At 40.4% G+C, this 72,089-nt stretch overlaps 3 protein-coding genes across 3 annotated transcripts; 2 read left to right on the top strand and 1 right to left on the bottom strand.

The window, feature by feature from the left end:
• Positions 1–6,213: 6,213 nt before the first annotated feature.
• LOC129644743 (NADH dehydrogenase [ubiquinone] 1 beta subcomplex subunit 11, mitochondrial-like) lies at positions 6,214–7,609 on the top strand. Its single transcript, XM_055570231.1, has one exon. It carries the CDS (start codon positions 6,295–6,297, stop codon positions 6,913–6,915), a length of 621 nt encoding a protein of 206 aa, XP_055426206.1. The 5' UTR covers positions 6,214–6,294; the 3' UTR covers positions 6,916–7,609.
• Positions 7,610–55,759: 48,150 nt separating this feature from the next.
• Positions 55,760–70,335, top strand: N6AMT1 (N-6 adenine-specific DNA methyltransferase 1). Its single transcript, XM_055567747.1, has 6 exons — positions 55,760–55,940; positions 59,137–59,223; positions 59,945–60,035; positions 64,406–64,489; positions 68,174–68,315; positions 69,417–70,335. Exons 1-6 carry the CDS (start codon positions 55,807–55,809, stop codon positions 69,521–69,523), a joined length of 645 nt encoding a protein of 214 aa, XP_055423722.1. The 5' UTR covers positions 55,760–55,806; the 3' UTR covers positions 69,524–70,335.
• Positions 61,748–62,394, bottom strand: LOC129643355 (60S ribosomal protein L9-like). Its single transcript, XM_055567748.1, has one exon. It carries the CDS (start codon positions 62,360–62,362, stop codon positions 61,787–61,789), a length of 576 nt encoding a protein of 191 aa, XP_055423723.1. The 5' UTR covers positions 62,363–62,394; the 3' UTR covers positions 61,748–61,786.
• Positions 70,336–72,089: the final 1,754 nt, after the last annotated feature.

Raw genomic sequence — 72,089 nt, 5'->3', positions numbered from 1 at the left:
ATTACTTTAGGGCTTCCCAGGTGGTGCTAGTTGTAAAGAACCCACCTGCCAATGCAGGAGACCTAAGAGGCATGGGTTCGATCCCTGGGTTGGAAATATCCCCTGGAGGAGAGCATGGCACGCCACTCCAGTATTCTTGCCTACAGAATCCCATGGAGTGAGGAGCCTGGAGGGCTACAGTCCATAGGCTCACAAAGAGTCAGACAAGACTGAAGCAACTAACGTACACTGGAGATACTAGGTAGACTTCAAGTTGAGCATAGGTAACAGATGGTACAGCTGGTGTCTTAGCACCATGGAGCTAGAAGCAGACCATGTTAGGTAGAGATATATCCTAGGGATGAAGACTAACATGGCAGGACTCAGGCTATGAGGAACTAGAGTATTAGTCAGATAATCACAAGAGAATCTCAATCATAAAGAAGCATGACCAACACTTCCCTGGAAGTCCTGCCCTTCCAATGCAGGGGGCACAGGTTCGATCCCTGGTCAGGGAACAAAGATTCTACATGCCTTGAGATGTGGCCAAAAATTAATTAATAAAGAAAATGCAAATTAACAAAAAAGAAAAAATGAGAAAATTTTGAACGGAAAAATATTTTTTTAAAAAGAAATATGGCCAAGACCCTTCTACTAGATGTAGGTACAAGGTGGGTTCTCAACCTTAGATCAAGGCAAAATTCAGTTCTAGGGCAACAATGCAAGGATTAGTTGCTCAGTTGTGTCCAACTCTTTGTGACCCCATGAACTATAGCCTGACAGGCTCCTCTGTCCATGGAATTCTCCAGGAAGGAATACTGGAGTGGGTTGCCATGCCCTTCTCCAGGAGATCTTCCCAACCCAGGGATCGAATCCAGGTATCCCGCATTGCAGGTGGATTCTTCTCCATCTGAGCCACCTGGAAGCCCACAACAATGCAAGGTGCCAGACTTAATGTCCAGTCTCTGGAGTCACTGAATTAAGAATTCTTAAAGATCCCCTGAAAAGGATAAAAGTGTGAGGACCCACTATCCTTGTTTTCCCAGGACTTTCCTGATTTTAGCACTGAAATGCCAAGGCCTGAGTAATTTCTTGGTCCTAGGACAGTTGGTCACTCTAAAAGTGATCTTGGGAGACTGGAACCCAGATCCACCTGCATCTCCTGGTCAGGTGGCTGCAACCATAAGAGACAAGGGCAAAGATAAGTCAAAGATGGGCCAGTTGGAGATGTGGGCAGCGAATCAGGATGGTCATATCCGCCTATGGTCTTCAAGAGAGGGAAAAAGGGCAGTCAGAAAAGTAGTCTATAAATGTTGAAGTGCATTTGCTTTAAATGGTCAAAAAACGCTAAATGACTCCACGGGCCTGCAGTTTTTCTAAACTCATGAAAGTGGAAAAGTTCAGCACAAACAGAGTAATCCAGACACCCCGTAGATGGAAGTCATCCTCGCTGCCTTTTGACAATCATCACACACACTTAAGATCCCACTGTAAGTATAACCTTAAAGCGCCCTGATATGTACACACACATCCCAATAGGGAAAAAAAATTTGTAAACACTGGCAGAGTATGCTCTGTTATTTTGGATCTCCCCCCACCCCACAAAAAAAAAAAAAAAATCAGCCAAGTAGAGTAAACACAATTCAAGATGATTGAAACAGAAAGAATATTTAAATCTAGGAAAACATTCATCTGGTTGAAACATAATTTCACCTAAGATCCTTAGTGCCATTAGCTAGCATAGTTATCAACATTCCACTAGTAACTAACATTCCACCAGAATGGGAAGCATGAGGCCACTACGGACAAAAGCACATACTATGAGTAATAATAGATTTTTAAGTTGTTCTTCATGAAGGTCATTCACATACTGTATAAAAACAGACTGAAGGGCTTCTCTGTTGGTCCACTGGTTAAAACTTCACCTTCTATTGCAGAGGGTGCAGATTTGATCCATGGTCAGGGAGTTAAGATCCCACATGCCTCATGGCCAAAAAGCCAAAACATAAAACAGAAGCAATGTTGTAACAAAGACTTTAAAAATGGTCCACATCAAAAAATCTTTTTAAAAACTATATTTAAGAATTGAAAACAAAACATTTCCAACCATAACAAGGATCATCTTTCAGGAAAGATGACCTAAACCAGCATAAAGAATCCACCAGCTAATGATGAACTAACCCAAATCCCCAGGCACCAAGCATACCTTGCTAAATGCTGCTTACATGGAAATAATCTCCTGGGTCACACTTAAAATAGTCGCTATGGTGATGAACTTCAGTATAAATGGATGAGGAAAAAGAATGTCCCAGCATGCTGAGTCTTCATGGATTAAGAAGAAATAGATACAACCAGCGTCTTCAAAATGCAAGTATACGGACTTCCCTGGTCCAAAGGTTAAGAATCCACTTTGCAATGCAGGACATGCATTTGATTCCTGATTGGGGAACTGAGATCCCAAATGCTGGATCCCATCTGCATTCCACAACTACTGAGCCTTTGCAACACAGCTAAAGAGTCTGTGCACCTTAATGAAGATCTCAAGTGCCACAACTAAGACCCAACACAGCCAAAGAAAGAAGGAAAGAAAGAAAGATATATATTATATATCTGATGGCTCAGATTGTAAAGAATCTGCCTGCAATGCAGGAGACCCATCGCCTGGAGAATTCCATGGACAGAAGAGCATGGTGGGCTACAGTCCATGGGGTCACAAAAGAGTCGGACACGACTGAGCAACTAACAACACACACATACATATTTTAAATGCAAGTATGTTTCTCCTGAATGAGCCAATTGTCCAATAAAATGAAACAGAAGGACCCAAGGAGGACCCCCTCATAGAGCCTGAGTGAGAGTTCAGAGAAGGAAATGGCAACTGACTCCAGCATTCTTGCCTAGAGAATCTCAGGGACAGAGGAGCCTGGTGGGCTGCCATCTATGGGGTCGCATATGAGTCGGACATGACTGAAACGACTTAGCAGCAGCAGAGAGTTCAGAGCACACTGAAAAAGACTGAAAATCTTCTGGATAATCTTGGAGACAGTGCCAAAGAAACATGAGTTGACTCACTCATGCAATCACTCATTCAAACAAATAGTTTTTGAGTGACATCTGTATGACACCAGATCCAGGTGTTTGAGTATTCCCCAAATTCCTAAGTGGAAGCCTTAATACCGTAACATGATGGTATTGGGAGGTGAAGCCTTTAGGAGGTGGTTAGATCATGAAGGTGAAGCCCACATGATGGGTTGGTACCTTTATAAGAAGAAACACATGCAAACTTGCTCTACCTCTCTCTGCCATGTAAGAATACCATGAGAAGGTGGCCATCGATAAACCAGAAAGCGGGCCCTCACCAGACACTGAATCTGCTGCTTTCCCACTTAACATGTCACTGAGACATAGAGGGTATAAGTGGTTGTAATCTCTACTAGACTCTGGGACCTACTCAGCAAACACAGTAGCTACGCCAGTTCTAAACAATACATTTGGGGAAAAACATTGAAGTTTAAGGTTTTGTTTTGTTTTGTTTTCCAAACTGAGAAGCTACTGCACACTGTAATGAAATGTTCTGCTCATTCGGAATAAATCCCTAGAGAGGTGGCTGGAGGAGTTCCCACCTCCCAATATGGAAAAACCCAAGAGGCAGAAGACCTGCCTGCTCCAAGTCAGAGAATGTGTCTTTCCTCCGCCCAGGTCTAAGCCAGGCTTTGCCTCCCTGCATTCTCGCCAGAGCCTGGCCCTCCTTATATGTCTATTAATTAAAAAAAAAAAAAAAAAAAAACTAAGTTAGCCAGAGTCAAATTCTGTATTTGAAACCAAGAATCCTGGGCATGATACATCCACACAATTATAAGAGAAAATACCTTTGAAATATTTTTTTAGTGAGTGGGTAGAAGATAGAAAGGGGTGAGAGAAGAAGACAGAAAGCGAAGGGAAAATGAATGTTCCATCCATCAGAGGGAGAAAAGTTTTTTAAAATGTGTACTGTCTTTTGATTTCTTTTGGACTCAACTTATGGATCCATGAGCCAATGACCACTGGTAGTCAATATATTAGTAGAAATCAATTTGTAGGGACAGAAGGAATAAACATGATGTCGTGCCTATACAAACAGCAGCAGGTTGATAATCCAAAGCCACAAAAAAACAAAAAAGATCAGTACCGCTCCAAACAGTAATTGGTCCTGACATCTACAGGCCAAGTATTGTCAGACTCACGTCCATGGCTGTCAGTATTCACTGTCATTTTCACTATCTGTGCACAAGTTAGTGGAAAACAAACAACACTGTTCAGATTCTTTTTTTAATCTAATCTGCATTGTATAATTGTTTACTAATTTTTTTTTCTTTGCAGAGGGAACAGGTCTTAATTTATGAGCAAATTGCTACAGGGAATTTTTATTAACCACACAATTTCTTTTTAAGAGGGTTCATATGTTAGAAGAGAAGCCCTTCCCTCCTCCTCACCGCTTCTCCCTGGCATGATTGTCTAGAAGCCATTTCTGTCAGGGGGGAGGAAAGGTGTTCCCTTTGGGAACAGGAGCAACTCTAATTCCTAGGTAATAGAATCCTGACTCTGCTGTGGAAATGTGGAAGAGGTGCCATTAACCTCTCCCTGTTTTGGGATTATTCTTTTAGTCTGGTATTCTTTGAAAGTGAAAAGTGAAAGTTAGTCATATCCAACTCTTTGCGACCCCCATGGACTATAGCCCATCAGGCTCCTCTGTCCATGGGATTCTCCAGGCAAGAACACTGGAGCGGGTTGCCATTCCCTTCTCCAGGGGATCTTCCCAACCCAGGGATCAAACCCTGGTCTCTCACATTGCAGGTGGATTCTTTACCGTCTGAGCAGCCAGGAAAATGCCAGGTATTCTTTAGGGGCAACTAATTTACTGACTTTTTTAGTATGAAATCTATTTATTCAAAATAATCATTAATATTTTCTGTTTTCTGAAGTTCATTGCCAAGGGTCTTGAAAATGGACTTCCCTGGTGGCTCAGGGTTAAGAACCCACCTGTCTCTGCAGAAGACGTGTGTTCAATCCCTGGATCAGGAAGATCCCCTGAAGAAGCAAATGGCAACCCACTCCAGTATCCTTGCTTGGGAAATTCAATGGACGGAGGAGCCTGACGGGTTACAATCCATGGGGTCACAAAAGGGTCAGACGTGACTTAAAGACTAAGCAACAACAAATATATTACGTGGCACTTCCAGACCTTAAAAGCAAAAATGATGGTGCTTAAGGCTCCGATTTTCAGTTCCGCAGCATAAACCCAACATAGCAAGGCACAGACACTGGGCATTTCTCCCTGGAGTCACTCGGGCTTATTATCAGGCTGGACTTAAATATCCTTCCCTGGAAGGGGCACAAAACCTCGCATTGTAAGACAAACCCTCTGGAGTTAGTACAAAGAGGCGCAGTCATGTTTCAGGATGTGGTTTCAGTCAAAGGTGATAGGATCACAAGACTAGGTTAAGAGAGGAAGAGACAATCAGGAGTTCTCTTGAGTGTGTTCCCAATACCTGGAGTCTTCCTGTTCTTTTCCCTCTCTCACTCTTTAAGAGTCTCAGTTACCGCTGATGGGAGTAATTAGTCATAAGAGCCAGAAGCAAAAACTTTGGGACACTTGAGCTCTTTGGAACACCATGTGATAATAGTAGTGAACTCACAACTGAATCAGTGAATCAAGGGCGGATTCTATTACACCTGAGAACCTGTGCTATGATATTAATTGAAAAGATTGTTCTGAACTATATATGAGTTAAAACACTCTCAAAACATTCTGTTCCACCTAAGAACTATTAACTCTCCAGTAGTCACACCCAGGTGACAAATATTTACTCTCTGGATCTTTAGTCTATTTCACTTTTCCATCATTAGAAGATTCAACATAAAGGTGTCATATTACATACAGATACCTGTGTTAATGATAATCACTCATTCATTGATTCATACATTCAAGCATGGAAAAACATAAATATGCATGATACATATTCATTCACAAATATCACAAAACCTATATCTTCCAAAATGATTGATTCGACATGCTTCAATTTTCTAAGTTTCTCAGTGGGAATTTAATTCATGGTCAGTAACATGCAACTCAAAATAACCTCAACCGTGGCTGGTACTCATCCTTTGTAAACGGAAAAGAGTTTTCTTTAGCTACTTTCTCTTCACTTCTCACATTAACCTAACTTTCCATATAACCCCGGCCATGTAATTCTATATAGAAATGTACATATAAAATAGTCTGATTGAGAGGATTAGAAGGTGGTTGCTTCCCTGAGGTCATGACAGAGTGAGGAAATGAGAACCTCTCACCATTCGAAAGCAAAGTTCCGATTCAGGACCTATTTAGTGCGGCGGGGGCGGAGCGACAACTCTCGCGCCCTGGACAACTGCAGCTGCGCGGAGTCACACTTCCGTCCCCGACCCCGAGAGCTTGCAGAACGATCTGTTATGGCGGCTGGGATGTTAGGTTTGTGCGGCGGTCGCCGCCTTTTGGCAGTAGCGGCAACGCGAGGGCTCCCTGCTGCCCGTGTTCGCTGGGAATCCAGCTCCTCCAGGGCTGTGATCGCCCCGTCCACTCTGGCGGGAAAGCGGCCGTCAGAACCGACATTACGCTGGCAGGAGGACCCAGAACCCGAGGACGAAAACCTCTATGAGAAGAACCCAGACTCCCACGGTTATGACAAGGACCCTGCTGTGGACGTCTGGAACATGCGGGTTGTCGTCTTCTTCGGATTCTCCATCGCCTTGGTCCTTGGAAGCACCTTTGTGGCTTATCTGCCTGACTACAGGATGCAGGAGTGGGCCCGCCGGGAAGCTGAGAGGCTTGTGAAATACCGAGAGGCCCATGGCCTCCCCATCATGGAATCCAACTGCTTCGACCCCAGCAAGATCCAGCTGCCAGAGGATGAGGACTAACTGGTTGCCAAAAGGGGCATAAGAAGCACCACCTTCTCTCCCCTGCCTGCCATTCTGCCCTCTCCTCAGAGCCCCTAATTAAAGGGACTGAAAGTGGGGGTGGGGGGGGAAGAAATGTACATATAAATACATCTACATATATGAGTATTGTTGGTTATATCACAGAAGTAGATATGCTACAAATGAACTTATCTAGGAAACAGAATCAGAGACATAAAGAGTAGACTGGTGGTTGCCGAGGGGGAGTGTGGGGAGAAGATTGGACTGGTAGTTTGGGATTAATATAGCAAATTAGCATTTAAAGAATGAATAAACAGCAAGGTCCTACTGTATAGCACAGGGAACTACATTCAATATCCTGTGGTAAATCAGAATGAACAAGAATGTTTACATACATACGTATGCTGCTGCTTCTGCTAAGTCGCTTCAGTCGTGTCCGACTCTGTGCGACCCCATAGACGGGAGCCCACCAGGCTCCGCCATCCCTGGGATTCTCCAAGAACACTGGAGTGGGTTGCCATTTCCTTCTCCAATGCATGAAAGTGAAAAGTGAAAGGGAAGTCGCTCAGTCGTGTCCGACTCTTCGCGACCCCATGGACTGCAGCCCACCAGGCTCCTCCGTCCGTGGGATTTTCTAGGCAAGAGTACTGGAGTGGGGTGCCATTGCCTTCATGTCTATATAATTGAGTCATTTCACTGTACAACAGTAATTAACACCACTTTGTAATTCAATTATACTTCAATATAAAATCAATTTTAAAAAGGGAGGGAACCCTACAGTTTGTATATCTGGCTCTCATCACTCAAAAATACCTTGTGGAAGTCACTACCAGTCAAGAGATTAGCACTAACTCATTATTTCTAATAAGTTTTTTGCTTCTATAAACATAAAGCCTTATATATAGATGCCTTCTTTTCTATGGAACAGCGTCCATGAATTGGAATTGCTGAGCCAAAAAGTATACATACTTTTTAAATGTAATAGATGTTGGCAGATGGATTTCTCCAAACCTATAACACTTCATATTTCTACCAGCCATGAGAGGAATCCATTCCCTAAGTCACCACCAGTAATGGTACCATAGTTCTTTTCCAATTTTGTCAGTCTGGTGTAAAATGACATTTTATTTTTACTTTTATTTGAATTTTGCTTGCTAATAATGAATTTGAGAATCTTTCTATTAATTTATTGGCCAGTTTGGATTGCCCATTTTTCAGTCATTTCTCTTTTTTCTTAAATGTTTAGCTGTTTTGACAAATCAGTTATAAATATTTTATTCTAAATTGAATGCTTGTCTATTGTTTTGTCATATCAAGGTTCTTAGCTTCTATAAATTTAAACATGCTATCTTTTATAGCCTCTGGATTTCTATAGCTTCTGCAAAAAAAAGTGGTCCTCAGTGCATAGATTTTATATACTTAGTTTTTAGATCATATTATATGACTTCAGTGATTTTATTAATATTTTGACCATGTAAGCTTTTTAGCCATCTGGAATTTATATTTCAATGTAGAATAAGAAGTAGGGCCTCTTATTCTAGAAGACAGCTCAGGACTACAGTGAGTGAGCTCTGGCAATCGTTAAGTTGCTGGTTCAATTCCCACTGGAAGGACTTTGTGTGATCTTTAGGGGTTTCCCTGGTGGCTCAGTTGGTAAAGAATCTGCCTGCAATGCAGGGACACAGGTTCGATCCCGGGGTCAGGAAGATCCGCTGGAGAAGGGAATGGCAACCCACTCCAGTATTCTTGCCTGGGAAATCCCATGGATAGAGGAGCCTGGCGGGCTATCGTCCCTGGTGCCGCGAAGAGTCAGACATGACTTAGCGACTAAATGACCACCAAGCTTTTTAGCCATCTGGAATTTATATTTAAATGTAGAATAAGATAGCGACCCACTTTTCTTCCAAATAGGTAGACTATTTTCCAAAAACCATTTATTAAATGATTGATTTGATTTCTCCCTAAAATGATCTACCACTTTAGAAATATACATAACTATCATCCACATTGGACTCTGTTTCTTCACAGTTGATTCTATTCCTTTACCAATACAATATGACTAAGACGCGGTAGCTTAATTAAACGTTCAGGATCTCTCACTATTCTCCCTTTGCATATTTTCTTAGCTATTCTGGGGCATCTGTTCTTCAACATGGACTTTAACCTTCTCTGACCAATCATCTTCCCAGAAAGTACCAATTCTAATTTTAGTGCATTGCTGCTGCTGCTACTGCTGCTGCTAAGTCGCTTCAGTCGTGGTCAACTCTGTGCGACCCCATAGACGGCAGTCCACCAGGCTCCCCCGTCCCTGGGATTCTCCAGGCAAGAACACTGGAGTGGGTTGCCATTTCCTTCTCCAGTGCATGAAAGTGAAAAGTGAAAGTGAAGTTACTCAGTAGTGTCCCACATAATGCTTACACATTTATTGGGTGTATGTACTTAAGGTTTGTGTAATAAACTACTCTTGTCCAACAAGTGTGCTTTCCATTTGTTCAAGTCTTCCTTAATTTCTTTCAGCAAGATTTTATCATTTCCCTTATAGAGAAAATGTGTCTATCTTACCCAATTAATTCTTAAGCATTTTATATTTTTCAATGATTGTAAATAGGAAAATTTTCCCATTTCTCTAAGTATTTTGTTAAAATATATAAAAACTATTGCCTTTTAAAAAATTTATCTTGAAAAAAAAAAAATTTATCTTGTATCCATGCCCTCACCAAGCTGTCCTTTTCAAATCTAGTGATATTTAGTACAGCATCTTAAATTTCCTAGTTATACAAAATCATCATCAAAAAGAGATAATTTTATCAAATTTTTTCAAATATAAACATATTTTTCAAATATAAAATAAGTTTATATCCTTTTTTTTCCCCCAGTTGGCTGCACTGGGCAACTTGGAGGATCTCAGTTCCTGGGCTCCTGCAGTGAAAGCACCAGGTCCTCACCTCTGACGCACCAGGGAACTCACAATGTATCATTTGTTTTATTTTCTTACCTTCTGTATCCACCAGCACCTCCAAGATAATGTTAAGCATAATGGGGGCAGTGCTGTCCCTATCTAGCTAATTTAATTAAAACAGTTTTTGTGTTTTAAAATTTAAAACATTTGCTGAGTGGCTTTATATTTTCTTATTTCATAGTATATCTTTCTTGATAATTTTACGAGAAATAGCTAATGATTTCTATCAAATGCCTTTTAAGCATTTAGTGGTAAAATTACTTTTTTTCTTCGATGTTTTCATAGAATAGATTATGATGATAGATTTCCTGATACTCAAAAACTCATAAAATCTTGAATGGGGAAACTGCTCTGTAAAATGCATTGCAGATACAGTTTTGTAAAATTTATTAAGAATTACCCTCTACTGAGACTTCCCTGGTGGTCCAGTGGCTAAGGCTCCTTGCTTCCAGTACAGGGGGCCAGGTTCCATCCCTAGTCAGGAAATTAGATCCCACATGCTGCAAATAAGAGTTCACATGCCACAGCTAAGACTTCGTGAGGCCAAATAAATAAATACTTTAAAAAAAAAATTACCTTCTACATTCCTTAGCAATCTATGGTTTTATTTATTGGCCATCTTTAGCAGGTTCTTTTGAAAGTTATTTCGGCTTGATGGAATGGATTTGAAAGCTTTCCTTCAACAGTTCAAATAATACTGCAGTAATCTACTTTTTTGGAGAAGGCAATGGCACCCTACTCCAGTACTCTTGCCTGGAAAATCCCATGGATGGAGGAGCCTGGAAGGCTACAGTCCGTGGGTCGCGAAGAGTCGGACAGGACTGAGCAATTTCCCTTTCACTTTTCACTTTCATGCATTGGAGAAGGAAATGGCAACCCACTCCAGTGTTCTTGCCTGGAGAATCCCAGGGACGGGGGAGCCTGGTGGGCTGCCGTCCATGGGGTCGCACAGAGTCGGACACAACTGAAGTGACTTAGCAGCAGCAATCTACTTTTTAAAGATTTAATAACTCTCGGGCTCAAGATGTAAAGAACCTTGATGGCTCAAGTAGTAAAAAAAATCCACCTTCAATGCAGGAGACGTTAGAGTTGCAGGTTCTGTCCCTGGGTCAGGAAAATCCCCTGGAGGAAGAAATAGCAACCCACTCTAGTATGCTAGCATGGAAAATGCAATAGACAGAGGAACCTGGGGGGCTGCGGTCCAAGGGGTCGCAGAGTGAGACACTACAGGGCACACAAGCGTGAGCATGATGAATCTGAAACCATCCGATCATGGTGTCTTTCTTCTTATCTCTAAAATTTAATCTAATCTTAAGTCAGCTTTGTTCACTTTTATTTTGTTAGGAAATCCTCTATTTTTTTCCAGGTATTTCCAATTTATTATTCTACTAGTGTTACTTACATTTTTATATCATAGTTATTGTATTTTACTTTCTATCTGTATTTATTATTATTTTTTTTTGTCCTTAATATTTACTCCTTTTCTAACCCTTAGAGCAGGGTTACAAGGGGCTCATCTATTTTATGGGTATTTTAAAGTTTTTTTCTTTTGGATTTGTTTATTCTTTTTTCTAATTTTTATTTGTTGTTCATTAATTTCAGATTTCATTTCTTATAACACATCTCTTGCTTTATTTTGGTTTTCTCTTTCTAATTACTTAAATGGTTTATTATTTCATCTATTTGGGTTTCTCCTTTAATAACGATGGCATTAAAAGCTAAAAATCTTCCCGAGTACAGATTCTGATAGCTTCCAAAGGTTTAGATATGAAATGGTCTCCTTAACACTTTTTCAACATAGTTTGTAATTTCATTTTTAATATTTTACTTGAGCCAAAGATTATCTAGTATGAGTTTCAATTTCCAAAGAAGACATTTTAGGCCAATTTTTTCTTGTTTCTCAATTTTGTTGAATTTGATCAGGAATTTTGAACTACCAAATGTCTACTTTAAAATTATTGAAGTTTAAGGACTTTCCTGGTGGTCCAGTGGCTAAGACTCTGTGCTGCCACTGCAGGGGGTGCTGGTTCAATCCCTGTTCGGGGAACTAAGATCCCAAAAGTTTCGAGGTTTAGCCAAAAAATAAATAAATAAAACTGTTGAAGTTTAAAAATTCTGACCACTCCCCACAGCAGATCCTACTGAAATAACAAAAGAAGTCACCCTGAGACCACTTAATGGGACACAGCAACATCTCCATGACCCCAACTAGGTAGGGTCTATAAGCTCTATGACAGCCTGAAACAGCTACAAAAAACAGACCTTCACCCTTCATCTTCCCAATGAAGATTTCTTGGGGTCTCCATCTCTCAAGGGGGATTTGAGGCAGGAGATGGATGGACCCCAGGCTGAGCAGCTGGAGCCTGTCCCCTGTGGACAGATACTCTGAGACAAAGACAATAGCAGGAGGGAGAAGACACTGAGCCCTGCCCAGATTAGAGATAAAAAGACCCCATAGTCCTCTTTCTTGAGGTCAAAGAGACCATCCAGACTGCACATGCACAGAAAGGCTCCTCGGAGGTCAGAAGGGAGGGAGCACCACCCCACAGTAAGTGACGTCAACCTACCCATAATCCTCTTCGCTGGAATCCGTCTCGACTAGGAGATGCACACGTGTGAGAGACCCTTGTGTGCCAGCTGCTCAGTCGTGTCCAACTCTAGGCAACCCTGAGATAAACCAAAGATAGACTCAGAACCAGGTAAAGCAAGGTGATTGGTCAGAGGAAACCTGGAAGAAATGCCCCACGAGTGCTCGACTCTCTCTGGGTGTGTGACTCCGAGTTCACCAGCATGTGCTTATTCACATGTACTCTTTTTTCTCCTAATAAACACTTGCTTCACAACCAAAAAAAAAATATTTTTTAATTAAAAGACTTTGAGTTAAAAAATAATAATAGTAATAAAATGATTGAAGTTTTCTGAAACCAAGTCCAGTATAGGAATAAGATCTATTTTGTAAATGTTCTATAAACATGTGAAAAATATTTATTCTCCCTTAGAAGGATGTATGGTTTAATACACATCTATTAAATAAAGTTTACTGATTGCACCATTCTTTTTTGTATGTCCTTCTTTTGTTTTTAGCTAGAATTGTCCAATCGTGGATGGGAAATATTTTGTCTCCCACAAAAACGCTATTTTTACAAATTTTTCCTTTATTCGTAAAATATTTTGTTTTGTATAGTTAGCTGTTTATTTGGTGCAAACAGATTTATAAATGTAATATACTCTTCATAGACTGTCCTTTTATTATTACATAATGTACTTCTTCAGTGCATTTAACTTTAAACTTGACCTTATCTGTCATTAATATCGCCATTTGTTGCATAAAATAAATTGCACTTGTGTCAGAAAAATAGATGTTCTGGGTCTTGTAAAGAATCACCAAAGAATGTACTCCTTTTGTCAAAAGGATTCTATGAGCCACCAACCATGTAAGTCTTTGTACTCTTTAACTAGCCAGCATTCATATCAAAAAGGGCTTCCCTGATAGTTCAGTTGGTAAAGAATCCGCCTGCAATGTAGGAGATCTTGGTTCAATCCCTGGTTTGGGAAGATCCCCTGGAGAAGAGAAAGGCTACCCACTCCAGTATTCTGGCCTGGAAAATTCCATGGACTGTATAGTCCATGGGGTCACACAGAGTCAGACACACCTGAGTGATTTTTCACTTTCATTCATGTAACAAAGCTATAAAATTTCTAGAATAGTGGTCTTGAGTGGTCAGATGCTCATTAAAAAGTGTCCAGATTGCGTCAGGTATTATAGTTTGTTTTCACTTTTAGATGGTAATAGATTCTTGTTTTATGGGTCACCCTACCCAACTCAGCCTGTAATCACACTATTAAGAAGACCTTCTATCCTTGCTCTTATCTTTCTGTGACTAGACCACAAAACAGCTGCAAAGTTCCACCAGACACTCCTTTTTATTTGAATTTGTCTCGTATCTCTCTGTTCAGTCTTTAATTTCAGCCATTAACACTGCCTATTTTCTTGTAAATAGCTTGTAGCTACGTGTTGCTTTGATCTAAGTCTACACTCCCTGTCAACTATGTTCCTTACTATTCTTTTCTTCCACCAAGATATTCTATCTTGTCTCTACTTCTTTCTCAACGTGGATAAGATGAAAGATGAGGCCCCTAGAATATCTTCATCACCGTCACTCCTCGCCTTCTCACCCTCTGCCTCCAATGAGAACCTTGAGTGCTTCTACTTCCCACTACTCTCCGCAATCACCAATTCTTAGGTCTTTCTGAGTTAGTGTAGTACATGGTAGAAATGTCAAATGAAAAACCTTCTACACAGTAAAGGAAATAATCCGCAAAGTGAAAAAACAGTCTATGCTAAGTTGCTTCAGTCATGTCCGACTCTTTGCCACCCCATGGACTGTAGCCTGTCAGGCTCCTCTGTCCATGGGCTTCTCCAGGCAAGAATACTGGAGTGGGTTGCCATGCCCTCCTCCAGGGAATCTTCCCAAACCATGGACTGAACTCACCTCTCTTCCATCTTCTGCACTGGCAGACAATTTCTTCACCACTAGCGCCACCTGGGAAACCCTTAGGAAATAATCCACAAAGTGAAAAGGCAATCTATAAATAGAAGGAAATATTTGTAAACCATATAGATAAAGGTTAATATCCAAAATGTATAACATAAAGACCTCAAAGCACAAAATAGCAAAAAACAAAACCTTCAAAACATCCAATTTAAATATAAGCTAAGGACCTGAATAGACATGTCCCCAAAGAAGATATACTAATGATCACTGGGTACATGAAAATGTTCTCAACATCACTGATCATCAAAAAAATAAAAATCAAGCCACTATGAGATACCACCTCATACCCATTGCTGCTGCTGCTGCTAAGTCGCTTCAGTCGTGTCCGACTCTGTGCGACCCCATAGACGGCAGGCCATCAGGCTCCCCCATCCCTGGGATTCTTCAGGCAAGAACACTGGAGTGGGTTGCCATTTCCTTCTCCAATGCATGAAAATGAAAAGTGAAAGTGAAGTCACTCAGTCGTCTCCAACTCTTAGCGACCCCATGGACTGCAGCCTACCAGGCTTCTCCGTCCATGGGACTTTCCAGGCAAGAGTACTGGAGTGGGGTGCCATCGCCTTCTCTGTCACACCCATTAGAATGGCTATTATAAATAAAGCAAATGATAACAATTATTGGTGAAGATATGGAGAAAGGGAAAATTTTATTATGCTGTTGGTGGAAATTTAAATCAATGTAGCCACTGTGGGAAAATATTATGGCAGTTCCTTGAAAAGTTAAAAATAGCACAGATTTACTCCAGCCATTGCATGTCTGGGCGTATATCCAAAGGAACTGAAAGCAGGTATATCTGTAGTTCCATGTTCGCTGCAGCATTATGCACAAATGCCAAGACATGGAAACAACTTGCATGTCCATCAACGGAGGAATAGATAAAGAAATGCATATACATCCACTGGAATGTTTTTTCACCTAGAAAAGGAAGGAAATCCTATTATATGCAACACTGTGATGAACCTGGAGGATGTTATGCGAGGTGAAATAAGCCAGACAGGGAAGAACAAATACCACATGATCCCACTAATATGCGGAATTTCAAACAGTCTAACTCACAGGAGCTCAGTGCAGAGGGTAGTTACTGGGTGCTCAGTGAGAGGGCAGGGGAACAAAAGGTATTGGTTAAAGAATACAAAGTTATGCAAGATGAATAAATCCTAAAAATTTGTACACCATTGCGTCCATAGTTAACAATACTAAATTCTCTACTTGAAACTTTACTCAGACACTAACTGTCCTTTTCACAAAAAGGACTGAACTTTATATATAACTTCAGTTCAGAGCCACTGAACTGAACTTTAGGGGAAACAAGAAGGAAGAAAGGGAGGGAAGGAGAGAGAAAGACATTTATTTCTGCTCACCACTACTACCTTATTTTCTCCATCTTAAGATTTCTGTTGTGGTTCATTTGTTGTTCAGTTAGAGTATTTTCACAAGTACTGATGGTGAAGGACAGGGAAGCCTGGCGTGCTGCAGTCCACGACTGAGCAACTGAACAACAGCAACTTTTGATAAAGAGGTACATGGTTGATAAGCTCATGCTCACACGTCTTTCACGCTGACAGGCCCTTGATCGAGAATACTTTGGGTTGCAGCTCTTTGATCGTTGCTACTCCACTATCAGTTTTCAGTGAATTACTTTGAAGAATAAATACATGTCATTGTCCAAAGTTTCCTGGATATTTGCTTTGGTTGTCTGCCTCCTGCCTAGAGCTTTATAACATTCTCTTCGTTATTAAAGTTTGAGGACTTGATGTGTCTCTCTATCTGTATTTGGGCCTTTTCTTATCAGTAAAGCCTATAATTTGGGCAGCCCTTAAAACCTACAGTCTTAGGACTTTATTTACTTCAGATAAATGTTTTACTAGTATTTGTTAAATTATGCTTCCCTTCTGGTTTTTTCTCTCCTTTAGAAATGCTGATTGTTTTCACAATCAGTTCAGTTCAGTTCAGTTCACTCATTCAGTCGTGTCTGACTCTTTGCGACCCCATGAATCACAGCACGCCAGGCCTCCCTGTCCATCACCAACTCCCGGGGTCTACCCAAACTCATATCCATCGAGTCGGTGATGCCATCCAGCCATCTCATCCTCTGTTGTCCCCTTCTCCTCCTGCCCCCAATCCCTCCCAGCATCAGGGTCTTTTCCAATGAGTCAGCTCTTCTCATGAGGTGGTCAAAGTATTGGAGTTTCAGCTTCAGCATCAGTCCTTCCAATGAACACCCAGGATCAATCTCCTTTAGGATGGACTGGTTGGATCTCCTCGCAGTCCAAGGGACTCTCAAGAGTCTTCACCAACACCACAGTTCAAAAGCATCAATTCTTCTACGCTCAGCTTTCTTCACAGTCCAACTCTCAGATCCTACATGACCGCTGGAAAAACCGTAGCCTTGACTAGACGGACCTTTGTTGGCAAAGTAATGTCTCTGCTTTTGAATATGCTATCTAGGTTGGTCATAACTTTCCTTCCAAGGAGTTTCCACGATAGTGGTCTTCAAATTATATATTCAAACTGCCTACATTTTCAATTAGGGTTTCCATTTGTGTTTTGAAATAGTCCTTTCAGCTGATCATCAGCTGACCAATTCAAACATCCACAACAACCATCCTTACCTTCAATTCATCTACTGAGCTGTTTATTTCAGAAATCATATTGTCAAAGAAGCGTTTTATCTGCTGCTCTTAAGCACAGTTCTTTTCTTTTCTTTTCTTTTTAGCTCAGTCATTCTTCTGCTCTTCTAACAATTCTTTACCACTGAATTAGTACTGTAGGTTTTCTGCCTGATGTTTTTTTTTCCCCTCTCACTCTTGAGGCCCTTATATTTGTTGTTCTTTATCTTTAGCAGCTCACTGGAACTCCAGTCAGCATGTGGAGAATTCTGAACGGTTGGACTCTCATTAGTATTGGAATAGGAAGCATCCTCAGGTCCCCTAGACCTGAGTGTAGAAACCTAGGCTCTCATCCTCCATAGGGTCTTCCTGTAGAAAGAAAAGGAACTAGATTCATATCACCATGTCCCCCAAAGCCCTATTGCTATCTATCCTTTTGTTCAATGTTTGTTTTTAATGTATTAATAAATGAACTGTTTGAGCTTTATCTTTTGAAACAAGGCTTACTGACATTCCACTTTATTCTGTTGTGTTACCAGGTTCTAGGGAAATAATTGGTTCTTAACTTCTGGAGAATAACAGATACTGGTGAGAAACTGAACAAAGCTAGACACTCTTTCTATAGAAGAAAATGCCTCTGGCACATTCAGATGGCTACTGTATCTCAAGAAATCCATGAACTTCAGGTTAAATGATCTTTCATAAGGGACCTCATCTCCTCGTGAGGACTCCACCTTCATGAGTTAATTACCTTCCAAAGGCCCCACCTCCTGATACTTTCACCTTGTGAGTCTGAATTTCAATATATGAATCAAAACTTCAGTTCTTATTCATAAGTCAATCAGTTATTAATTGAACTTGTAATGCAGTTCGTGTGGTCAACTGACACCACAGCATTCAGTACGAAGGGAGAAAATAAAAAATGCAAAATGGGTGAACCCGTCATGTCGCTTACAATTACAAGGAGCCAAATCATTTTAAGGTCTCACTACATTACTCTTTTAAACATGAAGACTAGGTAGGTGATCTCTAAGATGTCTTTCAGTTATAGAACTTGCTGTATTTGATTCGAGCTCTAAAGTTCTGTTATTTCTGTATCAAATATTGCTTTCAAATCAAATTGTGACATCTTTGGAAACAGTTCAGTTCAGTTCAGTTGCTCAGTCGTGTCTGACTCTTTGTCACCCCATGGAATGCAGCCTACCAGGCTTCCCTGTCCATCACCAACTGCTGGAGCTTGCTCAAACTCATGTCCATCAAGTTGGTGCTGCCATCCAACCATCTCATCCTCTGTCCTCCCCTTCTCTTCCTGCCTTCAATCTTTCCCAGCATCAGGGTCTTTTCCAATAAATCAGCTCTTCACAACAGGTGGCCAAACTATTGGAACTTCAGCTTCAGCATCAGTCCTTCCAGTGAATATTCAAGACTAATTTCCTTTAGGATGGACCAGTTGGATCTCTTTGCAGTCCAAGGGACTCTCAAGAATCTTCTCCAACACCACAGTTCAAAAGCATCAATTCTTCAGTGCTCAGCTTTCTTTATAGTCCAACTCTCACATCCAGACATAACTACTGGAAAAACCATAGCTTTGGCCAGATGTACCCTTGTTGGCAAAGTAATGTCTTTGCTTTTTAATATGCTGTCTACGTTGGTCACAGCTTTTCTTCCAAGGAGCAAGAGTCTTTTAATTTCATGGCTGCAATCACCATCTGCAGTGATTTTGGAGCCCAAAAAAATAAAGTCTCCTACTGTTTCCATTGTTTCCCCAACTATTTGCCAAGAAGTGATGGGACTGGATGTTTTGATTTTAGTTTTTTGAAAGTTGAGTTTTAAGCCAGCTTTTTCACTCTCCTCTTTTACTTTCATCAAGAGGCTCTTTAGTTCCTCTTCACTTTCTTCCATAAGGGTGGTGTCATCTGCATATCTGAGGTTATTGATATTTCTCCTGGTAATCTTGATTCCAGCTCGTGCTTCATCTAGTCTGGCACTTCGCATGATATACTCTTCATATAAGTTAAATAAGCAAGGTGACAATACACAGCCTTGACGTACTCCTTTCCAATTTGGAAATAGTAGCTTTGTCTTACACTTGTTTTTATCTGCCACAGAATCTATGAAAATGTCCTATAAAGAATAGACATTAAGACACTTATTGGTGATTCAATATTTTAATCTCTAGATTTTTCCATATTCCCTTAATTATTTTAATAATTGGCATTATCCTAAAACACCAAAGTGATTGTTTCCAGCAGATGAAAGTGTGAGTATACTATTTGTTATTCATTTATTCTTTTATGTATAAACCGTTCATTTATCCAGTTTATCTGTTGAACACTGGCAGCTCCATCTATTTCATATGACTTATTGGGGTTATAGCTATTCATGGGCTTCCCAGGTAGAGACAGTGGTAAAGAAGCTGCCTGCTAATGCAGGAGTCATAAGAGACACAGGATCCCCTGAAGAAGGGTGTGGCAACCACTCCAGTGTTCTTGCCTTGAGGATCCCATGGACAGAGGAGCCTGGAGGGCTACAGTCCGTAGGGTTGCACAGAGTTGGACACAACTGAAGTGACTTAGCACTGCACACACACATACCTATTCACAACTATTACTTTTTATTAAAGAATTATTTTGGCTAAGAATTGGCCTAGGGAAATCCTTGGGGAAGAATAGTTCAACTTCAAGGAACTGGTGACTTAAAATGAGTTGGTCTTTCACTCTGTTGGAATGTCAAAGCCTGTACCTGAAAATAGTGGGCAGCATAAGCAAATAGGCAACTTTTAACAGGTAGTACACTTTTATGGCCGTTCACGTAGAGACTTTAACAAACTTTCACGATCCAGCCAAAATAGCTTATTAGCATTCCATCCAATAGGGCAAAATAATTTTTCATAGTTTCTAAGCAGCTCTCATATCCACAGACCATTTAAAAAGTTTATATTTAACTTAGGACTTACTAGTCTTTTTCATGTCATGTATTTCAATTGGTATAGTAATGGTATAGAATGGAAAGAGAGTTTGTAATAGATGATTCAGACCGTGCTCTTGGTCAAACTAGAGAGTAGCTATTGACCTTCAGGAAGCTACTTGTACTCTGGTAACCCCTTGTCCTCTTTGGCAAAATAGGAATAACAACTTCCCATTCCAGAATAATAGTATAAACTCTGATGACATGAAGAATTTTTACAGATTTTCCTTCCTTAGAAAACATCTCCTAAAGACATAATGTTATTTCTAGAAAGCTGTGTTTCTAGTGACAGACAACATCTTGCATGTACTTTGTCAATTAAGTCTGTTAGAATAATTAAGTTTATCACAAATATGCCTGTAGAGACAAAGGTCACTGATATCCTAGTGAAGTCACAGATTCAAGTGAAAAATGGATAGTAAGCTTAGGATTGGAGAAGGAAACAGCAACCCAGTCCAGTATTCTTGCCTGGAGAATCCCATGGACAGAGGAGCCTGGCAGGCTACAGTCCATAGGGTTGCAAGAGTTGAACACAACTTAGCAACTAAACCACCACCACCACCCATGCTAAAGGTTATCATGCTGGCATGTACATTACAAGCTTTGGTGTTAATGTAATCCCTATAACAAACATATTCTAATGAATAAGATTTACTTTAACAAAACATATAATAAACCAATACAATTTCACATAAAAAACTATGATGATAAGTTACATTTTACAGCCATATTTAAAGTCAGAAGTTCTCAAAGTTAGAAATCATTGGTCCTTAACTCAGTTAAAGGAAACGTCTTTCTATTACATTTTCCCTAAACTTAGCAAACAGACTTGAAAAAGAAAATTCAATTTTATTATAAAAAGAACTAGATACAGATAGATATAACTTAAATTTTACACAACTAGTTCCTCATTAAACTAATTGACACAAAGCTGCTAGTTTGAGTTATAATTTCTATTTAGGACTAAATAAAAAGTATGAGGCTTAGAATTTTCTATTACCAACCTAAAAGATGCCAATAGTAATCTTTATAATGATAATAATAATACTGAAAGTAGGTAACACTTACTGGGTACTTAAGACTTTCCAGAATTTTAGTATGAATGTTTTATTAATCCCCAGAACCACCGTATTAGGTGGCTACTATTTGGGCTTCCCAGGTGGCGCTAGAGGTAAAGAATCCACCTGCCAATGCAGGAGATGTGGGTTCTATCCCTGGGTTGGGAAGATCCCCTGGAGGAGGGCATGGCAATCCACTACAGTGTTCTGTCTGGAGAATCCCATGAACAGAGGAGCCCACTGGGCTACAGTCCACAGGGTCACAAAGAGTTGGACACGACTGAAGTGACTTCATACATGCACTATTATGACACTCATTTCACAGATGAGGAAATGACAAAGAAGTATGAAATAAAATTCCTATCTATGGCAAGACAAGAAAAATTTAAATATAAAAATTCTCCTCTGCCCCTTGGCCTCCCCTCTGCCCCTCCACTGTGCCTTGTGTGTTTGCATTATCCATGGATCAAACCTTCCTCATCAGCAGGAATGGCTGCTCAACCATAAATAGCAACATTCTCCTAGCATCAACAAATGCATGCACGCATGCTAAGTCACTTCAGTCTTGTCCAACTCTTTGCAACTCTATAGACCATAGCCCACTAGGCTCCTCTGTCCATGGAATTCTCAAGGCAAGAATACTGGAGTGGGTTCCAGTGGGTTCCAGATGCCCTCCTCTGGGGCATCTTCCTGAACCAGGGAATGAACCTGTGTCTCTTACATCTCCCACATTGGCAGGCAGGTTCTTTACCAGTAGCACCAACTAGGAAGCCAAGCACCAACAAGACAATTTCTTAAATGCTAACATTTCTCTTGATCTTGTAAAGGGTCAGAAGACCCACCACAATGGCACTTAAATCTGGATTATGTAAACTGTGAATAATAGGTCACTTAATGTACAGATCTCTATATTATTTGGCAAAACTAATACAATATTGTAAAGTTTAAAAATAAAATAAAATTTAAAAAAAAACAACCTATTAAACTGTGTCTTGACTTCTAACAGGTAGAAGAGTTCTCAGAGCATTCTGAGATGATCTTCCATGTTATAATCTTCAAACTTAGTTCAAATAAAATATTCTTTTTAGATTGACTAATTTTTCATTGACAGAAGTTAAGGTCACAGAACTAGGAACAGATGAATTCTCATCCAACCTACGCCCTTAAGAATTAAAACCATTTGTGCCTCTCATAATTCAACAGCCTGGAATGCCCTTTTTTTTTTTTTCCATAAAAGACCTTAATATGACAACGCTATTTTTAATGAAGTACTCTGCATCCTTGATATAGGTCTTCACATGCTACTTTCTGGACTTCCCTGGTGGCCCAGAGGAAGGAAATTGCCTGCAAGGCAGGTGACCTGGGTTTGATCCCTGGGTCAGGAAGATCCCCTGGAGGAGAGCAAGGCAACCCACTCTAGTACTCTTGTGTAGAGAATCCCATGGAGAGAGGAGCCTGGCAGGCTGCAGTCCATAGGGTCACACGGATATGACTAAGCAGCAGCTTGCAGATGCTACTTTCCACAAAATACTTTTCAATCTCTTTCACCTCACCATACTGCCTTCCTTTATTTCTCTTTCTTTTATCTCTTTTATTGATTATTCCTTCCTTTTCGGTTCAGTTCAGTTGCTCAGTCGTGTCCGACTCTTTGCGACCCCATGGACTGCAGCACACCAGGCTTCCCTGTCCATCACCATCTCCCAGAGCTTGCTCAAACCCATGTCCATTGAGTCGATGATGCCATCCAACCATCTCATTCTCTGTCGTCCCCTTCTCCTTCTGCCTTCAATCTTCCCCAGCATTAGGGTCTTTTCAAGTGAGTCAGTTCTTCACATCAGGCAGCCAAAGTATTGGAGTTTCAGCTTCAGCATCGGTCCTTCCAATAAATATTCAGGACTGATTTCCTTCAGGATTGACTGGTTGGATCTCCTTGCAGTCCAAGGGACTCTAAAGAGTCTTCTCCAACACCACAGTTCAAAGCATCAATTCTTCGGCACTCAGCTTTCTTTATAGTCCAATTCTCACACCCATACATGACTACTGGAAAAAACATAGCTTTGACTAGATGGACCTTTGTTGGAAAAGTAATGTCTCTGCTTTTTAATATGCTGTCTTGGTTGGTTATAGCTTTTCTTCCAAGGAGCAAGAGTCTTTTAATTTCATGGCTGTAGTCACCATCTGCAGTGATTTTGGAGCCCAAGAAAATAAAATGTGTCACTGTTTCCATTGTTTCCCCATCTATTTGCCATGAAGCTATGGGACCAGATGTTATGATTTTTGTTTTCTGAATGTTGAGTTTTAAGCCAACTTTTTCACTCTCCTCTTTCACTTTCATCAAGAGGCTCTTTAGCTCTTCTTCACTTTCTGCCATAAGGGTGGTGTCATCTGCATATCTGAGGTTACTGATATTTCTCCCGGCAATCTTGATTCCAGCTTGTGCTTCATCCAGTCAAGAATTTCTCATGATGTACTCTGCATGTAAGTTAAGTAAGCAGGGTGACAATATACAGCCTTGACATACTCCTTTCCCTATTTGGAACCAGTATGTTGTTCCATGTCCAGTTCTAACTGTTGCTTCTTGACCTGCCTACAGATTTCTCAGGAGGCAGGTCAGGTGGTCTGGTATTCCCATCTCTTTCAGAATTTTCCACAGTTTGTTGTGATCCACACAGTCAAAGGCTTTGGCATAGTCAATAAAGCAGAAGTAGACGTTTTTCTGGAACTCTTTCACTTTTTCAGTGATCCAGTGGAAAGTGGCAATTTGATCTCTGGTTCTCTGCCTTTTCTAAATCCACCTTGAACATCTGGAAGTTCGCAGTTCACATACTGTTGAAGCTTGGCTTGGAGAATTTTGAGCATTACTTTGATAGTGCATGAGATGAGTACAGTTGTGCAATTGTTTGAACACTCTTTGGCATTGCCTTTCTTTGGGATTGGAATGAAAACTGACCTTTTCCAGTCCTGTGGCCACTGCTGTGTTTTCCAAGTTTGCTGGCATATTGAGTGCAGCACTTTCACAGCATCATCTTTCAGGATTTGAAATAGCTCAACTGGAATTCCATCACCTCCACTAGCTTTGTTCGCAGTGATGCTTCCTAAGGCCCACTTGACTTCACATCAAAAAGTCTAGGACCTGTGGAGGATTCATGTTGATATATGGCAAAACCAATACAATATTGTAAAGTTAAAAAATAAAATAAAATTTAAAAAAAGAAAAAAAAGTCTAGGACCAGAAATTCCCTGGTGGTCCAGTGGTTAGGACTCTTCACTTCCAGGGCCCAGGTTTGATCCCTGCTCAAGGAACTAAATGGGGCTTCACTGATGGATCAGCAATAAAGAATCTGCCTGCAATGCAGGAGACATAGGAGACGCGGGTTCAATCTATGTGTCAGGAAGATCCCCTGGAGGAGAGCATATGACGACCCACTCTTTATTTCTTGTTAGGAAAATCTCATGGACAGAGGAGCCTGGCACGCTATGGTCCATGGGGTCACAAAGAGTCAGACATGACTTAAGTGACAGACTGTGCATGCATGCAGTGAACTACATCACACGAGTGGTGCAGCATAGTCAAAAAAAAAAAAAAAAGGCTAGGATTAAAGCAAAGAAGAAGATAATATATGCCCTTAGTAACCCAGAGTTATTCTAGAAAATACCAGCATAAGATTTGGGTAGTGATGGGGGAAAGAGAGCAAATTGACCTGAGGGCATTACATGTCTGATTCAGGGGAAATATGGACATTGAAAAGTTTTAGGAGTCAATAGAAAAATAAATAAATATGACAGGGAGTTCCCTGGTGGCCCAGTAGTTAGGATTCCAGACTTTAACTGCCATGGCCTGGGTTCAACCCCTGGTGAGGAATATCCTGCGAGTCACGTGGTGTGTTCATAAAAGTAAAAATAAATAGATATAACAATAAGATTAAGCAAGGACCAACCACTGTAAGAATGAAAAGAGAATGTATAGTTTTAAGCACAGAGAAGAAAACTCAATCTATTCAATGGAAAGTGGGAAATTGAAATTATAGTCACAAATTTCCCCTCTTATAAACACACCCAGATGGTGAGTTCTAATACAATTTAAATAAAAATGCATTTCCCAGTATAAAGATATAGATAGTCTGGATTTTGTGATATTTGTGGCAATTTGATTTTTTTAATTTTATTTTTTATTTTATTCACATATAGTTGATGCACAATGTTATATGTTACAGGTGTAGTAGAAGGAAATGGCAAGCCACTCCAGTATTCTTGCCTGGAGAATCCCATGGACAGAGGAGCCTGGCGGGCCACGGTCCATGGGGTTGCAGAGAGTCGGGCACAACTGAAGTGACTAAGCACTCATGCCCAATATAGTGATTCATAGTTTTAAAGGTTATAATACATTTATAGTCTTAAAATACTGGCTATATTCACTGTGTTGTACAATATATCCTTGTAGTTTATGTTATACCAAATATTTTGTACTTCTTAACCCCCTACACTGCCTCTCCCCAGCCTCTTCCCATGGGTTAACACTAGTATGTTCTTGGTATCTTTGCGTTAGCTTCTTTTGCATCATAGTCACTAGTTTGCTGTATTTTTAGATTCCACGTGTAAGTGATATCATACAGTTAAAAAAAAAAACAAACACCATATTTTCCATCTCCACTGGGACTCTGTGAGCTTTGGGGGAGGTTATATTGTCTCTCCAAGTTTTAATTTCTTCTTCTGTAAAAGGAGGTTATTTATTATTGTACATAAAGAACTTAGCACAATGTCAAAGTAAAAGGCACTCAGTAAACACTAACCAAGGCTGTTACCATTCTTACTAATGTTTATTGCTATTTTTACTCCTGTTTCTGCTCCCATTGCTCACGTCTCTTTATAGTCTCCTGAAAGTGTTAGTCTTTCAGTTTTGTCTGACTCTTTGTGACCCCATGGACTGTAGCCCACCAGGCTCCTCTGTGGAATTCTCCAGGCAAGGATACTGGAGTGGGTAGCAATTTCCTTCTCCAGGGGATCTTCCTGATCCAGGGATTGAACCTGGGTCTCCTGCCTTTCAGACAGATCCTTTAACCAGCTGAGCCACCAGGAAAGCCATAGTTTCCTGAACCCCTGACAGAACGAACAAACTCATGATAAACCTATCAATAATTTTTTTGTTTGACTTCAGTTCAGTTCAGTCGCTCAGTCGTGTCCGACTCTTTGCTACCCCATGAATCGCGGCACGCCAGACCTCCCTGTCCATCACCAACTCCCGGAGTTCACTCAGACTCACATCCATCGAGTCAGTGATGCCATCCAACCATCTCATCCTCTGTCGTCCCCTTCTCCTCTTGCCCCCAATCCCTCCCAGCATCAGAGTCTTTTCCAATGAGTCAACTCTTCGCATGAGGTGGCCAAAGTACTGGAGTTTCAGCTTCAGCATCATTCCTTCCAAAGAAATCCCAGGGCTGATCTCCTTCAGAATGGACTGGCTGGATCTCGTTGCAGTCCAAGGGGCTCTCAAGCGTCTTCTCCAACACCACAGTTCAAAAGCATCAATTCTTCGGTGCCCAGCCTTCTTCATACAATTAGCTCTTGCAGACATGAGGAGTATTTCTTTGTAAGATGAGATCCAGACAAAGAAAAGTTTGTGTGAACTCTGAAGTAAGCCAGAAGTAATATTATAGGGTGGCACCACTATGAAGTAGGGTGCACCAGGAAGTGTGAGTTAGAAAGACTGACTGATTTGGGTGTGGAAGTCAAATTCTTGCCCAGTTGGAGTAAGTTAGAAAAATAAGCTGAGAAGAGCTCATCCTTGCTTGAGACTTGCTGGCAGGGAGTCAGGAAGCACAGCATTACGTAGGTCTGTACATCAAACCCCTGCATCCTCACCTCTGTTTAATCAATGTGTTGTTGTTGCTGTTTTAGTTGCTAGGTCACGTCTGACTCTTTTGACTCCATGGACTGTCGCCCTTCCAAGCTCCTTGTCCATGGGCTTTCCCAGGCAATAATACTGGATTGGGTTGCCATTTCCTCCTTCAGGGGATCTTCCCCAACCAGGGATCGAACCCGAGTCTCCTGCATTGACAGGCAGATTCTTTACCACCGAGCCACCAGGGAAGCCCTGTTTAATGAATAGCAAATCTCAATTTGAAGTTGGATTTGCAGATAGTCAGTGCTTAAGAAATGTTTATCAATTTATCAACTTTGGTCATTTTGTCAGGTTAGCAATTTCAATCATTTTATCAGCCCGTCAACTAGATCATACACAGTTTGCCACTCTTTAGATTCCAAGCTGACTTGCTTATCAACATCAGATCTTCAGACTAAGGAGACCCTGTTTACTGGAGTAAAATTCAAACCAAGAGTTTATTTTACTCATTAAGAATGAACAAAAGAAAATTTGCTTTTATTATCAACCTCTACATAGCTATGGTAACCTGTTCTACCTCTCAGGAAATATGACTTGAAATTTTAGTAGAATACTTATTGGGGACAAGAAAAATGAACACCTGAAGAGGCTGGAAAATATATTGAGGATAAATGCCTAAGCTCATAGCACAATGTTTGGCAAGAAAAAGAATGCCAATGTCAGTGTGAAATACACAGTGGATTCAGTAATTATTTTTCCCATCAAAATTTCACTTCAAAAAACAGGCAGTGCAGAGTAGGCTGTGTTTCATAATGGAAAAAAAAAAAAAAGCATACCTTAGGAACTAGTTCAGGGAGATATTTTAGTCGCCTTGCTTTGTTTTCCAGTTAATCATTTGACTATTTTGTGCACTTCCCAAAGCATTTCCTTGGGGAGATATTCTGAATCTGATCTGATTATTTTCTTAAACCTATTTCGTGTGTGCAAAATACTTTTGGTATTTGCAAATTTATAAAATGTTCTTAACCTCAAGAGAAAATAAATAAGTTAGAGAAAATTAAAACAAGTTCCGATTATTAAGCACATTTTTCGAAATCCCTCAAGTGTAGGAAGAATGTAGGTAGAAGAGAACAACAGTCAGGCTTGGTCCAGAACCTAGAGAAATCTCTGAAGACGTCAAAAATGATTTCATATGAATATGGTGTTTGGTCTTTTTTTTCCTGAAGATTCTTTAAAAAAAAAAAAGAAGAGTTGGATAAAAGCACGAAGGAGGTAAGTTTATCAGAAATCAGATTTGGCAAGGCTATTTTAGTGTGGTCAGACTTTCCCAGTCCACCAAACTTACCATCTAGTGATAATTCAGTTCCCTTCAAATCAGTGGAAAGGGACCCATCCGAGCACTAAGGATGTATAGGAAGATGGACAAGACTGGATTCTCACCCATGCAAAGTAGTTAAGATGATGAAATTGGTTAAAATTTTTAAATAATATTATAATATTTTATAAGACTATGACATAATCATATTACAATGAGAATTTTCAAGGTCATCTCCCACAAATCAAAAGAGATGAACTCTACTTCTGGTCTGTTTAATCCTTCTTAACCCTTAAGCTTTGGTCCCACATCTGTTTCATATTCTACAAAACTTTTCAACTTGCTTGTTGCTAATACCGCATACAGGATTCCATCATAAATACACTTTGTTTTTTCTAATTTTATTGGAGTATAGTTGATTTGCAATGTTGTGTTAATTTCTGATGTACAGCAAAGTGATTCAGTTATACATATATATTCATTCTTTTTCAGATTCTTTTCTCATATAGGTTATCACAGAATACTGAGTAGAGTTCCCTGTGCCATACAGTAGATCCTTGTTGGTTATCTATCTTATATATTGCAGTGTGTGTATGCTAATCCCTAGTCCTGATTTATCCCTCTCCCCTCCTCAAAATCAACACTCCTTGATTTTGGTTCTAAAAAATCACAGAAGGAGAGTCTTTAGCCCCAAGGAAGCATAACATGCAGGGGCAACAGAGCATGGTGGCTAAGAACACAGACTTTGGAGGTGGATGATTTTGGTATAAATCTCAGGGTCACTAGTGGGCAACTTTGGTACAGTTAGTTAATCTCTCCAAGACTCAGTTTCCCCATCTTAAAAATGGGTATATTGGACTTCCTTCGTGGCTTAGTGGTTGAGAATCCACCTGCCAATGGAGGGTTCATGGGTTTGATCCTTGGTCCAGGAAGATTCCACATGCCGAGAGACAACTAAACCCATGCATCACGAATACTGCGCCCGCGCTGCCTAGAGCCCATGCTCCACAACAAGAGAAGTCACCAGGAGGGGAAGCCCTCGCATCGGCTCCAGAGAGTAGCCCCCACTCGCCGCAACTAGAGAAAGCCTTCGTGTAGCAACAAACACACAGCGCAGCCAAAAAAAATGATAAAACAAAATGAGTATATTAATAGTTCCTATCTCAAAGAGTTGTGAAAATCATATGATGCAGCAATTGTAAGAAATACTTAGAAAGCTAGTGGAAGTAAATGTTAGCTACGTAAGTGTTTGCTCTGATTAACTTTTGATATAGGTATATTCATTCATGCATTCCACAAACATTTCTGAATTGTCTATTCTGCACCAGATGCTGATCTAGGCACTGAACCTCGACAGCAAATAAGACAGACAAGGTCCCATAGGGTTTCTACTCTCACCTCAACAGAGTAATGGGCTCCTTTAGGAAAGAGAGTATCTAACACAATTTTGTATCTCCCATGGTGCTTTGCACAAGACAGACGATAGGTGTTTGGAAGGAAATTATAAGTGGAAGAAAAACAGACATAATTCAAAAATCTTGCACTCTTTGGCAAAGAAAATACCAATTATGTAGACACATCAATTCTATTCTTCTAAGAAAATCTGGAATCTAGTCACTTTACATTTCTTAAAAGGACTTCTTGGTAATTGAAAATGTAAAGGATTATATGAAGTTTCCACTGCAGCATGCCATGTTTTGCTCATGATACAGAGGGAAGCATGGCATGGAGCACACTTCAGCCAGGTGAGCCCAGATCACCTTGGGTTTTGTGGTTGTTCACTCTGGAGCACCTTCAATTAGCAGGCTTGGCTCAGCTCTCAGCCTTAGAGCCACAGGAGAAAATCACATGGCCAAAGTGACTGCAGAGGCCAGTGAGCCCCAGGAATGCTTAGCCAAGGAGTTTTGCTTCTCTAAGGCTGGAGTTACTAATAGAACACATGCCCATCCAAGACAGTAATTTATTTAATTTTGATTCACTCAACGTAAGTTCAGCTCAGTTGAGTCGCTCAGTTGTGTCCAACTCTTTGCAACCCCATGGACGGCAGTGCCCCCATGGACTGCAGGACACCAGGCCTCCCTGTCCATCACCAACTCCTGGAGTTTACTCAAACTCATGTCCATTGAGTTGGTGATGCCATCCAATCATCTCATCCTCTGTCATCCCCTTCTCCTCCCACCTTCAATCTTTCCCAGCATCAGGGTCTTTTCTAATGAGTATTCATATCAGGTGACCAAACTATTGGAGCTTCAGCTTCAGCATCAGTCCTTCCAGTGAATATTCAGGACTGATTTCCTTTAAGATGGACTGGTTGGATCTCCTTGCAGTCTAAGGGACTCTCAAGAGTCTTCTCCAACACCACAGTTCAAAAGCATCAATTCTCCTGAGCTCAACTCTCTTTATGGTCCAACTCTCACATCCATACATGACTACTGGAAAAATCATATCTTTGACTAGACGGACCTTTGTCGGCAAAGTAATGTCTCTATTTTTTAATATGCTGTCTAGGTTTGTCATAGTTTTTCTTCCAAGGGCAAGCATCTTTTAATTTCATGGCTGCAGTCACCATCTGCAGTGATTTTGGAGCCCAAGAAAATAAAGTGTGTCACTGTTTCCATCGTTTCCCCATCTATTAGCTATGAAGTGATGGGATTGGATGCCATGATCTTAGTTTTTTGAATGTTGAGTTTTAAGCCAGCTTTTTCACTCTCCTCTTTCACTTTCAAGAGGCTCTTGAGCTCCTCCTCCCTTTCTGCCAAAAGGGTGGTGTCATCTGCATATCTGAGGTTATTAATATTTCTCCTGGCAATCATGATTCCATCACTCTACATACTAAATAAGAATCAGATATTTTCTTTTCTTTAAAAAAAAGAACTTTAGGGGTTTTTACTCTAATTATAAAAATATGCTTTGTTCAATGAAAGAAATTGAAAACTACAATGTTGCACACCTACACAGAGTTTCTAAAGAGCAAGTTTGGGGACTTCCCTGCTGCTGCTGCTGCTGCTGCTAAGTCGCTTCAGTCGTGTCCGACTCTGTGCGACCCCATAGACGGCAGCCCAACAGGCTCCGCCGTCCCTGGGATTCTCCAGGCAAGAACACTGGAGTGGGTTGCCATTTCCTTCTCCAATGCATGAAAGTGAAAGGTGAAAGTGAAGTCGCTCAGTCGTGTCCAACTCTTAGCGACCCCATGGACTGCAGCCCACCAGGCTCCTCCATCCATGGGATTTTCCAGGCGAGAGTACTGGAGCGGGGTGCCATTGCCTTCTCCAATGCATGCATGCATGCTAAGCCACTTCAGTAGTGTCAGACTCTGTGCGACCCCATGGACAGCAGCCCACCAGGCTCCTCTATCCACAGGATTCTCTAGGCAAGAATACTGGAGTGGGTTGCCATTTCCTTCTCCCTGGTGGGTCAATGGTTAAGGATCCACACTTCCAATGCAGGGGTGTGGGTTCAATCCCTGGTTGGGGAACTAAGATCCCACATGCCAGATGGCACAGCAGGAAAAAAAAAAGAAAGAAACCCAATGGTAAAGAGCAAGTTTTGAGAATTTTGGAGAAACTTAGATGGCCTGGGAAATCGAGTGCCCTGGGTTCTAATTTTGATTGCACATTAAGTATCTGGTTAAACTTAAGCATGGAAAACTGGGCCACAGTTCCTACATCTATAAAATAAGAGCTCTTAGGTGCCCCTTCTACCTCTGATTTTTTAATTACTTATTAAATAATCATCTACCATGTACCTATTCTTTCACACAGTAGTAAAAACAACCTTGTATGATAGTTGCACTTTATGATGAGAAGGCTTAGAGAAGCTTGTTTATTTACCCAAGGCAAAGGATTCAGGTCAAAGATGTGATTTACGGGTATCTTCTAAGTCACACCGTTTTCTTACCAAACTACGGCTGCCTTTAATTTACTAGCGTGTAAAATGGCTCTGGGTTAGAGAAGAAAAAATGGGCCTGGAAATTCCCTGGCAGTCCAGTGGTTAGGACTCTGCACTTTCCCTGCCAAAAGAGAGAGAGACAGAGAGAGAGAGATGGACAGAGGGAGAAAGGGAGGGGAGGGAGGAAGAAAGGCCCTGATAACAAAACCTCTTGCCTACTTGACCCTTTTGCCCAATATTAGTTCTGCTCTGTCACTTCCCGGTAGGAAATACTCTAGGTTTTACATTTGTGAAGTGAATAGGTTAAAAAGTTGAGTCTGACCTAGAAACAATCTCTGAGTTTCATTAACTGGACATTCAGAAGGTGTGCTCTGAAATAGTCTTTCCCTTCTTTCTTCTTGTGCCCAAGTGATGGTAGAGACATGTAATCAGGAAACAAGAGAACATGCAGATCAAATCCAACCACAACAATCTCCCGGGAACCATTAGACATATCAGTCATTGCCAGTTATACCTACAGCCCCAGCAAAAGCAAGATATCCATCCATTTGACCTGTGAAAGGAAGAGTCCCTTAATTACCACTAAAGTTTGGTTTTAAGGGCGAAGATCTGTCTTATGGCCCGTCCTTGTCATTGGACTACCATATGGCATGGCCATAATAAATGTTTACCCAAACAGACCAGAATGACAGTTCTAGGAATCTGAATAATGAAATACAGAAAAATCAGGTCATTTGGTAGCCAGAGAAGATACTGGATGTATACAATATCTTCATATGGACTTCATATGGTGTCTTCATATAAAAGAAGCTTCCCAGGTGACTCAGTGGTAAAGAATTCACCTTTCAATGCAGGAGACATGCAGGAGGCACCAGTTGGATCCCTGGGATGGGAAGGTCCCCTGGAGGTGAAAATGGCAACCTACTCCAGTCTTCTTGCTTGGAGAATCCCATAGACAGAGGAGACTGGCCGGCTACAGTCCATGGGTTGCAAAGAGTCGGACCCGACTGAGTGACTGAGCAACTGAGCATGTGTGCACGCACGTGCACACACACACACACACACATACACACACTTCATATTAAAGTTGGGCACCCAAAGCAAAATTAACAGATCCCTGTTTTGAGGATCCCAGACTTGTGCTAGACTCCAAGTCATTTCCCAGTTCCTGTTCCATTTCCTAAAGCACTTCTACTATGACCCCGGTACTTGAGTTTCTGAGACACTGTTTTTCCAAACAATATACGTATTGTTTGAAACTTTACATTAAAACTTTTAAAATTATTGGAAGAAATGATGCTCTAGTCTTTACAACCAAAAGAGCTGAATAAAACTACACAATTATTTTATTATATTCAGTTCAGTTCAGTCTCTCAGTCGTGTCCAACTCTTTGCGACCCCATGAATCACAGCACGCCAGGCCTCCCTGTCCATCACCATCTCCAGGAGTTCACTCAAACTCACGTCCATCGAGTCGGTGATGCCATCCAGCCATCTCATCCTCTGTCGTCCCCTTTTCCTCCTGCCCCCAATCCCTCCCAGCATCAGAGTCTTTTCCAATGAGTTAACTCTTCGCATGAGGTGGCCAAAGTACTGGAGTTTCAGCTTTAGCATCATTCCTTCCAAAGAAATCCCAGGGCTGATCTCCTTCAGAAAGGACTGGTTGGATCTCCTTGCAGTCCAAGGGACTCGCAAGAGTCTTCTCTAACACCACAGTTCGAAAGCATACTACTAAATTCTATTTAGTACAATAAATAAAGTCTATTGGGTAGATGATCAAGCTATTTCGTTATACTATATGCTACTAAATTCTGTTATGTCAAATAAGACTGAAATTAATACGAATTTGGCACCTGGCCTGCTGCTCTCAAGGCCTAATTTATAATTGCTGTATTATACTGCCTGTCATTCTTTTGGCTAGTCAGACTGGCTCAATGATAATCATTGAGAATCTTAAAAATTCAGTAGGACATACCAGGAAGAAACATCTAGTACCATGTTTTATCTATCAGCCTAAAGATCACTTTTTTCTAAAGCCAATTCCATATTCTCTGGGAGCAAATTTTGGGCATTTGGTTTCAATCTGTCTATACCTTCTATACTAATAAGAACCTGGATTTTTTTCAATTGCAGTGAAACTATATATAAAAATATGTCTACTGACTATTTATGAAAGTAACAAATATTCTCACAGTAGGTCAAGCAATCTTCTCTTTAGAGAAATTTTTTGGCCAATAAAGTTGAGTCTAAGGGTTTCCAACCTCTGCAAGGCATTCAGCCCTGTAAATTTCATTTCCATCAACAACAATGAGTTCTGCATACCTTAGGAAAGAACAAAACACTTGGTTCCTTCCTTGTATTCTGACTCTGCATGCCCCTACTGCATCTAGCTTTTCTGACGCTCATCGGAACCTTCCTCACACGTTTTAATTTAATGTTACCATGTCGCTCATTGGCTCCTTAACTGCCAACCCCCAGTGCAGGTTAAACCCCGTAAGAGGTCTCCAGTTGCTTTACAAGGATGATGAGCAATTCTCACCCTGCACTACAGCCAACAAAAATGTTGGGCCTTTTTACAAGCAGCAGAAGTCCCAGAACGCCCCACGGTTCCATGGCATAATATATGCAGAAAGGTAATAAAAAGTTTTACGACTCTGCGTAAGCCAGCCGATCTCAGTAACGCCCCCAGGCAGGTAAACCTGGTGTGTCCTCACTCAGCCTCATGGCTTGCCAATGTTAACCGATGGCACTTAGACTCAAGCGCTATTTCAGATAACCGCTTGCGCCAGGCCCTACATGAGTGCATTTATATCTAATTGTTATCTTATCTAAGAAAGCAGGAGAATTCTGTATTTGAAACATGAAAGCTAAGCTATTTTAATGAATGGGATGTTTTTAATACCCTTGGCAAACCCAGAAATATACATGCCACCTCTCACTGGGAAAGAAACAGGACTTTTTGCTTATAGATGTTCAACTGGATATTAGCTTCTGGTAGCTGTCTTCCATCCAATCTAAGTGTTCCTTAAGAAACTTTCCCTACGGGCTTCTCCGGTGGCTCAGAGTGGTAAAGAATCTGCCTGCCAATGCAGAAGACATGGGTTTGGTCCCTGGGCCAGGAAGATCCCACATGTCACAGAGCAAGTAAGCCCATGGCCACAACTACTGAGCCTGTGCTCTACAGCTGCAAGTACAGAGCCCATGTGCCGCGATTACTAAAGCCCTTGCACCCTAGAGAGCATGCTCTGCAAGAAGAGAAGCCACTGCAATGAGAAGCCCTCACACCCAAAGAGCAGCCCCCACTCACAACTAGAGAAAAGCCGCACAGCAACAAAGACCCAGAACAGCCAGATATAAAAATTAATTTAAAAACTTTCCCTACTCCCTGAACATGTGATCAGTATACACAGGACTATTATCAGAAAGTGGGGAAATCTTTTCAAAGGTTACCATTTCATTATATACCCCTTTAGATGGTCAATACTTACACCCAGCAGGAGATGCTGGCTGTGGTAACTCCTCCAAAATAAAGTGGAGAACTGGAGGTGGGGAAACATGATCCAAATAATAGAAGGAGAAATTCACCCACTAAGGATAATTTATAACAGTCACTCACTTTTACTGAAATTTTAATGCTTGTATAAATTTCCTTAATAGGCAGATTTGCTCAGGTTGAGGGTCAAACCATGAACATCCTGTCCTAGACGTTCATCCCTGAAATGTCATGAAATGTCCAGAAGGGAAAGTCTTTGTCTTTTATCAAACATTCATCATTTTGCTTTTGCATTTGTATAACTCTATATGCATGTAAAAGGAATATATTTGTGTGTGTATATATAATGTATATATATACACATAGTATATGTGTATATTACAAATATATTTTTTATGTTTTATACGTATGATATATACATAATATATGAATATATGACATTTGTTATATATGCATAATTATGTACACATACACGTAATATTTATTACTGATATACTATATATACGTATGTATTTTTTCCTAATACAGTTTTTTCTTCACTGAACTCTAAGGTAATCACCATCCAAAATATAATTGCTCACAGATTCTGTTTAGTTTCCTAAGATTTCTTGATCCTACAAACATGAATCTGATCCAGGAAATTGTACTGCTTAGATGCCTTCATGAAACATTGACGGAATTTCAAAAGAAATTCTGTTTCTTCAGAAAAAGAAGGATGTGATGTCCATGAGGTCTTTGTGAGAAGGTAAAAAGATCCAAGTGATTCACAACTATCCTTAACTGCCTGCAGGTAAAATGGCATATCTCTCCAAAATATTGAAGCTGTCATTTCCATGTTCCTAAACCACATAGAAATTCACCGAGGTCTAGGGAGCTCAGTCATTCATCTGATTACATGTTCTGTTGTCATCCAGATACATTTGTGTTAGTGAATCCATAAGTTTTAGATTTTTTCTAATGGCTTCGATTGAATGATTTCATCCAGGCATGCTGCCTCTTCTTTTTAATTCTAAGGCTTTACTGTGAGTATTCTGATAGCAGGGTAAAAAACATGTTTTTTTAATCTTACCCTAAAAATTACTTAAAGTTAAGATTTTCATAGTAACAGTGTCTTAGTAGTTATAGACCACCTTTCCTTTCTTGGAAATAAAGCAACAAAACACATGTAAAGAGCATGTTCACCCACTGCAGAAAGCACCACCTTTCTCCCTGCAAAAATGCCACCGTTAAGCTGCCAACAGTATTCCCCACAATCCCTTTGGCTTTTCCTCCAGATCTTCTTTCAAACTCTTACCACAGTTGAACTTGACATTATGGAGATCAGGCTCTAGGAGGATGTAACTATAAAAAAATGGAGATATTAATTTTAAAAAGCATTAAATGTATATAGATAAAACTGTTAACTTTTCTTGACTGCATTTGCATATTCATTATTCACTAGTATATTAACTGGCATGTAAATAATCTATATTTCGTTAACTGCATCATTAATAGCATTATCTATTTAGAGCAGCGCTATCCAATACAAACATAATGTGACCCACTGATATCTGTAAGTTAAATGTTTTCATTTCACATTCAAAAAGTGAAAATAAATAGAAATTTAATACTATTTTGTTTTACCCAGGATGTCCAAAACAGTAACACTTCAACATGTGATCAATATTTTAAAATTATTAATGAGATATTTTATGGTCTTCTTTACAATTCACAGTATATTTTACACTTGCAGCATATCTCATTTCATAGGCACTGAATTTTCAGGCCTCAGGAGCCCCAGGTGGGTGGATGGTGCAGGTCTAAAGGATGCTGGATTTTAAAAGAGCTGCACAAGCCCTGTATGCCCACTACCAGCTCCCTCAGCTTTCCACTGGGGGCCAGTACAAGTTAGCACTTCAAATTAGCCCACCTTTTACATCCGCCATGCTGTGCCTTTAGAGATTTGAAACTAGCACCCAAAGTTTAAATCGCTTTTCATTGGTATTAGTTGTACCATATTAAGAAAATAAACTCAGTGATGATTAATGTATTATTCCCCTATTGCTACTTTAACAAATTACCACAAATTTAGTGGCTTAAAACAACATAAATCTACTCTTTTACAATTCAGGAGATCAGAAACCTAAAATGGGTTGGCAGGGCTGCATTTCTTCTGGAGTCTCCAGGGGAGAATCCATTTCCATTTCCAGCTTCTAGGGCTCACCTGTGTTCCTTGACTTGTTGACATCCTCCATTTAAATTTTTTTTTTTTTTTTTGCCCCACTGCTGGGCATGTAGAATCTTAGTTCCCCAACCAAGGATTGAACCTGCCCCTCCTGCACTGGAAGCATGGAGTCTTAACTACTGGGCTACCAGGGAAGTCCCTGTCCTCCATTTTCAAAACCAGCATCTTCAAATCTTTCTCTCAATCTGCTGCATCCATCACGACATTTCCTTTGCCTACTCTGACTCTGACCCCTCCCTCTTATAAAGAACTTTTTGACTATTTTGAATGCACTTGGATAATGTAAGATAATCTCCTAGTAGGAAGAACACTAATTTAATCACCTATGTAAAGAATTGATATTTTTGAACTGTTGTGTCGAAGAAGATTCCTGAGAGTCCCTTGGAATGCAAGGAGATCCAACCAGTCCATCCTAAAGGAAATCAGTCCTAAATATTCATTGGAAGGACTGATGCTGAAGCTGAATCTCCAATACTTTGGCCACCTGATGCAAAGAACTGACTCATTGGAAAAGACCCTGATGCTGGGAAAGATTGAAGGCAGGAAGAGAAGGGGACAACAGAGGATGAGATGGTTGGATGGCATCACAGACACAATGGACATGAGTTTGAGTAGGCTCCGGAAGTTGGTGAGGGACCGGGAAGCCTGGCATTTTGCAGTCCATGGGGTCGCAAAGAGTCAGACATGACTGAACTGAACTGAAAGTCCCCTTTTGCCAGGTAAGTCCCCTTTTTCACAGATTCTGGGAAGTATAATGTGAACGGGCTTCCCTTGTAGCTCAGTTGGTAAAGAATCTGCCTGCAATGCAGGAATCTGCCTTCAGTGCACGAGACCCGGGTTTGATTTGTGGGTTGGGAGGATCCCCTGGAGCAGGAAATGGCAACCCACTCCAGTATTCTTGCCTGGAAAATCCATGGACAGAGGAGCCTGGTGGGCTACAGTCCAAGAGGTTGTAAGAGTCAGACACGACTTAGAGACTAAATCACCAACCATAGAATGTGGACATCTTTGGGGAACCGTTATCCTGTCCATGGGGTTGCTAAGAGTCGGACACAACTGAGCATCCCTTTCACTTTTCACTTTCATGCATTGGAGAAGGAAATGGCAACCCACTCCAGTGTTCTTGCCTAGAGAATCCCAGGGATGGGGGAGCCTGGTGGGCTGCCGTCTATGGGGTCGCGCAGTCAGACACGACTGAAGTGACTTAGCAGTAGCAGTATCCTGTCCACCATGATTAAATATGTGCAACTTAGGTCTACAGGTAAAATTCTGTCACAACACATTTAGTTATGACATCCATCTACACGGGCTTCCCGGGTGGCTCAGCAGCAAAGAATCTTCATGGAATGCAAGAGATACAGGAGACAAGGGTTCAGTCCCTGGGTCAGGAAGATCCCCTGGAGGAGGAAATAGCAACCCACTCCAGTATTCTTGCCTGGAGAATCCCATGGACTAAGGAGCCTTGCAGTGGGCTATAGTCCGCAGAGTCTCAAAGAGTTGGGCATGACAGAAGCGACTCATAGATCTATATGTGACAAGAACTAGCTAGGTCCTAGATGAATCCTTACTGTTTCAAGCAATATTTCAAAAGCATAAATACATAGTACAATAAATGTTAAACATGTGCTCAGCATTTGTTTTTAATAAGGATTTGGCAGTCTAGAAGTAATTTAAGCTGGAAGCTTGTACTTTTTGATCACCTTCACCCAATTTAAAGGGTACAAAAGGTCAAAAGGTGCAAACTTCCACTTTAAATTACCTCTAAAACCTGCCAAATCCTACTTATTAAAAACATTACACAGAGTGAGGTAAGTTAGAAAGAGAAAGATACATATCGTATATGAACACATATACATAGAATCTAGAAAGATGGTACCAATGCGTTTATTTGCAGGGCAGCAGTGGAGAAACAGACATAGAGAACAGACATGGACATGGGGGAGAGGGAAGGAGAGGGTGAGATATATGCAGAGAGTAAATGGAAACTTACATTACCATATGTAAAATAGATAGCCAGGGTAATTTGCTGTGTGATTCAAGGAATAGGGGCTCTGTTACAACCTAGAGGAATTGGGTGGGGAGGGAGATGGGAGGGAGGTTCAAAAGGGAGGGGATATCTGTATACTTATGGCTGACTCATGTTGAGGTTTGACAGAAAACAACAAAATTCTGTAAAGCAATTATCCTTCAATTAAAAAATAAATTAATAGCAACCCACTCCAGTATTCTTGTCTAAGCAATCCCATGGACAGAGGAGCCTGCTGGGCTACAGTCTATGGGATTGCAAAGAGTCTGACACGACTAAGCAACTAACACTTTGACTTTTGAATGATTTTCACAAAACAGTGGGGTCCCAGATCCTTCTAGTGGCAACAAGGTAGTCACGTCCAGAAAACATTTTCTCTCTTTCTTTTTTCTTTTTTTTTTTTTTTTTTTTGCTGCACCATGCAGCTTTTGGAGTCTTAGTTTCCTGACCAGGTACTGAAACCAGACCCTAGGCAATGAAAGCACAGAATCCCAACCACTGGACCGCCACAGAATTCCTCCAGTGAACATTTTCATGGTGCAGATTCAACTATATGCACACTCAGCAAAAAAAAGAACGTTAACAATTTTAATAGTGCATACCATTTTGCTTTCTGTTTTTCAGTTGTTTAGACGTACGTTCTGTGTGTATTAGGTAAGTGGTACAGGAAAGTTTGTGTTTCTGCATCCTCGTTTCAGTTCCCGTGTGCCCATCATGGTGTGCGCATCTCATCTTCTTGCGTGTGATTCTAGTGTCTGAAGATAAGTGTTATTCATACAAGTGGCCCTTTCAAAGCCAGTCACAGAATTCATCTGGTGTTTAACTGGAAAAAAAACAAACCAACCCTCAGTCTCTTCTACTGCTTCTGGAAAAACTGCCTCTGTTAGACTTACTGACAGATGATGTCTGGGTCTCGGTCACAACCCATGGCTGATGGAATCTGAAGGTAATTTTAACATTGGGCTAGTCCATCAATTGGGAAAGCAAACCACTCTAGATATTTCAGAGGATTTAAAATGGGGATTTAGGTTATGAAATTGTTCATAGGATGAAGGGGCAAATGGGAGAGGCTGAACTGCCCAGTGATGGGGAACTGAGGGGAAGCAGTTACAGCCGCCCGGAGCAGCTCAGATGCACACGCCCTGATGCTGACTTGGCAGACTCTGGGCTGTCTGCTCCTGCAGGAGCCTGTGCACGTGTGTCTGCTTAGAACACAACGGCTTCCACCTCGCTCCTACTGCCTTGCCTCCCACAAGTGCCTCCCATGGACGGCCCCTTAGCAGAACCCTGCTGGCAAGGGAAATCAAGTCCCCAGGCTTCTAGCCTCTTCTGTACAGGGGGGAGCATAGAAAAGGAGGTGTGGGTGAACAACATCCCATGCCATGATGTCCCCCTCTGGGCCAAGATACAACACCCCCTCTCCTGAGTATTCTCTGATGTTGTTCATGTACCACCATGATGTGCGATGTTGGTTAATTCATCCACAAAGCTAGACATTCTCCCAAACTTGCCATCATGGGAGAAGGAAGAATACAGAGAACGAGTTTTAGGAGTCCTTGGTCACCTGGACCAAGTATATCCCCAGACCTATCACGGTGTTGTGCACATAATAGACACTCAATAAATATTCAGGAGACAAATGAGTATTTTCTTTTCAACAAGTGTTTTGCCCTAGTCACCTCCTTCTGTCTATCAGACATACCAATCTTCATACTGATGGGAATATGAATTACATGTTCCTTCTGGGAGACAAGGGCTTCTCTTGTGGCTCATCTGGTAAAGAATCCACCTGCCATGTGGGAAACCTGGGTTCAATCCCTGGGTTGGGAAGATCCCCTGGAGAAGGGAAAGGCTACCCACTCCAGTATTCTGGGCTAGAGAATTCCGTGGACTGTATGGTGCATAGGGTTGCAAAGAGTCGGACACACTGAGCGACTTTCACTTCTGGAGGACAACCTGATAGAATACATCAGAGCCTTCAGAATGTATATATTCTGAGTGTCTAAATAGGTCCTCTGGGGGCAGGATGCCTTCAAGGAGACCAAGAAAAGCCAGGTGGGATGTCCACTGTGCAGCAGACAAAGAATGTGAACTAATTGGAGGGCCAAGGCCAGTTCTGCTGTGTCCTCCAGAAACTGCAACACCAGGCAGTGCCACCCAAGACCATGTTTGCCCCCCAGGTCGTGGTGGGGCTGGAACCTTATAGACCAAAGAGGGACAAGGAGGCACCTCTCTGACTCCTCCCTGGTGCGGGCGTCTGAAGCGACCCAGGAAGTCATGGAGGCTCAGAGGAAGAGAAAGGATGAAGGAAGCAGAGTCAGAGTGGAGCAACACCAGAAGGTCAGGGGCTGCGGTTGTCTTTGAAGATGAAGAGGCCACCAGCCAAGAAATACAGGAGGCCTCTAGGAACCAGGAAAGGTGAGGAAGTGAATTCTTCCCCAGAATGCCAAGGAGGAACACAGCCTTGATGACACCTTGATTTTAGAGACCCATGTCAGACTGCCGACCTGCAGAACTGTAGCATAATAATTTGTGCCTTTTAAAGCCACTATGCTCACAGCAATCTGTGATGGCATCAACAGGAAACTCCTGCCCTGCCAGCTCTCTCCCCTGTCCCGGAAACCCCAGCGGACTCAGAGGCACAGGCTCTCCATGCCAGGCTTCAAGACCACCAGTGCTCCCTGTGCTGACCCTGCCCCTCTGTGGGTAATCGGGAAGAGGTTCCAGTCAGCCTATGGGGAGTTCAGAGTTCTACCCCGGGCCCCAGCAGGGAACAGGTCTGCCAGCTGCTGCGTGTGGAAAAGAGCACTTGTGCTTTGAAGTCTGAAGGGCCTGAATCCAAATCCTGAATTTTCCCTTTACTAAGTGCGTGACTGTGGACAAGACACATAACCTCTTGGTGCCTCAGTTTCCTTCTGTGTAAACTGGGGAGAGTGGTACACGCCTTAGAAGACTGTTCAATTAAACAAGTTCACACAGGTAAAGTGCTTAGAACAGTGCCTGGCAAAATATGCCAAAAAATGTGAAAAAATAAAATAATTAAAAATAAAGAGATAAAAATAAATGCCAGGCATTTAAGTTCTGGATGTAATGTACAACACGATGACTATAGACAATCACACCATAGTGAATATTTGAAAGTCACTAAGAGAGTAGATCTTAAAAGTTCTCAATACAAGAAAAAAAGTGTGTGACTGTGAAGTGATCAACGTTAACTAGACTGATGGTGGTGATCATTTCCCAATACACACATATCTCAAATCATTAAGTCATTCATCTTAAACTTATACAATGTTATATGGCAATTATGTCTCAACAAAACTGGGAAAAAAGAAATAACTTATATTTATGCTCTGGCAACACAAGGAGAAGGCGATGGCACCCCACTCCAGTACTCTTGCCTGGAAAATCCCATGGACGGAGGGGCCTGGTGGGCTGCAGTCCATGGGGTCGCTAAAAGTCGGACATGACTGAGTGGCTTCACTTTCACTTTTCACTTTCATGCATTGAAGAAAATGGCAACTCACTCCAGTGTTCTTGCCTGGAGAATCCCAGGGATGGGGGAGCCTGGTGGGCTGCCGTCTATGGGGTTGCACAGAGTCGGACATGACTGAAGCGACGCAGCAGCAGCAGCAGCAGCAGCAGCAGCAGCAACACAAGGAAAGTCAAGATAATAGGTATCTGAATCAAGGCTAGAGAGAAAAATCCTGCACATCTGTATTACCTATTTTTAAGCTGCTTTTCCAAATTTGCCAGGGCATATCTTCACTCACACTCTCAATTAATTAGTGCCACTTCTAGCATAAGTGAGCCATAAAAGTATATTTTCCCACAAGAATGTAATAAAGTTTCTGATTGGCATCCTGTTCTTTGATAAATTTATGCCACAAAGGAGAAAACATTTAAAATCAAATCAACAAATAGTTGAGAATAATATGAGGAAGGCATAGAGTCCAGCTGAGAATACTTCATAACTTAAACTATAATTTCAACTTTCTTAAGAATAACAGCTACTTGAAGAATTTCATTAGCAATTATACAGGCAAATGATTTTACTTACAAACTGTTAATTGATCCTGCTGGAATGCAGTTCTTTGAAGGCTGTCTTTTCAGCTTAACCATCTTCTGAGATTCTATTAATACACTAAAAGAGGCAGTAATTGAAATTGTAAAACACGTGCTCCTGAGCAGCCTGGAACACCATCTGAACAATCTAGTCCTTGGGGGGTATATTGGTAAGCTAAGGCTACCATAACAAAATACCAGTGACTGAATGGCTTAAACATTTATTTCTCATAGTTCCAGAGAATGAAAGCCGGAGATCAGAGTGCCAGCCTGGTTAAGTTCCGGTGAGAGCTTTCTTCCTGACTTATGGCTGGCTGGCTTCTCAGGAGGCTTCCAGGTGGCACTAGTGATAAATAACCTGCCTGCCAATGCAGGAGATGGCAAGAGATGTGGTTCAGTCCCTGGATTGGGAAGATCCCCTGGAGGAGGGCATGGCAACCCACTCCAGTATTCTTGCCTGGAGAATCCCATGGACAGAGGAGCCTGGCGGGGCTACAGTCCATAGGGTTGCACAGAGTCGGACACGACTGAAGTGACTTAGCACGCATAACTAAAAACAAATCAAAATAGGGCTATTTCGAAACTATGACTTTACAGCTTGCTTACGCTCCCCTTTCTGGAGGAGGGCATGGCAACCCACTCCAGTGTTCTTGCCTGGAGAATCCCGTGGACATAGGAGCTTGGTGGGCTATGGTCCATAGGGTCGCAAAGAGTTGGACATGACAGAAGTGACTTGGCATGCACACACATCTTCTCAGGATATACTTACATGACAGGGGGAGAGTGGAAGACAGCAAACTCTCTGATGTCTCTTCTTGTTGTGTTTAGTTGCTAAGTTGTGTCTGACTCTTTTATGACCCTATGGACTTTAGCCCACCAGGCTTCTCTGTCCATGGGATTTTCCAGGCAAGAATAGTGGAGTGGGTTGCCATTTCCTTTTCCAGGGAATCTTCCTGACCCAGGGATTGAACCCACGTCTCTTATGTCACCTGCATTGGCAGGCGGGTTCTTTACCACTGAACCACCTGGGAAGCTGATGTCTCTTCTTATAAGGACGTTAATCCCATCATGAAGGCCTGCTCTCTCAAGACCTCCTCTGAACCTAATTACCTCCAAATACCATCACATCGAGGGTTATGGTTTCTTCGTGAGAACTGTGGGGAGGTGAGGATGCCACACTTTGGTCCACAGGCGGGCATACACAAGATGCAGGCAAAGAAGAGTCTTGGAGTGGCAGTGTATGTTTCGGCAACACCAAAGTCAGCCCTTTAGTCGACCTCGATGTCTTCCAGACCGGGATGAAGTAAATGTGATTACTGCTGAAAGCTCGTATGTCTAGATCTCTAAACATTGTTTCAATGTGCTACCTCCAAAGGGTGTTTTCTACCCAAAGGTGCAGCTTTGTAGTTAAACAATTACATCTTGAAATGATGTAACAGAGAAGAACAAACCTGACTCCATATTACATCTATTTCTTTAGCTCCAATCTTTGTGCTCTGTTGCCCGTGCTTAGTCCTGCTGGTTCTGCACCTTTAGCAAAAAGAAAGAAAGAAAAAAAAAAAGGTTGCCTATAGCCTGAAATGTGCTGCCCAGCTGGTGCTAGTGGTCAAGAACCTGCCAGCCAATGCAGGAGACTTAAGAGATGCAGGTTTGATCCCTGGGTCAGGAAAATCCCCTGCAGGAGGAAAAGACAACCCACTCCAGTATTCTTGCCTGGAGAAGTCCATGGACAGAGGAGCCTGGTGGGGTACAGTCCATAGAGTTGCAAAAAGTCAGTCACAAATAAAGCAACTTAGCATACAGGCTCCCATATCCTGAATTATACAGAACAGTCCATTCTCAAGGCTCTGACCTTTAAAGGTGTAACACTTTCCCATTCATATAGAGATAAAATGCTGCAGAACAGAAAATAACATTTGTCTTGTTTATAGGAACATTGTGACCAGACCTTCCTATGGACAGCTGCAAAAGCAAAGAATTCTAGCACCTAAGAGTTTGCAACTTTATAAAAGAGGCCTGAATTCTAACTCAGATAAGATGGTTCTTGGGTTCTAGTCCACCACCTTCTCAGATGGATGGCTTTCTGAGGAAAGTTGCTATTCCTTGAACTTGTCTCTAGATTTTTTTGGCTTGTTTTGCCGGAAGCGAAGGAGATGGGAATACCATACCACCTGACATGCTTCTTGAGAAAGCTGAATGCAGGTCAGGAAGCAACAGTTAGAACTAGACATGGAACAACAGACTAGTTCCAAATAGGAAAAGAAGTACGTCAAGACTGTATATTGTCACCCTGCTTATTTAACTTATATGCAGAGTACATCATGAGAAACACTGGGCTGGAGGAAGCACAAGCTGGAATCAAGATTGCCAGGAGAAATATCAGTAACCTCAGATGACACCAGAAGAAAGTGAAGAAGTGGCAGAAAGTGAAGAAGAACTAAAGAGCCTCTTGATGAAAGAGAAAGAGGAGGGTGAAAGAGTTGGCTTAAAGCTCAACATTCAGAAAACTAAGATCATGGCATCCGGTCCCATCACTTCATGGCAAATAGAGGGGGAAACAGTGGAAATAGTGGCTGACTTTATTTTGGGGGGCTCTAAAATCACTGCAGATGGTGATTGCAGCCATGAAATTAAAAGACGCTTACTCCTTGGAAGGAAAGTTATGACCAACCTAGACAGCATATTAAAAAGCAGAGACATTACTTTGCCAACAAAGGTCCGTCTAGTCAAGGCTATGGTTTTTCCAGTAGTCATATATGAATGTGAGAGTTGGACTGTGAAGAAAGCTGAGCGCCAAAGAATTGATGCTTTTGAACTGTGGTGTTGAAGAAGACTCTTGAGAGTCCCTTGGACTGCAAGGAGATCCAACCAGTCCATTCTAAAGGAAATCAGTCCTGGGTGTTTATTGGAAGGACTGATGCTGAAGCTGAAACTCCAATCCTTTGGCCACCTGATGCGAAGAGCTGACTCATTTGAAAAGACCCTGATGCTGGGAAAGATTGAGGGCAGGAGGAGAAGGGGATGAGAGAGGATGAGATGGTTGGATGGCATCACCGACTCAATAGACATGGATTTGGGTAAACTCCGGGAGTTGGTGATGGACAGGGAGGCTTGGTGTGCTGCGGTTCATGGGGTCACAAAGAGTCGGACACGACTGAGAGACTGAATTGAACTGATATAAGCTTGCTGTGTGCTAAACTGTTCATGGGATTCTCCAGGCAAGAATACTGGAGTGGGTTGCCGTACCCGCTTCCAGGGGATCTTCCCGATCCAGGGATAGAACCCTTGTCTATTAGGTCTCCTGCACTGGCAGGTGGGTTCTTTACCACTAGAGCCACCTGGGAAGCCCTGTGTGAGCTTGGGACTTGGTTGAAAATGTCTGTAGAGATTGAGCTTTCTTGAATTGGTATCTCTACAGAGAAGCCAAAAGCTAGGTAGGAATATGACTTTCTTACCAAACCTCACTTTTTAAAATATTCTTATTTTTCTTGAAATGGAAAAGGATAAGATAAAGTTTCATAAGCCAGGGAAAGGATGCAGTTTATGATACCTGAACTAAAATATCACTGTACAGAAAAGAAAAAGTCAATGATGAATATCCACGATGATCATTTTTATGAAAACTTAGTTTCAAGAAGATACTGAATTTTACTCAGGATTAGTCTTTAAAAAAAAAAAAAAAGGTAGTTATTAACCACAGGGATTAACTGGAAAGGTTTATTTCTGTGCTTTATTCTGTATAAACACAATGTGATTATGCTTTCTGTTGTGAATTTCAGTAAAACATTATTTAAGACTACAGCAAGGGTGCCATTAAAATGTGAATATTAACTTTCCAATAATTTCTAGAAATTGAAATGGAATCTGTTTGGCACTAACATGACATTTTGACACCAATGAAAATATTTTATGTAGTTATGTAAGCGATAAAAATAAATGTTTTATAAAAACTTATCCAGAAGGACTTACAACTAGGAAAAACAATCATAATTAACAAGATTTCATAAAGTACGCAGCAGCCAAAGATAACTTTTAGACCAGCTGAAGGTGATGAGGTCATTGCTTGTCCTAAGTTCATAAGATCTGAGCACCTGTAGCGATTCCTTTTAAAAGCACTTAAAAGAATTAATTTTCCAACCATGGACAGGCTGATGGTTTCCCTCTTTTATGTGACTCTGTATTGTGCCAAAGTAATGGAATTGAATGCATGCTTCAACTTTGCTAGCAGCCGTTCCTATGGTACAGAAGTAAACGTGTAAACCCTACCCGAAGCAGCTGGAAAAAAAGACATGAATCTACTATTTCTGAATTTATTATGGAGCCTAGATTTTGTTTCCAGGATAGAATGTGTCCAAAGCAACCAAATTTAAGAAGAGAGTTGTGAAATCATCCAGTAGATGAGTAACCATCTTGACAATTCAACTGGCTAACGCAAACAGAACTGTATTGGCAGGTAACCCACTGCTTACTGCGCTGGCTGTGCGGTATTGAATTTTTTTAAAAACATTTTTAACCAAGATTATTATAGCATGAGAATATTAACAACAGCAATGTCAGAAGGACAAAAACCAGTTTTGTCAAGCATACACGTGCTCAGTCATGTCTGAGTCTTTGTGACCCCATGGACTGTAGCCCACCAGGCTCCTTTGTCCATGGGATTTTCCAGGCAAGAATACTGGAGTGGGTTGCCAATTCCGAAACTTACAAGGTATACTGAGGATTATTAAATCAATAATAATTATGATAATAGTAATATAACAGAAGGCATTTCATTAACATGCTTATCTTCTGATTCTACATTTAGCTGTCATTTTCATAAAAATATTTAAAATTACACTTTTAAATCTAACCAAATACATACATACACACACACACACACACACACACACACACACATATATATATATATAGTTTCACATTTTGATTTTTTTTTAAAGCAGTTTTAGATTCAGAGAAAATTGAGTAGAAAGTACACAGTTTAAATATATGTAATGTATGAAACTGAAGCTGAAGCTCCAATACTTTGGCCACCTGATGCCAAGAACTGACTTGTTGGAAAAGACCCTGATGCTGGGAAAGACTGAAGGCAGGAGGAGAAGGGGATGACAGAGGATGAGATAATTGGATGGCATCACCAACTCAACGGACATGAGTTTGAGCAAGCTCTGGGAGATGGTGAAGGACAGGGGAGCCTGGCATCCTGCTGTCAGTGGGGTCCCAAAGAGTTGGACACGACTGAGCTACTGAACAAAAACCAAATGTATGTGTATACATTACAACCCTGCTGATCCAGTCTGGGTTGAATCCCAGGAAATTTCTGTAAAAGATCAGAAAAAGCTATGTGTAAGAAAATTAATTACAGTGATGTTCACCATAGTGAAAACCTGGAGAAAACTAAATGTTTACCAATTGATATTTATCCATTCCAGATAGAAACTGTTTTATATTTTCAAAGAATAAAAAAACTATATGGCAATTAATAGGAATAAACTAAATTTATATATCTAAATTAAAATCTTAGTTAATGTTGAGTGAGAAAGAAATTTGAAGAAAAATATGTTCAGCCTGTTATCAGTTATACAAATATGAAAAAACATAAACTAGATGTTGTCTATGAATGCATGCATAAAAGCTTAAAAAACGGATTAGATGAATACTGAATCCACGAAAAGAAGTTACTTTGGGTTGAGGATTACAAAATGGAACTGAAGGTACAGAAAGAACACCCAATTCACTTGTAATATTTTAATTGTCATATTTCAAAACTATTTTAAGGAAACATGTGCAAATACTATTATTTGTCAATTCTGGGTGGTGGATATTCAAGGTTTTTTAAAACATTATCCAGGTACTTCGTATTTTTATTTCTCAAATTTAAAACATTAGATGTCAATGTTTTATTGAGAAAGAAATTTCCAAAAGTTGACTCAAAAAGACTGCAAATACCTGAATAGTTTAAAATCTATAGAAGATTCCCCCAAAACACCAGAGAATACCCACTGAAAAAGGCACCAAGCCCTACTGGTCCTATAGGTAAGTTTTATATACTTCAGAAATAATGTCCTATGGAAATCTAACCCTGATACAAAACAGAACTGGTTCATTAGCGCTCCAAATTCAGCAGTGCATTTAAAAAATACTTTATTTATTTACTTCTGACTGCACTAGGTCTTCATTGCAGTGTCTTGGCTTCCTGTGTAGTTGCAGTGGCTGCTTTCTGGCTGTGGTGCAAGGGGCTTCTCACTTCCCTTGGTGCAAGGGGCTTCTCACTTCCCTGGCTTCTCTTGTTGCAGATCAAGCACTCTAGAGCTCAGGCTCAGCAACTGTGGTGCTTGCTGGGGAGGGTGGGTTGTAGTCGTCACACACGTGGGATTGTCCCAGAGCAGGGATTCAATACAAGGAAGTCTCAGCAGTGTATTAAATGAAAGAAAAATGCGAGGGGCGGTCCTAAGATGGCGGAGGAATAGGACGGGGAGACCACTTTCTCCAGCACAAATTCATCAAAAGAACATTTAAACGCTGAGTAAATTCCACAAAACAACTTCTGAGTGCTGGCAGAGGACACCAGGCACCCAGAAAAGCAGCCCATTGTCTTCAAAAGGAGGGCATTTTATTGCACTCCAGAGAGAAGAAATCCAGCTCCACCCACCAGAACACCGACACAAGCTTCCCTAACCAAGAAACCTTGACAAGCCACCCGTACAACCCCACCCACAGTGAAGAAACTCCACAATAAAGAGAACTCCACAAACTGCCAGAATACAGAAAGGCCACCCCAAACTCAGCAATATAAACAAGATGAACAGACAGAGGAATACCCAGCAGATAAAGGAACAGGATAAATGCCCACCAAACCAAACAAAAGAGGAAGAGATAGGGAATCTACCTGATAAAGAATTCCAAATAATGATAATGAAAATTATCCAAAATCTTGAAATCAAAATGGAATCACAGATAAATAACCTGGAGACAAGGATTGAGAAGATGCAAGAAAGGTTTAACAAGGACCTAGGAGAAATAAAAAAGAGTCAGTATATAATGAATAATGTAATAAATGAGATAAAAAACACTCTGGAGGCAACAAAGAGTAGACTAACAGAGGCAGAAGATAGGATTAGTGAAGTAGAGGATAGAATGGTAGAAATAAATGAATCAGAGAGGAAAAAAGAAAAACAAATTAAAATAAATGAGAACAATCTCAGAGACCTCCAGGACAATATTAAATGCTCCAACATTCAAATCATAGGAGTCCCAGAAAAAGACAAAAAGAAAGACCATGAGAAAATACTTGAGGAGATAATAGTTGAAAACTTCCCTAAAATGGGGAAGGAAATAATCACCCAAGTCCAAGAAACCCAGAGAGTCCCAAACAGGATAAACCCAAGGTGAAACACTCCAAGACACATATTAATCAAATGAACAAAGATCAAACACAAAGAACAAATATTAAAAGCAGCAAGGGAAAAACAACAAATAACACACAAGGGGATTCCCATAGAACCTTCTCCAGGATAGATCACATCCTGAGCCATAAATCTAGCCTTGGTAAATGCAAAAAAATTGAAATCATTCCAAGCATCTTTTCTGACCACAATGCAGTAAGATTAGATCTCAATTACAGGAGAAAAACTATTAAAAATTCCAACATATGGAGGCTGAACAACACGCTGCTGAATAACCAACAAATCACAGAAGAAATAAAAAAAAGAAATCAAAATATACATAGAAATGAATGAAAATGAAAACACAACAACCCAAAACCTGTGGGACACTGTAAAAGCAGTGCTAAGGGGAAAGTTCATAGCAATACAGGCATACCTCAAGAAACAAGAAAAAAGTCAAATAAATAACGTAACTCTACACCTAAAGCAACTAGAAAAGGAAGAAATGAAGAACCCCAGGGTTAGTAGAAGGAAAGAAATCTTAAAAATTAGGGCAGAAATAAATGCAAAAGAAACAAAAGAGACCATAGCAAAAATCAACAAAGCCAAAAGCTGGTTCTTTGAAAGGATAAATAAAATTGACAAACCATTAGCCAGACTCATCAAGAAACAGAGAGAAAAATCAAATCAATAAAATTAGAAATGAAAAAGGAGAGATCACACAGACAACACAGAAATACAAAGGAACATAAGAGACTACTATCAGCAATTATATGCCAATAAAATGGACAACGTGGAAGAAATGGACAAATTCTTAGAAAAGTACAACTTTCTAAAACTGGACCAGGAAGAAATAGAAAATCTTAACAGACCCATCACAAGCACGGAAATTGAAACTGTAATCAGAAATCTTCCAGCAAACAAAAGCCCAGGTCCAGACGACTTCACAGCTGAATTCTACCAAAAATTCAGAGAAAAGCTAACACCTATCCTACTCAAACTCTTCCAGAAAATTGCAGAGGAGGGTAAACTTCCAAACTCATTCTATGAGGCCACCATCACCCTAATACCAAAACCTGACAAAGATGCCACACACAAAAAAGAAAACTACAGGCCAATATTACTGATGAACATAGATGCAAAAATCCCTAACAAAATTCTAGCAGTCAGAATCCAACAACACATTAAAAAGATCATACACTATGACCAAGTGGGCTTTATCCCAGGGATGCAAGGATTCTTCAATATCTGCAAATCAATCAATGTGATACACCACATTAACAAATTGAAAAATAAAAGCCATATGATTATCTCAATAGATGCAGAGAAAGCCTTTGACAAAATTCAACATCCATTTGTGATAAAAACTCTCCAGAAAGCAGGACTAGAAGGAACATACCTCAACATAATAAAGGCTATATATGACAAACCCACAGCAAACATTATCCTCAATGGTGAAAAATTGAAAGCATTTCCCCTAAAGCCAGGAACAAGACAAGGGTGCTCACTTTCACCACTACTATTCAACATAGTTTTGGAAGTTTTGGCCACAGCAATCAGAGCAGAAAAAGAAATAAAAGGAATCCAAACTGGAAAAGAAGAAGCAAAACTCTCACTGTTTGCAGATGACATGATCCTCTACATTGAAAACCCTAAAGACTCCACCAGAAAATTGCTAGAGCTAATCAATGAATATAGTAAAGTTGCAGGATATAAACTCAACACACAGAAATCCCTTGCATTCCTATACACTAATAATGAGAAAATAGAGAAATTAAGGAAACAATTCCATTCACCATTGCAACGAAAAGAATAAAATACTTAGGAATATACCTACCTAAAGAAACTAAATACCTATATTTAGAAAACTATAAAACACTGGTGAAAGAAATCAAAGAGGACACTAATAGATGGAGAAATATACCATGTTCATGGATTGGAAGAATCAATATAGTGAAAATGAGTATACTACCCAAAGCAATCTATAGATTCAATGCAATCCCTATCAAGCTACCAACGGTATTTTTCACAAATTTCACAATTTGTATGGAAATACAAAAAACCTCCAATAGCCAAAGCAATCTTGAGAAAGAAGAATGGAACTGGAGGAATCAACCTGCCTGACTCCAGGCTCTACTACAACGCCACAGTCATCAAGACAGTATGGTACCTGCACAAAGACAGAAATATAGATCAATGGAACAAAATAGAAAGCCCAGAGATAAATCCACGCACATATGGACACCTTATCTTTGACAAAGGAGGCAAGAATATACAATGGATTAAAGACAATCTCTTTAACAAGTGGTGCTGGGAAAACTGGTCAACCACTTGTAAAAGAATGAAACTAGAACACTTTCTAACACCATACACAAAAATAAACTCAAAATGGATTAAAGATCTAAACATAAGACCGGAAACTATAAAACTCCTAGAGGAGAACATAGGCAAAACACTCTCCGACATACATCACAGCAGGATCCTCTATGACCCACCTCCCAGAATACTGGAAATAAAAGCAAAAATAAACAAATGGGACCTAATTAAAATTAGAAGCTTCTGCACAACAAAGGAAACTATAAGCAAGGTGAAAAGACAGCCTTCAGAATGGGAGAAAATAATAGCAAATGAAGCAACTGGCAAACAACTAATCTCAAAAATATACAAGCAAATCCTGCAGTTCAATTCCAGAAAAATAAACGACCCAATCAAAAAATGGGCCAAAGAACTAAATAGATATTTCTCCAAAGAAGACATACAGATGGCTAACAAACACATGAAAAGATGTTCAACATCACTCATTATCAGAGAAATGCAAATCAAAACAAGGTACCATTTCACGCCAGTCAGAATGGCTGCGATCCAAAAGTCTACAAGTAATAAATGCTGGAGAGGGTGTGGAGAAAAGGGAACCCTCTTACACTGTTGGTGGGAATGCAATCGAGTACAGCGACTATGGAGAACAGTGTGGAGATTCCTTAAAAAACTGGAAATAGAACTGCCTTATGACCCAGCAATCCCACTGCTGGGCATACACACTGAGGAAACCAGAAGGGAGAGAGACACGTGTACCCCAATGTTCATCACAGCACTGTTAATTATTATAGCCAGGACATGGAAGCAACCTAGATGTCCATCAGCAGATGAATGGATAAGAAAGCAGTGGTACATATACACAATTGAGTATTACTCAGCCATTAAAAAGAATACATTTGAATCAGTTCTAATGAGGTGGATGAAACTGGAGCCTATTATACAGAGTGAAGTAAGCCAGAAAGAAAAACACCAATACAGTATACTAACGCATATATATGGAATTTAGAAAGACGGTAACAATAACCCTGCATGCGAGAGAGCAAAAGAGACACAGATGTATAGAACAGTCTTTTGGACTCTGTGGGAGAGGGCAAGGGTGGGATGATTTGGGAGAATGGCGTTGAAACATGTATAATATCATGTAAGAAACAAATCGCCAGTCCAGGTTCAATGCATGATACAGGATGCTTGGGGCTGGTGCACTGGGATGACCCAGAGGGATGGTATGGGGAGGGAGGTGGGAGGGGGGTTCAGGATGGGGAACACGTGTACACCGGTGGCGGATTCATGTTGATGTATGGCAAAACCAATACAATGCTGCTGCTGCTGCTGCTAAGTAGCTTCAGTCGTCTGCGACCCCATAGACGGCAGCCCACCAGGCCCCCCCCCCCCATCCCAGCCCTGGGATTCTCCAGGCAAGAACACTGGAGTGGGTTGCCATTTCCTCCTCCAATGCATGAAAGTGAAAAGTGAAAAGTGAAAGTGAAGTCGCTGAGTCACGTCCAACTTTTAGCGACCCCCATGGACTGCAGCCCACCAGGCTCCTCTGTCCATGGGATTTTCCAGGTAAGAGTACTGGAGTGGGTTGCCATTGCCTTCTCCGAAACCAATACAGTATTGTAAAGTAATTAGCCTCCAATTACAATAAATAAATTTAAATTAAAAAAATAAATAATAGCAAAAAAAAATGCATTCTCTTGCATGAGGTTTATAAAAAGAGAGCATTCATGATATAGCATCAAGAAGGCAATTTTTGTAATATTACTAAAAAATGAAATAAGGGAAAAAATCTTAATCTAAAGCCTCAAGGCTGAACGTTCAACTGGTGGAAATAAAAAAAATCGTTAAATTTGGTAACCATTCTATTATGGATTTTTTCGAATCCTTGCAAACTAGGAATAGAAGAAAACTTCTAAATATAAAGAGAGAAAACATTCTCCTTAGTCAAAAACAACAAAAGCTGCCTCTACCCAGCGCTAGTCCATAAACTAAAATAAAATTTAATATTCGAAAGAAGGAAACAAACGTGAGTAGTTGCAGATTATACAACTGTCTAATGAACAATGGTAAGACACCCGCGGACCAGCCCTATGGGCGGCTCCTCGCCGCCCCTGGTGCCCCGCCCCCACGGCCATGCCTTGCACGTACGCATGCGCAACTTTGGCGCACGCGCGCCGCCCGGAGGGGGGAAAAGATGGCGGCGCCCAGCTTCCCAACGCCGCTGCACGGGCATGTGGGCCGCGGCGCCTTCAGCGATGTGTACGAGCCCGCAGAGGACACTTTTCTGCTGCTGGACGCACTCGAAGCGGCGGCGGCCGAACTCACGGGGTGCGAGGAGGGCGAGGGTCCCCGCGGGAGAGGGTTCGGGAGTCCTGGAGAGGCGGCGGCGCAGGACCAAGGCAAGGACTGTCGCCGCCCTCCCCGCGAGGAGGCAGTGTCGGCCCGCCTGGGGACAGCTGACACCAGAATACTGTAACTGAAGGTTTTCCCGTGGATGCACACTATCAGTGCGGCAGGGAGCTGTCCGCTTTCTTCCCAGGGTGGTGTTTTGGTTTCAGGGGCTCCGTGCTTCCTCACCACTTCAGGATGTATCGTTTCCTATCAGCTGTTAATCTGAAGAGCCTAAAAAGTAGCGATATTATAACACGCTCAAAAACAAAACGTCCTGAGAACGCTGCCTCTCAATATTACCGTTTTTAATAAATATCAGTGCCCCATGGCATTGTTGAATCTACGCAGTACATAAAAGCATCCTCCAGCAATGGAAGGGCACCAAAAAGAAATGAGGTTGTAAAATACTGGAGTAGAGGAGTGTGTTTAAACCCACTGGATAGCATACTCAGCTACCCAGCAAAAACCTGACCACGTGTGGTTACTGAGCGCTTGAAATGTGACTACCACTGAATTTTTAATTTGTTGTAAAAAATTTAAAGTTACATGCAGCTAGCTGCCTACAGAATATATCCTAGCTTATAATAAGTTTTAAAACTGATTTGTTGAAGTGCTCGTATAGATTTTAATTCAGTATTATAAAAAGCGAATACTTACAGTGTCATTTTTTAGATGAAAGCAATTTAGGTAGTTAGATTTAATTAATTTGGGCTTCCCGGGTAGCCCAGCTGGTAAAGAATCCGCCTGCAGTGCAAGATACCCCCTGCCTCAATTCCTGGGTTGGGAAGTTCCCCTGGAGAAGGGATTGGTTACCTGCTGCAGTATTCTTGGGCTTCCCTGGTGGTTCAGATGGTAAAGAATCCCCCTGCAAAGTGGGAGACCTGTACTCCATCCCTAGGTTGGGAAGATTCCCTAGAGGAGAATTCCCACTTCAGTATTCTTGCCTGGAAGATTGCCATGGGGCTACAGTCCATGGGGTCCCAAAAAGTCCACGCGACTAAGCACACAGCACGCACCGATTTAGTTAAAGATCAAAAGTTGAAATGGGGTTTTTCAGGGTGAAACAAACAGCTGTCAGGCTTAGAAGGTCCAAATTGTATTTGTTTCTCTCCCTTGGTCAGATTTTTCCGTGTATAAATTGCTCCAACTCTTATTAAACCAGTTTTTCATTGTAAGCATTGAAACTTTTGGATCTACTGAAATACAGAATGAAACAGTACTGTTTTATAACATATCTTTTATTATCAAGATATCCCAGAAAGATTTTAAAGCACAAATTGCCTTGCTGTAAAAGGAACTGTTTTTATTTTAAAGTCTTGGGTATTTCTGGTCATGGAATTCTAATTATTTATGAGGCCACAATAGTTATTTTCAAATAGAAGCCTCCTGGTAAGATTGACCAGACCTTCCTACATCACAGTAAAAGCTTGTCAGATGTACAGAGTGGTTCCAGAAGTTAGAAACCCCTAGAGTCTGTTGTTTTTGAATAGTTCATTTGGGAAGTTAGGTGCTAGTGAAGTTGCTCAGTTGTGTCCAACTTTTTGCTACCCTGTCGAGTATAGCCCACCAGGCTCCTCTGTCCATGGGATTTTCCAGGCAAGAATACTGGAGTGGATTGCCATTTTCTTCTCTAGGGGATCTTCCCAACCCAGGGATCAAACCCTCATCTCCTTAGGTGCTAGAGTGCCCCTTAAATACCATCAAACCTGTTTCTGGAATGGGGATGATTTGCACTTTTACTGTATATACAAGATTATGTTGTTGTTGTTTAGTCGTCAAGTCATGTCCAACTCTTTGCAACCCCCCTGGACTGTAGCCCGCCAGACTCCTCTGTCCATGGGATTTCCCAGGCAAGAATACTGGCGTGGATTGCCATTTTCGTCTCTAGGGGATCTTCCCAACCCAGGTATCAAACCCTTATCTCCTGCATTGGCAGGTGGATTCTTTACCACTGGGTCACCAGGGATGCCCATATACCAGATTATAGGGAAGGATAAGTATGGTAGAATTAAGAATTAGTGTATTTAATTGCATTCTTAAGAGTATTATTAATATTCTAAGGTCAGATTACTTGGCTGTTTTCCCAATTCAGTGTAGAGATGTATAAATACAGGATTTCTCTGCTGCTCTAAATCTATTATTAGTAGAAGGAAGGGGGGGGTGGTTCTTGTCTTCCCCTGGGATATGCTGATGGATTCATGAGTTACTTCAAAATGAGAGAAAACATCTTTTATTTTTTATTTTTTTAATATAAATTTATCTATTTTAATTGGAGGCTAATTACTTTACAATATTGTATTGGTTTTGCCATACATCAACATGAATCTGCCACGGTTGTACACGTGTTCCTCATCCTGAACCCCCCTCCTACCTCCCTCCCCATACCACCCCTCTACGTCATCCCAGTGCACCAGCCCCAAGCATCCTGTATCATGCCTCAAACCTGGGCTGGCGATTTGTTTCATATATGATGTTATACAAAAAACATCTTGTATAAATAAATGTTGTAATAATACCTTTTCATTTTTAGGAAACATCAAACTAGGAGCTCCTTCTGGCTAACCCTAAATTAACATTCCATTGTTTATGTAATGTTCTGTGAAAATCAAAAACTATTATTTTGCAGACTTCAATCACACACCCAAAATTTCAACAGTTTTGAACAGTAAAGGAGCACTAAGTGATTGTTGGGAATTAGCTTATTTATCGGAAAAGGCAATGGCACCCCACTCCAGTACTCTTGCCTGGAAAATCCCATGGATGGAGGAGCCTGGTAGGCTGCACTCCATGGGGTATCGAAGAGTCCGACAGGACTGAGCGAGTTCACTTTCACTTTTCACTTTCATGCATTGGAGAAGAAAATGGCAACCCACTCCAGTGTTCTTGCCTGGAGAATCCCTGGGACGGCGGAGCCTGGTGGGCTGCCATCTATGGGGTCACACAGAGTAGGACACGACTGAAGCGACTTCGCAGCAGCAGCAGCAGCTTATTTATAAATTTCTTTTATATTTCCATGTATTTTCAGGTGAGGGATGATTCTGGGAAATAGACATTAAGAGTAGCATGAGTTAATTTCGATGATTGTGTATTTTAATACCACTGTGCTAATATTTATTTTGTTTTATTTTTTTAGAGTGGAAATATGCCTCGAGGTTGGCTCAGGGTCTGGAGTGGTATCTGCATTCCTAGCCTCTGTGATTGGTCCTCAAGCTTTGTATATGTAAGTATAAGTATACACATTCATCCACACCTTGGTCTAAGAGATTCACAGTGACTATGACTGCTTGAATGAAACATTTTTGTAAGTGGATAATATGTATCTGATAGTGTCTATTTTAAGTGTACTTAGGACTCTGATTACAAATTATGCCTCCTTAAAAGTGACAAATGCTTGTTCAAAATTGTCCCATTATACTGCGTAATTATAGAAGCCACATAATAATTTTAAGTCATCTATAAATTTGAATCATTTTTAGATAATTTATCAGGAAAAAATTGGAACATAATAAAATTTCTTTATAGAAGATTTGAGAATATAGAAAATATAAACAAGAAAATAATATCACCCATAAATTTTACCACACTTGGCCCAATTGTTTTCCTCTATTTCTTTCTTCATTTCCTGTGTTTTTCATTTAATACTGTATGATGAGCATTTTCCTTTTAAATTTCATTTTTGGTAGCTGCATAGTATTTCTCCATTGGATTCATAATTTAATAAATGCCTTCAGATATGTTTGCATGTAGCTATATTCTACTCTTGTACTTTGCGTCAATATAACAAATTTTTTCATCAGTATGACAAATCTGAATTTTTTTTTATTCACCATTATTAAAGTATTTCAATTTTTTTCTAAATCTACTTTATATAAAAGGAGTGGAACATTCTTTGAATTTTTATCCATGGACATAGGGTATAGTTTTTTCTTTTCTGTTTATAGGTGCACCGATGTCAACCCTGACGCAGCAGCGTGTACCCTGGAGACTGCACGCTGTAACAGAGTCCACATTCAACCAATAATTACAGATTTGGTAAGCTGATACTCTTTGCTCAGTAGTGTAATAATTAATTTTCTTTTCAATTAAGTTAAGGTCAAGATGATTTACATCAAAGAAACTTGAGTGATTAATTAAGTAACTTTTAACCCAGCACAGTACAGTGCAGTTCATTCAGTCGTGTCTGACTCTTTTAACCCACTAGACAAAGTAAATTCTTTTTTTTTAAATTTATTTATTTTAATTAGAGTCTAATTACTTTACAATATTGTATTGGTTTTGCCATTCTTCTTAACTGATCAGTTCAGTTCAGTTCTGTTGCTCAGTCATGTTTGACTCTTTGCGATCATGAACTGCAGCACGCCAGGCTTCCCTGTCCAACATCAACTCCCAGAGTTTACTCAAATTCATGTCCATTGAGTCGGTGATGCCATCCAACCATCTCATTCTCTGTTGTCCCCTTCTCCTCCTGCCTTCAGTCTTTCCCAGCATCAGGGTCTTTTCCAGTGAGTCAGCTCTTCGCATCAGGTGGCCAAAGTATTGGAGTTTCAGCTTCAACATCAGTCCTTCCAATGAATATTCAGGACTGATTTCCCTTAGGATGGACTGGTTGGATCTCCTTGCAGTCCAAGGAACTCTCAAGCATCTTCTCCAACAACACAGTTCAAAAACATCAATTCTTCAGCACTCAGCTTTCTTTATAGTCCAACTCTCACATCCATACCTGACTACTGGAAAAACCATAGCCTTAACTAGACGGACTGGTCATAACTTTTCTTCCAAGGAGTAAGCGTCTTTTTATTTTATGGCTGCAGTCACCATCTGCAGTGATTTTGGAGCCCAAAAGTGATTCTGGGCTCTTAAGCTAATACAATCCACCTTTCCCACAATCCAAAGGAAACTTCTGTTGGCTTGTACAGATCAGGTATCTTTCAGTCAGAAGTGAAGAAAATCCATCAAACCGGCTTTAATAAAAAGAATGGATGGCTTCAGGCATGGCTGGCTTCAGGAACTCAAATGATGTTGCAGTCATCTTTTTCTTTGCTCTAAACTTCTTTCTAGTAGCTCTGTTCCTCTGCAGTCTTTGGCTGTGTGGTAGCAAGATGCTTGCATGTCCATATCTTATTTCTCAGCAACCCCACAGGGAAAGAAACAGTTTTTCTTTCTATTTTCAGTTAATCTAGCAGAAACCCCAGACTGAGTACCATTTGTATCAACTTTGGTCATATGCCCATCTCTCAGTCTGTTACTGTGATCCAGGGGGATTGGATATGCACGAGATTGACTTGAGCCTGAGTGGTAGTCCCACTCCCACAGCTGGGTTGAAATAAACCCTACCCATACCACTCCTATCGAGAAGGAGCGGAGGTAGAGTTTCCTCAATGAAAGTCAAGGAGACGTCATCAGAAGAAAGGCAGAACGGGTCCAGGGCAGGTAGAAAAGAACAGATGACAACTCCAGAACCATTATTTTAAGTTACACATCATACATTTCTCAATTCCATTTTTCAGAATATTTTTGATTATACGAGTAAGATTTGGATAATTTTGAGCCTTTTTTTACTTATAAATGTTAATGACTTTTTATAAGCAAAAATCATGATAGTATGTACAAGGTGGGCCTAAGACATATAATATGCTTTCATGCTGTTTGGCCTATATTACTCTTTTTTTTTTTTCTTTTTTTTTTTTCAAATCAAGAGTTTTTATTGTCTCTTTAAAACATCACACCTGAGTCCATAAAACCATCTGCTATCTTGTTGTTTCTGCAGCAGGATCACTGAGATCTTATTGATCAGCCTGCTGAACTGTTCCTTTTTCAGAAACATAGATACCATCCAAAAATTTTCTGATATCCTTGTTTTTAACTGTGGTGGCTTGCTGAATCAAAGCAGCTGAATTTGACACAAGTTCAATGTCATTTCCTTCAAGAATCAACTCATCTTTCTGGGCTTGAGATACTGAACAGGCAACCCCTGGCCTCATTCGAACCCTGCGTATATATTTTTCACCCAAAAAATTTCGGATTTCCACAAGAGAACCATTCTCCTGAATAACAACGTTGATGGGGAAGTGGGCATACACCGACCTCATCTTGTAACGGAAACCCAGTGTAACACCCTTGATCGTGTTCTGTACGTGACTACAGATTGTGCGAACAGTGGCCAGTTCCTTTCTGTTTCCCCACCATTTGTCAACATGGAGCCTCTTTTTCTTTCCAAGGAGACTGAGTTCTACATTGATGTGATTGAAGTCCCTCTGCAGGGTGCCTCTGGGGCCCTTCACAATAACTGTCGGTCCCTTCAAGTTAATGTCGACATTTTCTGGGATGTCGACAGTCTGGTTGCTGAGAATGGTCTTCATTCTCGAAGTAGATGCGGCAAAAAGAGCTATATTACTCTTATACTGATAAGGTTTTGAGGTGTTTCTTTTTTAAACTCACAAATGATTTAAGGAATCAAGCCAAAGATCTAAGAAATTTTGTATCACTAGAAGTTGTTAGTGCTATTATTAAAAATTAGACTATCAAGAAAGGTACTCAGTTGATTTACATGAAATCAGTATGGTGATTTTGCTCTTGAAATTTTTTAATATGTCCATAACTAGTATTAAATATATGTTTTCCTGGTATAATAATAAAACTTTAGAGATAGAAGAAATTTGGAATATCTATATTTGTTAACAGGTAAGGGACATTTTTGAAAGTCATTAAATTAATACAGTGATAAATCCAGAGTTTATGCCCAGATTTTCTGAATCAGAATCTAGAGGTCTCACAGCCTTTTAAAGGTGGAAGTCAGTTCTAAAGCTGTCAGAATCCATTTTGTCAATAGTGAAAGTTGACCATAATACTCAGTGCTGACTTGTGGCAAAGAAAATAAAAGACGTAGGTATGAAGTGAAGTGAAAGTTGCTCAGTCATGTCCAACTCTTTGTGACCCCATGGACTATTCAGTCCATGGAATTCTCTAGGCCAGAATACAGGAGTGGGTAGCCATTCTCTTCTCCAGGGGATCTTCCCAACCCAGGGATCGAACCCAGGCCTCCCGCTTTGTAGACGGATTCTTTACCAGCTGAGTCACAAGGGAAGCCCACTTTGCAAAACTTTACATTTGCTTGTATTCAGAACACTAGACATATATTATCACAACTATCAAAAACTATTGTTTTGGATAATTGAGTTTGTTTACAAAGTTTGTATTTCGTTTTAGTTTTAGAAGGAAGTCTTCTTCAAATGTGTCTTATGCACTTCCTTACATTCTTAAACTGAACATAATTTTACCTTTTAGTGATTCAAGGTCATTAATATGAATATCAGTCATCATTCTGTACTGCATGTGATGATGACAAGGCTTATTAGAGTCTAAGTTTTTATTTTCTGCAGTGATTCTGACGTTTTATTTTCTCTCCTCTTTGTCTTTTCACTTGCTTTATGTTGTCATATTTTACTGCTCCCCATAGATAGCACTTCCTCTCTCTTTTCATATGCTTTGTGCTAGAAATGCATAGATGTGTGCTAAGTCAATTCAGTCGTGTCCAACCCTGCAACCCTGTGGACTGTAGCCTGCCAGGCTCCTCTCTCCATGGGATTCTCCAGACAAGAATCCTGGATTGGGTTGCCATGCCCTTCTCCAGGGGATCTTCCTGACCCAAGGATTGAACCCATGTCTCCTATGTTGAAGGCAGATTCTTTTACTGCTGAGCCACCAGGGAAGCCCTTGTGCTAGAATATCAAGCAATTAATTTAGTTAGAATTGTATTTAAACTAAGAGTTTAACAGTTCTGAATAATTCTATAGAAAGATATATCAGTTCAAAGATTTATAAGATGCTGAACAACTTATGTTTTTAGTGTCTCTTCCCACTATTCTTAGTTCTTTTTTTCTTTGATATATAATTGTTTCAGCCAGTCCATTTACAAGTTACTAAAGAAGTACAAAGAAAAGTACAGCCCCATCATCTGGTATTTTTGTCATTAATATATGTTTTCTGTCATCTTATAAAACATTTCCCTTAGTTGTAGAAAATAAGTATTTAAGTTAGCTATAAATTTAAAGTTGTGTACAAATCTATGTAGCATATATGAGAGCTTGCCTTCTTCTTATTTTATCTTCTAAAAGTGAGCCCAGAGTGTAGCTATTGAAGCTATTGAAGAGCGGAGTGTTCATTCTGATAAATAGCTTATTTTCCTTGTTTATAGGTGGAAACATGTTTTTTTTTTATCTGAATCAAAATACAAAAATATTTATCTCCATTTCTGTCTTAAATATGGCCTCTAACACATTTTGTCTAAAAACGTGGGAGAATATATTTAAAGATTGATTGATTGATCCATCTATTCAACCATCTACTTATTTATTTATTTCTGGGTCCAGCTTAAAATTCTGACTCTCTTGAACATTTTTTAGGTCAAAGGCTTGCTACCAAGATTGAAGCAAAGTGTTGATCTTCTTGTGTTTAATCCTCCTTATGTTGTGACTCCACCTGAAGAGGTAAGACGTACAGCAAAATTTAATTACTAATATTTTCAGCTGTTTTCTGTCTCAGATCAAATGTACTTCATCATATGACATCAGTCAGCTGCTAATAACAGACTGCTCTGAGTTTACTCATGTGAAAGTGAAAGTCACTCAGTTGTGTCTGACTCTTTGTGACTACATGGACTGTATAGTCCATGGAATTATCCAGGCCAGAATACTGGAGTGGGTAGCCATTCCCTTCGCCAGGGGATCTTCCCAACCCAGAGATCGAACCCAAGTCTCCCGTACTGCAGATGGATTCTTTACCAGCTAGCTACAAGGGAAGCCTAAGAATACTGGAGTGGGTAGCCTATCCGTTCTTCATCAGATCTTCCCAACCCAGGAATCGAACCAAGATCTCCTGCATTGCACGCAGATTCTTTACCAACTGAGCTATCAAGGAAGCCTGGTTTTACTCATAATTGTCAATTATTGAATACTATTGGTAGACATAGGAAAGGAGCCTGAAATTAATGAAAATTCAAACTGTGATCCATATCTAGTCTTTAAAATCCCATCCATATCAGGCCATGGTATTTAAATCGTAAGTGTGTGTGTACCTTTGTCATGAATAACAAATCTGCAAAACAAAATATTTTAATCAGCCTTAAATTCACATAGGAATTATCTCTGAAAGGGTCAGGTTTCCTCCTTTCACAAGTATTTGGAAGTGGGGGAGGAGGAGAACCAATTCTCACTTCAGGTAGGAAAAGGTATAACCTTGAAATACGTAATTATAAAGTTTTCAGTCATGAAGAGGTAAACCATATTAGAAGTGTTAGAAAATAAAAGAAGTGTTAGGCATTCAGTCATGTCTAACTCTTTGTGACCCCACGGACTGTAACCTGTCAGGCTCCTCTGTCCATGGAATTTCCCAGGCAAGAATACTGGAGTGGGTTGCCATTTTCTTCTCCAGGGGATCTTCCTGATCCAGGGATCAGACCCCCGTCTCCTGTGCTTCTTGCATTGCAAGTAGATTCTTTACTCTCTGTGCCACCAAGGAAGCCAACCATATTAACCACTTCCCAATTTAAAGAAAGAATGGACAAAGCAGACAGAAGTGCAGTAATGGACTAAAGCTTGCTTTCCTTTGAATTATTATACCTATTTTATTCTTTGATTATCAGCAAGGCTGATAAATATTGCATTCATCTCCACCAAGAAGGGAGAGGTCTGCATTGCTGCTGCCGCTCCTACTGAGAAGCTGTTGCTCCCCTGACATATGAAATCATTTGAGAAGGAAAGTCATTGTCATAAGGTGAGCAGCAGTTGAGGGAAATGCAGCTAAATAAAATACATGCAGCTCAGGAAAGCACTATGGAAATAAATATCATGAGTAACAAAAATGGTTTAGTCCAGTAATCTAGTCTTTTGGATGTAATTTAGGAAAATCATTAACAACAGAATAAAAGTTGTAATTTACAAAAATATGTTTATTGCACCTTTATGTATGATGGCAAATAATATGAACCTAAGATGTAACAGAAAAGAAACAAGTAAATCTTGGTTTATCAGGCCCACAAACTACTGGGAAGCCTAGTGAATGAAGAGGAGATTCTGGGAACATGCTAATACGATTGGGCTTCCTTTCTGCCACATTCCTACTACTAAGCTATGCATGTAATTATGCAGATAATTGAGTGTGGGCAATGTCTTGGGCTTTGTCACTGTTCCAACAGAGAAAGCTAGTGTCTTCTGTTAGCAGAGCAGTTAGCAGGGTTAAAAGGCAGCATAACAAAGATTTCTTGGAGCTTAAGAACACGTTTTACAATGTAAAACATTAGGAAACAAATTGAGAGACTGTAGTCTCTGTCATGACCTGAGTCAGTGGTCTGGAAACCAAATAAAATATTTTGGTTTATGAAGATAAAAAGAATGAAATCATGAAGGTAAAAGTTAGGAAATTTAGAGGCTAGATCCAGGAGATGTAACATACAAATACCAGGAGTTTGCGCATATAAAAAGTTGTGTCTATAATTACTGTTCATCTCTAAACGTGAGGTTAGATATTGTGGTTTGAACCTGTGACCTGTCAAGGATTAGGAGCAGGTTAGTCAGCAGGCCACCAAAGGTGACCCTCCTTCCGAAGATGAGAACTCCCCTCTGTGGCCTGTGAGACTGTGGTTGGTGAAGGGCCGTCTCCAGTGCAAGCAGACAGAGCTGGCCGAGCATCCCCAGAAGGCAGGTAGAAAGGGTCCAGCACCGAGGGCTCCTAGTCCATGCTAAACAGGGCCATCACCATGCACGCTTTCCACAGAGCACTGTGCCCTGTGAAACATTCAGAGAGTGGGCTCCTCCGAAACAAGGGAGGAAGCCAAGGAGGAGGAAGACATGAGCCCCAGAAAAAGGGAGTTCTGGGAATGCTAGGAAAGGAAGTCTCCAGCAGGGAAGTCTTGATTAAAACAGAGGAACTGATAAAGGCCCTTCTATGATTAACTTTGTGGGAAAGTATATGGAGAAGCTTATGACACGTATGAGAATAATTTAAATACAAAAAGTTAAGCAAATGGACATGCTGAATGCCCAGCAACAGCTAAATAAGAGATGATACTTTTATACCATAAAATATTATGTAGCTATTAAAAAGGAAATTGAACTATACCTGATCACACGAAGAGATTTCTATAAGGTATTGTTGAGTGAGAAAAGTAAGATACAAGTAAGAATGTAGATACAATCTTATCTTTGTAGAACATGGACAAAAAAGAAAAACGTGTGTGTGTGTGTATAGAAGATGGGAGGGGAGCAGATGAACAAAACAGTAAAAGGGGGAAAGTACAGGTTTTTTTTTCAAGATGTATGAACATACTTCTTTTAGTTATACATGAACATGGTTATAGGTAGAAAGAAACTGCTTTTATGCCTTGACAAATGAAAGTAGAGTGTACAGCTGTACATAGATAATTTAAACTGAAATATGAACAAAAACCATTAAAGGGATTAGGAAGAAAATTATTATATTAGAGTTTAAATAGTTTTTTGAGTGATTTCTTCAATATATTCCTTAGTTTTAGAAACAATATACAGTGGTAAGGCTCTAAAGATTTTTAATGCTATATAAACTCTCAAGGTTTTGTTTCTATAATAAGATTGTTATAGGAGAAAGTGCTTCCTTGTACCTTTATATAATAAATGGGTTCCTAAGAAAGGGCTGTGATACTCGGAGTATCTAAGAGAGCCGGCTGCTGTGGGATGTTGTCAAGCTTTGTTGCTGTGAAGTAGATCTCTCATAATACAAGTTCTCCCATCTAGTTTCTTTCTGATTGTTCTGTTTTAAATAGAGGAATTTAAACATGTTGATGGTAACAGCTATTACTAAGTCACATTATTAAGTGCAGGGCATTGTTCTCAAACTTTAAATATACTTCCTCATTTGTTCCTAATAGATAAAAAGATTGTTTTTTGATCATTTTCCTAACTGTAGAAATAAAAGTGTTACTTTCCTAATGTTACAGATGAGAAAGGAAAGTAGTTCATCAAGATTAGAGACTTACATACAAGGTTACACATGCTAGGAAACAGTGGGTCACAGATTCAACTTTACCGCCACCTCCTCATCAGCCGTAAAATACAAAATACATACCTGTTTGGTCATCGTAGCTTGTCAAAAAGATTGCGTTTTTGTGTGTGTGTAACTTAGAACAGTCTTTCTAACAGGTTGGGAGTCGCGGGATACAGGCGGCTTGGGCTGGTGGCAGAAATGGTCGTGAAGTCATAGACAGATTCTTACCACTGGCTCCAGATCTCCTTTCACCAAGAGGATTGTTCTATTTAGTCACCATTAAAGAAAACAATCCAGGTAATACAGATCATTTCATCTTTTAACCATTTCCTTAGCTGAAATCAAGGTTAATTGTGTCAAAGACTATAATTAAGTAACCCAGAATGGTAATGAATGTAGTTGCTGACAGCTACTCATACAGACATAGCGTTCATGTTGAAGAGGAGAGAGATTTTAAGAGGGAGATTTTTCTGATTTTAAAGAGTATTGTGTTTTTGAGGGGTTTTCCCCTAATTTATAAACCAGTACTCAAATATAGAGTCTGTAATTTCTTCTTCTAACACCTGACCTTCAATACTGTGAATTTTCTATTTTCTAGTCTTTATGTCATTGGCAGTTCTGCTGTATATTCTTTAGTTAATCTGAAGTTTTATCATGAAAGCTATCTCCTGATAGTGATTTTTATATCCTGGCTTTCAGATTAGTTGGTAACTAAATTGACTGTAATCTTTCTTCTCTTTTCTGTACATCTCAGGTTTGATTTTTATGTGAATATATATATATATTTATGAGAATATATATATATTCTCAGTCCCTCAGATCACATCATAATTACTAGTGTTGGTGGTTTGAGGGGGAGGTGGGTTGTGTGTGTGTGTGTGTGTGTTTTTTTTTTGGTAACTCCAGTTTCCTGGTTTTGTCTTTGTAGTGTAAAATATTAACAAAGGGAAGGTTGTACTTTTTTCAATACTCCTGAAAATAATAAGCTACTTCGTTTACTGCCACTTTTTGACATCACCGTATGATTTGCCCATACCCTTGTTGGCTTTTTTCATCCAGAAGGAGGAACATAGGGCAGAGATTAGAGCCAGGCAACTCAAAAATGAATCATTTATTGTAATAGCAAGTATAACTCCTGTTTCTATTGAGTCCAGAGCGGGCTACCACCGCACCGTAGTCATTCACTCTTGACTAGAAGTTCTCAGCAACACCCTGAAAATACAGAGTGCGCTCATCTATCTGAAGTCCAAGTTCACTTTAATAGAAATTGCATGGTGTTCACTGTTTCCTCAGATGAGTGGAACTTGTAAATAGTCTGTTACTAAATAAACTGTGTAGTGATCGTGCACACTTCACCAAATGATTTAATTGGATTTTATCTTTTAATTTTCATTTTAGAAGAAATTTTGAAAATAATGAAGACAAAAGGTCTACAAGGGACAACTGCCCTTTCCAGGCAAGCAGGCCAAGAAATGCTTTCAGTCCTCAAGTTCACCAAGTCCTGATCTACAGTGTGTGCTACTTAAAGCTGAATGCTTTTGGCATATTTTGAAACTGAAAGTTTTTTCTTAGTTAACAAGTAAAATTGTCAGAAATTTGTTATCTAGAAAAAGGCAGGCAGGTAGGGCATTTCCTTTTACCCAGCAGTCACCTACAGGAATATTTGCACAAATGCAAGTAAATATATATATATTGAATTTCACATATGTATATGTATTATATGTGGAGAATATATAATGAAAAAGTTACACTTAATTATACATGAAGAGGATGTTCATTTCAGCATTACTTGTAATGGCAGAACAATGAAGTTAACTGTCCATCAGCAAAGGGATTGGTAAAATAAAGCACAATATATTCATGTTACTAAACATCTCCAGCCATTAAACATGAGTCACGTCTGTATATACTGAACCAGAAGGGGTTCGTTATGTAAAACTGATCAGTGAAAAAAAGCAAGTTGTAAAATAATGTTAGCCTATATGTATATTTTTTAAAAACTAACCAAGAATGTTTGTGTGTATGTGTATATAAGAAATTCTCAAAAGGTACATGCTGCTGCTGCTGCTAAGTTGCTTCAATAGTGTCCGACTCTGTGCAACCCCATAGACGGCAGCCCACCAGGCTCCCCCATCCCTGGGATTCTCCAGGCAAGAACACTGGAGTGGGTTGCCATTTCCTCCTCCAATGCATAACAGGTGGGAATAGAGGAACCTTCATTCTTTTGTGTTGGCATTTGTACAGTGATAATCTATTCTATAATGAAGCAGTTTTTTATATAAAAAATTTTTAAGTTTACATGCTTATTGTCTCCATTCTCTTCTATTATTTAGAGTGGCTTCTGCTTCCATTCTTCTCTCTAGTCACATTTCTCCCACTTTTTATCCTCTATCATATATTTCTATTTTCTTCTTATACATTGCAAACTGATCTAATTTTTTTCTTAGATCAGGGAGAGTTGTATGTAAATAAACTCAACACTCAGATTAATCATATATTTAAGAGCTTAGGGACTTCCTTAGTGGACCAGTGGTTCAGAATCTGCCTTCCAGCGCAGGGGACACAGGTTCCATCTCTGTTGAGGGGGCAACTAAGCCTGCACCCTGCAGCAAAAGAAGCCCGCATGCTGCAACTCTAGAAGCCCGTGCGCCGCAAGAAGCTGCCAGTGTGCTTGCCACAGCAGGAGAAGCCCACGAACTGCGCCACAGACCCAGTGCAGCCAACATGTAAATAATTAATAGATAAAAAGGTTTTTTGTTTTTTTCTTTTTAAAGAGTCCTCATGTATCTTTCAAGAAATGTCAAATTACCTTAACTAAGTTTGGGAACCTCTTCTGTAGTTCCCCCCCAAACCCCCATTTAAAATATGCAGTTGACCCTTGAACAACATGGGTTTGAACTGTACAGGTCCACTTACTTGTGCACAGATTTGTTTCAATAAAGACACTGCAGTACTTCACAATCTGTGGTTGGTTGAATCCGTGGAGGCCATGGAGGGTCTGGCTGTAAAGTTACATGTGGATTATTGATGTGCAGAAGGGACCAGTGCCCTAACCCCCGTGTTGTTCAAGGGTCAACCGTATTTATGAAAGTCAATTAGCAGGACTGTAGGACCAGAGTGAGAAGAATCTAGAATTTATTTTTAGTTTGGTTACATTCAGAATCACCCGAGGAAGTTTCAGTTCAGTTCAGTCGCTCAGTTGTGTCCGACTCTTTGCAACCCCATGAACCGCAGCACACCAGGCTTCCCTGTCCATCACCAACTCGGAGTTTACCCAAACCCATGTCCCACATAACAGATTCACTTAAAATTCTCCATGCACAACAAGCATCTCTTGAAAAAGTCTTGTGTTCTATTTGCTAAACTCTGTTTTACCTAAACTTTACTCTCTCAACTCCCATGTGCTCTCCAAAAATCAATCTTCCTGTTAATAGTCAGTTTTCATTCCAATCCCAAAGAAAGGCAATGCCAAAGAATGCTCAAACTACCGCACAATTGCACTCATCTCACACGCTAATAAAGTAATGCTCAAAATTCTCCAAGCCAGGTTTCAGCAATACGTGAACCATGAACTTCCTGATGTTCAATCTGGTTTTAGAAAAGGCAGAGGAACCAGAGATCAAATTGCCAACATCCACTGGATCATTGAAAAAGCAAGAGAGTTCCAGAAAAACATCTATTTCTGCTTTATTGACTATGCCAAAGCATTTGACTGTGTGGATCACAATAAACTGTGGAAAATTCTGAAAGAGATGGGAATACCAGACCACCTGATCTGCCTCTTGAGAAATCTGTATGCAGGTCAGGAAGCACCAGTTAGAACTGGACATGGAACAACAGACTGGTTCCAAATAGGAAAAGGAGTTTGTCAAGGCTGTGTATTGTCACCCTGTTTAAACTTATATGCAGAGTACATCATGAGAAATGCTGGACTGGAAGAAACACAAGCTGGAATCAAGATTGCTGGGAGAAATATCAATCACCTCAGATATGCAGATGACACCACCCTTATGGCAGAAAGTGAAAAGGAACTCAAAAGCCTCTTGATGAAAGTGAAAGTGGAGAGTGAAA

This window comes from Bubalus kerabau, chromosome 2 (assembly GCF_029407905.1).
Source record: "Bubalus kerabau isolate K-KA32 ecotype Philippines breed swamp buffalo chromosome 2, PCC_UOA_SB_1v2, whole genome shotgun sequence".
Lineage (NCBI taxonomy): Eukaryota > Metazoa > Chordata > Mammalia > Artiodactyla > Bovidae > Bubalus > Bubalus kerabau.
The sequence above is the reverse complement of the archived record's forward strand: the minus strand, read 5'-3'. Positions and strand labels throughout refer to the sequence as shown.

Excerpts from the sequence above, each read along its gene's own strand:
- LOC129643355 (XM_055567748.1), bottom strand. The coding sequence starts at position 62,362 with ATGAAGACCATTCTCAGCAACCAGACTGTCGACATCCCAGAAAATGTC.
- LOC129644743 (XM_055570231.1), top strand. The coding sequence starts at position 6,295 with ATGAGAACCTCTCACCATTCGAAAGCAAAGTTCCGATTCAGGACCTAT.
- N6AMT1 (XM_055567747.1), top strand. The coding sequence starts at position 55,807 with ATGGCGGCGCCCAGCTTCCCAACGCCGCTGCACGGGCATGTGGGCCGC. Across the intron at positions 60,036-64,405 it reads AACCAATAATTACAGATTTG|GTCAAAGGCTTGCTACCAAG; the intron begins GTAAGCTGATAC and ends AACATTTTTTAG. Across the intron at positions 64,490-68,173 it reads TTGTGACTCCACCTGAAGAG|GTTGGGAGTCGCGGGATACA; the intron begins GTAAGACGTACA and ends TCTTTCTAACAG.